Consider the following 72,089-nt stretch of genomic DNA (forward strand, 5'->3'; position numbering starts at 1 on the left):
CATGTCCGTAAAGTTTCACGTCAATCCGAGGTCTAGAATGGGAGATATGCTAATTAGCGCAAATTAAATAAACTTTTGTAATAAACGGCGCAATTAGCATAACACCTATCTAAACCAAGATTTCGTCACCAAAACTTTTACCCACTGTATTAAAATAATATTTTGGGGATTTTAAAGATTTTTAATAATTTTTACTTCGCTCATAACCTGCGGTTATGGCTACGGTTCGGTAAATACCGAATATGCCCTTTTCGGCCAAAACATGAGTTCTACAAGGTCTTTTGACCCGATTCCAGTTACTACTGATTTTAAATAATAAATAAAGTATTTTAGACTTTATACACTGTTCGGGAAACTCAGATTTCCTGTAGAACTCGAAAAGCTCTTTAAAAGTCTTTAAAATGACCGAAAAGCCCCTACGAGGCATAATATTAACTTAAACTCGTTACGGGCGTCACGGGAGGTATCCTACTGATACCACAACCCATTTAAGGCATATTGACTTAGGGAATAAGCGTACGACTCTCATGGTTAACCGTTTCGCCTATTGAGCGCACGGTTCGGCTTATGAAACTAGTTTTCATAAATTAGCCGATACGGGTCAAATTATCTTATTTGAACCCCAAAATCCAGAGTGTGAACCATTAACCCATATAAAACAAGTCTCTGAACTTGTTGGGTCAGAATCACACTCCATTCTCGGTTTTCGCCTTTTCGCGCGATTAAACCATATCTATATATATCGGAACCAACCGGTCTAGGCTACGGCCATTATAAAGACTCGTTAGGATTCTAAGAGGTTAATTAAAACCTTCGTTCCAGATTAGGAGCCCCAGTAAAAGCTATCGGTGATTTAATCCAAATTAAGGAAATATACTTGCAAAGGTAAATACTTTAACTTATTTCCCCTATATGGGCTTGGGTTACGGTATATTAATACCGCTTGATTGAGCATTGTATTCTTCCATCGCTTAGGTGGTTAATTAAATAATATGATCGGCTCATTTAAACAGTTTTGTTTCTTATAAGCCTTTGGGGGGTTTAATGACCGTTGTCCCGGATATCCTTGGCATCATTTTACGAAATGGCCACGACCATCGACATCCCGGTGTAGGCGTACACCCGGTATAAAGTGTCGACATTAAATTAAAATACGTAGCCGTTGGTTTTTATACTACGGTTTTACGCAATGTGGTGTGTCTATAAATCTTTAACCCGGCACGACCCGGGCTACTGAACGCATAAAAGAACATGTAAAACGTTCACAAGATTTTATTATAATTTTCCCAAGTTATAAAAGAGTTTGTGCCTTGTGCATTCAAATCAATTTTAATAAACATTTTCAAATGTGTCAGTTGAATGTATTTACCAGTGTAAACTGACGTATTTTCCCCAAAAAGATTAAGTGCAGGTACTAGACGAAATTGGCTGGTATTAGCTGCCTAAGCATCACGAATAGTCTCGCAAACTCGATGCCGTATCTGAATGAACAATATTTATTATTTTGATCCGCTGTGGATATATTCAACTTCTGTAATACATTTGATATTACAACCAGAGGTTGAAGTTTATATATTTATCTTAAGCTTCCGCTGTGCATTATATAATTGTGTGGTTTGACTATATTGTTGCCAACATCGTCACGGTAATCCCCCACCGGGCCCACCGGTGAGACACGTGGAAATCGGGGTGTGACAGGTTGGTCTCTGAATGAACAATATTTATTATTTTGATCCGCTGTGGATATATTCAACTTCTGTAATACATTTGATATTACAACCAGAGGTTGAAGTTTATATATTTATCTTAAGCTTCCGCTGTGCATTATATAATTGTGTGGTTTGACTATATTGTTGCCAACATCGTCACGGTAATCCCCCACCGGGCCCACCGGTGAGACACGTGGAAATCGGGGTGTGACAGGTTGGTATCAGAGCCAACATTGAGTGAATTAAACACTATCCTATTGTTTTTAATCTCAATGACACAATTGCACATACTTGAGTCTAGACAAGAACTTAGGACAAATTCGGATTAATACTCCTTTTTGTCTTTATTTTCAATTCAAATTTTTAATAAGTTTTGGAGCAGGAAAATGCCACCTGTTATATTCCGAGGAAGAGGAAGGGGAAGAAGAGGCAGAGGAGAAGTCGTGACACATCACGATAGCGAAGCTGGACCATCAGGTACAAGACATCCTTCGATGACACGGAGCGAAGAGCCACAACGACGAAGGGATCTTTACGAACCCGCGAGGCATTCCACCTCACACAGCACGACGCCATCTTATCGGCACTCCTTTGGGCCAAACTCGGAAAATGATCCCAACTACCCACAACCTTCCTTCATACCTCTACAACGTTCGGTATCGACCCGGAATTATGACGACCCTACTCCATACTACATAGGTCAATTTAATCCGGCTGACTACATACAGGAACCTTCAGGTTTTGCTCCACTAGGGCCACAAGACCACTTTTCTGAAGATCCCATGGAGGAAGATGAGGATCCTACTGAACCAGCTCGTGGTACGCCCACGCATCCGATAGAAGTCTCTGATGGGTCATCCTTCCATGGCACACCCTATCAGGGACCAGACAGTTTCCAAGCGCTGTTTGATCGACATGAGTGGTACTACACGCCACCTCAACAGACATCTCAACAACCGCGACATCCACAGGATCCCTCTGAGGATTCACGCTTTGAGGCAGTTACGCCACCACCTCCGCCACCGGCACAACCAGTAATACCTGATCCGCCAAGGCGTAGGAGGACAAATGCTCGTATGTCTACACGAGGAGGAGGGGGTATTCACTTCAGCACTCCTCGACATTCTAGTAGTAGCCACTATCCGCCACTACGAGAAGAAGGACCTTCAAGTCCTATACAGGAGGCGAACTCCGCACCAGCTGCACAAAATTCGCCACCATTTGGGTATGACCAACCCATACCTGCTTACACGGGTCCAACGGCTTACAACCCGTTCGAACCGTCACAAGCACAATACAACTACGGCTATGAGCGCGACCCATATGTGGTGTCGGCAAGATATAATGCACGCTACCCAGACGGAGCACATGGAAACATGGGACCACCGGACTACTCAGCTCATGGGTATCCAATACCTCCCAGACCTCCAGTTCCGCAACAAGCGCCACAACCACGATTTTCTCCTCCTGAACAGGAAGAGATACTCCATCGACTAGATCGTGTGGAGAGAGAGTTCGAAGAAGAGAAAAAGAGCCACCGAGGATTTCTCAAGGGCTTAGCGAATCTACTAAAGGGCAAAAAGAAGAAACGTGACCACTAGCCCTTAATAGTTGTACTAATGTAATTTCTATTTTGAAATAAGTCCCTGCGTGGACATTTATCGTATTCAGTCTCTACGAAGACTTATCTTTTAGTCCTTACATGGACACCTATCTTGTATTAGTCCCTGCGTAGACTTGTTACTTATTTTAAAACCTCTATGGAGGTATGTACTATTTGAAAGACCCGTTTAGGGTAATATGTAATTGTATTTGAGATTATGGAATGTATGTTATGAGTTTTATTTTAATATGTATAAAATAAATCAAAACCATTTCTTTTATATTGATCTGCCTAAATAAAGAATCTTAAAAGGTGAAACCTAGCTTGGTGTCTTTTAAGATCCAGTCAAGATGGTACGACCTAATTGAAAAGATTCTGATTCCCTGTTAACCTCTGTACGCATGTTAACAATCATGGCAGATGTGATTCGTTAAAATCACGCACGTCATTCTTATACAATAATCCTTTAAGGATTTCAAAACCCAACTAAATGATTTATAAATCATGGGTTAAATCACCAATGAAGGTGATCAGTATTATAAAAACATCCATTAGTGATGTAGTGCCTACGGGCCAGTATTATAAAAACATCCATTAGTGATGTAGTGCCTACGGGCCAGTATTATAAAAACATCCATTAGTGATGTAGTGCCTACGGGCCAGTATTATAAAAACATCCATTAGTGATGTAGTGCCTACGGGCCAGTATTATAAAAACATCCATTAGTGATGTAGTGCCTACGGGCCAGTATTATAAAAACATCCATTAGAGATGTAGTGCCTACGGGCCAACCATATTAAAACATCCATTAGAGGTGTAGTGCCTATGGGCCATAATAATTGTCTTATAAAGACAAAAGGCAGTGGTAGTCTATGACTCTCTGTCGGAAAGAGATAAAAGAACTACGGTTCAAATCTCTATGCCTTTGATTCTCTGAAATCTCGGCTAATATTATAAAACATCATCATGATTAGGCTTTATGCCGCCAATACTATTTATATAGCTGAAATAGGGTATATTCAAATCTTAATATGTAATGAAATAATAAGTTAACCAAATATGGTCTCTGTACCATGGTTGACAAATTGTCATAAAAGACAGTTATATAATAAACTCCTAAATAAAATTTTGTTATCTTCTGTAACAGATTCAAGTTACAATGGCGGATCCCAATGGAGAGAACAGCCATACTAATGATGATGAATACGACAATACGCCAGTACATTTGACAGGCGCACAACTGAAGGCTCTGATTGACAATGTTGTTCAGGCAGCTCTTGATCGTCAATATACTGAGTCCCAAGGCAGAACCGTGTCAAAACCACCCTCTAAACCAAAGACACACTCTAAACCACCCTCTGAACCCAAGAAAGATGACGACAAACACTCGTCCACTGAGAACAGCGTTCATCGCGATAGAGAATATACTGATGCATCCAATGCTAAGGGTTGCACCTACAAATACTTTGTATCGTGTAAGCCCCGGGAATTTACAGGGGAAAAAGGTGCTGTTGATTGTATCACCTGGCTAGACGAGATGGACACTATTGTGGACATCAGCGGGTGTGCAGCGAGGGATGTGGTGAAGTATGTGTCACAGTCATTCAAGGGCGAGGCCCTGGCATGGTGGAGGGCGTTGGTACAGGCATCTGGTAAGTCTGCTTTATACAAGATGACATGGGAGGAATTTATTGCTCTCATTAAGGAAAACTACTGCCCTCAGCATGAGGTTGAGAAGATCGAGGCTGACTTTGTGTCACTGGTGATGACGAACCTGGACTGCCAGGCGTATTTGACGAGTTTCAATACAATGTCTCGTCTGGTCCCGTACCTTGTGACCCCAGAACCTCGAAGAATCGCCCGTTTTATTGGGGGCTTGGAGCCCGCAATAAAGGCGAGTGTAAAGGCCTCTCGGCCGACGACCTTCAGGTCAGTTACTGACCTCTCCTTGTTTCTCACCTTAGACGCTGTCCGTCTGAGGACACTAAGGAACAAGGGGGCTGAGAAGAGAAAACGTGAGGATGATACCTCACGAAGATCAGGGAAGAAGCACCGTGGAAGCGGTGAAGGCAAAAGAGGGTCGGAGGAAAAGAAGGATGGGAAAACTGGTGAAAGGCCCAACTGCAAAATCTGCAAGAAACCCCACTCTGGGAAATGCAGATTTGCATCGAACTCACAGTCGCAATCAAAGACTCCTTCCTGTGGACTATGCAAGTCCAAGGATCATAAGACTGTGGAGTGCAAGAAAATCAAGGATGCAACCTGCTATGGTTGTAATGAAAAAGGGCACATCAAGAGTAACTGCCCAAAGTATGCCAAGAAGGCGGAAGAGACAAAGAAGTCAAATGCGAGAGTTTTTCGCATGGATGCAAAGGAAGCGGTCCAGAACGACAATGTGCTTACAGGTACTTTCCTCGTAAATAATATATTTGCAAGAGTACTATTCGATTCTGGCGCTGATAAATCCTTTGTAGACCAGAAATTTTGCCAGTTACTAAATATGCCTATCAAAACCCTTGATATGAAATACGAAGTAGAGTTAGCAGACGGCACGATAGAAACCGTCTCAACTGTTCTAGAAGGATGTGAAATGTCCATTAGGAACCATTCTTTTCCTTTATCTCTACTTCCCTTCAAATTAGCGGGTTTTGACATTATGCTAGGCATGGACTGGTTATCCCATAACCAGGCCCAAATCATTTGCGGCAAGAGGCAGATAATTTTAAAGACTCCGAGTGGTGAATCTCTTACCATCCGAGGAGATACGCAGTACGGGTTACCCGAAGACGTATCTATGCTGAAAGCTTCTAGGTGTTTGAACAGAGGCTGCATAATTTACATGGCTCAGGTGATAATTGAAGAACCTAAGCCGAAGATCGAGGATCTTCCTGTCATTTCTAAATATCTCGAGGTTTTTCCTGAAGAACTACCTGGCTTGCCACCAGATAGACAAGTGGAGTTCAGAATAGACATCATTCCTGGAGCAGCTCCAATAGCAAGAGCACCTTACAGGCTAGCTCCAACGGAAATGAAAGAACTGAGGACCCAGTTGGATGAACTGCTGGCGAAAGGTTTTATCAGACCTAGTTCATCTCCCTGTGGAGCACCAGTCCTATTTGTAAAGAAGAAGGACGGATCGATGCGGTTGTGCATCGACTACCGAGAGCTAAATAAAGTTACCATAAAGAACAGATATCCTTTGCCGAGGATCGATGATCTGTTCGATCAGCTGCAAGGAGCGAGCTACTTCTCAAAGATCGACTTAAGGTCGGGCTATCATCAACTAAGGGTCAGAGATGAGGATGTACATAAGACAGCATTTAGGACTCGCTATGGTCATTACGAGTTCCTAGTAATGCCTTTTGGGCTCACGAATGCACCGGCTGCGTTCATGGATCTCATGAATCGCGTCTGCAAGCCGTATTTGGACAAATTTGTCATAGTCTTCATCGACGATATCCTTATATATTCCAAGAACCAAGCAGACCACGAGAAGCACCTCCGTTGCATTCTCGAATTACTACAGCGTGAGAAACTCTACGCCAAATACTCGAAGTGTGAATTTTGGCTACGAGAGGTTCAGTTTTTAGGGCACGTTGTGAGTGAGCGAGGTATCCAAGTGGATCCCGCTAAGGTAGAGGCAGTCATGAACTGGCAAGAGCCAAAGACGCCTACCGAAATCCGTAGTTTCCTGGGGTTAGCAGGATACTACCGGAGGTTTATTGAAAATTTTTCAAGGATTGCTGCGCCCTTGACTTCCTTGACCAAGAAGAAAGAAAAGTACATTTGGGGCCCAAAGCAGCAATAGTCCTTCGAAATACTGAAGCAAAAGCTAAGCAATGCACCTGTGCTGACATTACCAGAAGGTACGGATGAATTCGTAGTTTACTGCGATGCATCACACACGGGCATGGGGTGTGTGCTTATGCAGAAGGGCAAGGTGATTGCCTATGCTCAAGGCAATTAAAGGTGCACGAAAAGAATTACACCACCCATGATTTGGAGTTGGGTGCCGTTGTATTTGCACTGAAGCTGTGGAGGCACTACCTTTATGGTATTAAATTTGTGATTTATTCTGATCACAAAAGCCTCCAGCACCTGTTCAACCAGAAGGAGTTGAACATGAGGCAGCGCCGTTGGATGGAAACCTTGAATGACTTCGATTGTGAAATCAGGTACCATCCCGGCAAGGCGAATGTAGTCGCCGATGCCTTGAGCAGAAAGGAAAGGGTAAAACCCATTCGAATCAATGCCAAAAGCATTGAGGTCAAGAATAATTTAATTGAAAGGATTTTGGCTGCACAGCGAGAGGCTGTGTTGGAGGCTAATTATCCTAATGAAAAGTTAGGAGTAACTGAGGAGCAGTTGACTCTTAGCAAGGATGGAATCCTTAGATTAAACGGACGTATATGGGTTCCGATTTATGGAGGACTACGAGATGTTGTTCTCCAGGAAGCCCATAGTTCCAAATACTCAGTCCATCCTGGTGCAGACAAAATGTACCAAGACTTAAAGGCAAATTATTGGGGGATAGGCTTGAAAAAGTCTGTAGCCGCCCATGTAGCAAAGTGCTTGACTTGTGCTCAAGTCAAAGCCGAGCACCAAAAGCCGTCTGGCTTGCTACAACAACCTGAGCTTCCCGAGTGGAAGTGGGAATGCGTAACTATGGACTTCATAACCAAGTTACCCAAAACCAGGAAAGGAAACGATACAATATGGGTCATAGTCGATAGGCTGACTAAATCGGCTCATTTTCTACCCATCAAGGAGACGTATAGCTCCGATATGTTAGCCCAACTTTATGTTGATAAGATTGTAGCCTTACACGGCATACCTGTGTCTATTATCTCCGACAGGGATACTAGATACACGTCTCATTTCTGGAAAAGCTTCCAGCAATCTTTGGGCACGCGTTTAAACTTTAGTACGGCTTACCACCCACAGACGGACGGTCAAAGTGAGCGTACTATCCAAACGCTTGAAGACATGCTTCGTGCATGTGCGATCGATTTAGGTGGTAACTGGGATAAGAACCTACCCCTGATCGAATTCTCCTACAATAATAGCTACCACACCAGCATAAAGGCTGCGCCTTTCGAGGCATTATACGGTAGGAAATGTAGATCGCCTGTTTGTTGGGCGGAAGTAGGAGAGGTCCAATTAACAGGACCAGAGATTGTTTTCCAGACGACGGACAAGATTGTCCAGATTCGGGAACGTCTCAAGGCTGCCCGTGATAGGCAGAAAAGCTACGCTGATCCAAAACGTAAGGATCTTCACTTCGAAGTAGGTGAAAAAGTGTTGCTTAAGGTATCACCCTGGAAGGGGGTGATGCGTTTCGGCAAGAAAGGCAAACTGAGTCCGAGATACATAGGACCTTTTGAGGTCATTGAACGGGTCGGGTCAGTCGCCTATAAGTTGAACTTGCCTGAAGAGCTCAATGGAATTCACAATGTGTTCCACATCTGCAATCTCAAAAAGTGCTTCGCCGATGAATCGTTGGTGATTCCACACACAGATGTGCATATAGATGAGAGCTTAAAGTTTATAGAAAAACCCTTGTCGATTGAAGATCGACAGGTGAAGAAGCTTCGAAGAAAGCACGTACCGATTGTAAAAGTCAAATGGGATGCTCGTAGAGGTCCTGAATATACGTGGGAAGTCGAAGAAACAATGAAAGAAAAGTACCCCTATTTATTTGAGTAAATCTCGGGTCGAGATTTATTTTAAGGGGGTGAGGATGTAACACCTCGAATTTTTGTGTCCAATGATGTGTTAACACGTGTCATTTGATTACACGTGGCATCCATAATAAATAAAGGACTAATTTTGACAAACCTTGAAAGTATATAAATTCGAGGGTTATAAATGTCAACAAGGGTAAATATACTGTATAATAACCCTGAATAAATGCTTGTATCTTCAAACGAATAAATCATAAATCGTACGAAAGCGAAACGCGGAAGAAAGTGAGAGATTACGAACTACAAGGGTTAACTGTGCCAACATGTTTAATTATACCTCTGAGTGACCCTTTAACGTTCCCAAGGCTTCGTAACAGTATTATACGCTCACTAGAATATACTGTATAAATTCCGCGAAGTTCCGTCTTAAAACGAGAGAGTTATACTCAAATTCGTATGAGAAGGGTTAAAAGCGTCAAACAGTGAAAGTTAAGGCTTTCCAAATAATTAATAAACTAACAGGGGACTTAATAATGCGAGTAAACAACACGAGGCCCCTATCGGTAAATAACCGAGGGCCAAACCGCAAAGTTACCCCTTCAAACCCGAAAGGTCAGGTAAATCATTACGAAAGATTTCGTTATTAATTACCGGATTCTGATAATCATTACAAAAGATTTAGAATTTCTGGAAATCTGACCTCTCGCGACCCGCGATGTGTTATGGGTTAAGTTGAGGCGGGCCGCGAGCCTCCTCTATTACGCGTCTGTTAGTTGATTCCCAGGCGACCCGCGTTAAACAAGCATGGAACTTCCATGCGGGTCGCGTAAAGTGCCCAGATGCAGAATGTTAGTAACTACATGCCTTTTGGAGCTTATGAACGACCAAACAATCAATCAATGAGGCATGGGCGCCCCCTACTCGACCCATGGCCCTCTGGGACACCTACCCATCATCTCTGGACTGTTGTAGGTGTTTGTAATGATCATAGATGCTTGGCATTGGCTATAAATAGCCCCATTATGCACATAACATTCACAACACCAAAAACACACATCTCTGGTCATTGCAAGAGCCCTCAAGTCCTCTTCTCTGCTCTATAAGCAAGAACACACTTCTGTAAGTCGTTCATAACCATTTTGGTCATACATTTCCATAGTAATAGCTCATAAACACAACCGTCGTAACTAACGGTTGTCATTACAATAACTTGCAAATGGTTCAGTCTTATGACGGATCAAAAGTAGCTTTGAGTAGGTAATTATGTGGTTAATAAACCTCTAAAAGGGTTCCCCCTGATCACCACTCTAACTATGTCAAATATCGAGTCAAACGTGCGGTTAAAAAGTCAACAGAAAGCTATTTTAGCGATTTATGCATAATCTGTAATGTATATGTTATGAAACCTGTTTTGACACTTATAAAACATGATATTAGGTATATAAACTTGTTTGCGCTCGTTTGAATCGACCATTTGCTATATTGACCCGGTTCGGAGCCGAATGTCGCAAAAGTTTGACTTTTGCTTTGACTTCAGTTCTGACCCGTTTTAGTGAGGTATAGATATACCTTAGGACTCTCTTAGGACCAGGTTACATGTTGGTATCAACCTCTGTGATCGGTTCATGAGTTATCCGAGTCTTTTGCACATTTCCGTCATTCGCCTAAAAGTTGACCGTAACGGCCTTTTGAAAATAAAACGAGTATTTCGGACACGTGAACGGACCAGAACCTTGCTTAGTAAATTATAAGCATGTCCGTAAAGTTTCACGTCAATCCGAGGTCTAGAATGGGAGATATGCTAATTAGCGCAAATTAAATAAACTTTTGTAATAAACGGCGCAATTAGCATAACACCTATCTAAACCAATATTTCGTCACCAAAACTTTTACCCACTGTATTAAAATAATATTTTGGGAATTTTAAAGATTTTTAATAATTTTTACTTCGCTCATAACCTGCGGTTATGGCTACGGTTCGGTAAATACCGAATATGCCCTTTTCGGCCAAAACATGAGTTCTACAAGGTCTTTTGACCCGATTCCAGTTACTACTGATTTTAAATAATAAATAAAGTATTTTAGACTTTATACACTGTTCGGGAAACTCAGATTTCCTGTAGAACTCGAAAAGCTCTTTAAAAGTCTTTAAAATGACCGAAAAGCCCCTACGGGGCATAATATTAACTTAAACTCGTTACGGGCGTCACGGGAGGTATCCTACTGATACCACAACCCATTTAAGGCATATTGACTTAGGAAATAAGCGTACGACTCTCATGGTTAACCGTTTCGCCTATTGAGCGCACGGTTCGGCTTATGAAACTAGTTTTCATAAATTAGCCGATACGGGTCAAATTATCTTATTTGAACCCCAAAATCCAGAGTGTGAACCATTAACCCATATAAAACAAGTCTCTGAACTTGTTGGGTCAGAATCACACTCCATTCTCGGTTTTCGCCTTTTCGCGCGATTAAACCATATCTATATATATCGGAACCAACCGGTCTAGGCTACGGCCATTATAAAGACTCGTTAGGATTCTAAGAGGTTAATTAAAACCTTCGTTCCAGATTAGGAGCCCCAGTAAAAGCTATCGGTGATTTAATCCAAATTAAGGAAATATACTTGCAAAGGTAAATACTTTAACTTATTTCCCCTATATGGGCTTGGGTTACGGTATATTAATACCGCTTGATTGAGCATTGTATTCTTCCATCGCTTAGGTGGTTAATTAAATAATATGATCGGCTCATTTAAACAGTTTTGTTTCTTATAAGCCTTTGGGGGGTTTAATGACCGTTGTCCCGGATATCCTTGGCATCATTTTACGAAATGGCCACGACCATCGACATCCCGGTGTAGGCGTACACCCGGTATAAAGTGTCGACATTAAATTAAAAGACGTAGCCGTTGGTTTTTATACTACGGTTTTACGCAATGTGGTGTGTCTATAAATCTTTAACCCGGCACGACCCGGGCTACTGAACGCATAAAAGAACATGTAAAACGTTCACAAGATTTTATTATAGTTTTCCCAAGTTATAAAAGAGTTTGTGCCTTGTGCATTCAAATCAATTTTAATAAACATTTTCAAATGTGTCAGTTGAATGTATTTACCAGTGTAAACTGACGTATTTTCCCCAAAAAGATTAAGTGCAGGTACTAGACGAAATTGGCTGGTATTAGCTGCCTAAGCATCACGAATAGTCTCGCAAACTCGATGCCGTATCTGAATGAACAATATTTATTATTTTGATCCGCTGTGGATATATTCAACTTCTGTAATACATTTGATATTACAACCAGAGGTTGAAGTTTATATATTTATCTTAAGCTTCCGCTGTGCATTATGTAATTGTGTGGTTTGACTATATTATTGCCAACATCGTCACGGTAATCCCCCACCGGGCCCACCGGTGAGACACGTGGAAATCGGGGTGTGACAGGTTGGTCTCTGAATGAACAATATTTATTATTTTGATCCGCTGTGGATATATTCAACTTCTGTAATACATTTGATATTACAACCAGAGGTTGAAGTTTATATATTTATCTTAAGCTTCCGCTGTGCATTATATAATTGTGTGGTTTGACTATATTGTTGCCAACATCGTCACGGTAATCCCCCACCGGGCCCACCGGTGAGAAACGTGGAAATCGGGGTGTGACAGATTCCAACATAGCAACGAGTGATGCCATGTGTTGCTTAGCTATTTCTGGAGACAGATTTTGACCATTTTGAATGTTCAAAGTGACATTGCATTGAAGATTTGTAGAATCCTATCGTTGAGGACTTGGTGTTGTAATGTTTGGATCAAAGCTTGAATATAAAGACGAAGATCCACCACTCTGAGTCACTGCACTACCTTTTGTTCCAGAAGAACTATCAGCACTGAAACCCGTTTGGATCTTTGGGCTAGTCGTAACTTCAAATTTGTATCCTCTGTAGTACAAACTGACATCTTGTTGAGCATTTGGATTCTTCATGATTGTCGTTTTCTGTATATCCAACTCATGCTCTTCAATCTTCTGAATAAACTGTGCCAGATTCATATTTTCAGTTTTTCTCATGTGTTTTAGGATCAACAAATAAGTTTCCCATTTCTGCTGTGGTAATGCATCGGCTAGTTTATCAACCCATTCATCGTCGTCTTTCTTTATATCCAATCTTCCCATTTCCAACACAAGATGACAATATCTATCAATGGTCATTTTTGTTGTTTCATGATCAAAGGCTACAAACATGTCAAATGATTTCTTCAATAACGCCTTTTTGTTCTTGATCATATCTGCACTTCCTTTAAACTTTTGAATTAACGTTGTCCAAATCGATCTAGCAGTACCCTCATGCTGGAGCAAAACAAAGATATCTTCTTTAATTGCTTGTTGAAGAATACTGATCATCATTTTTTCACTTGTATATTTCAATTTATCACTCTCTGAAAAATCACAAAAAGCCTTTTCAAGCCCACGTTCATTTTTCGGTTTCTCGTAATCTTTCTCTAATGAACACCATGCGTCAAACTTATAAGCTTGCACCCAGTTCTCAAACCAATTCTGCCATCCTTTAAAATCTTCAATGTACATAAGCTTTGGCGGTTTCTGATAAGTTCCTGTCTCATTCTCATTGTACAATGTTTCGGCAGCTGTAACTGGAGCAACTGGTGTAGCAAACGCATTGTAGAATTCCTCTTCCATGATTCGATAATCTGTATCACAAAGGCAACAAAGTTCAAACAATAATGAAGGTTCATACAAACTGAAAATTTCAAACGAAATCACACACTGATACGAAATCAGATTGATGCGAAATACAAATTTTCAAACGAAATCACTCTTTCACAAGAAATACTGGTTTCACACGAAATAAGAACCTATTTCGTACGAAATGAGGTTAAAACTGACGATTTCGTGCGAAATAATGTGCAAGAAATTGATTTCGTGCGAAATTAACACTCAAGAAGTGATTTCGTATGAAATACCGAGGTGATTTCATGCGAAATTATACCACAGAAATGATTTCGTACGAAATAAGGTCTAAAAATCTTGATTTCGTGCGAAATACCGTGACAGTTTCAAACGAAATAGCCTATTCGCGCGAAATACTGCTGACGTCATCATATTCGATCTGATTTTTGTTAAATTGACCAAGTTTAAAGCCGAATTAAGGTCCAATTCTTTCAAGGATTCATTAAAACACAGTTTCGCTTATAATGTGTGAAATTCAGACCATTTTTACCGTGAAATTTTGTTTAACTTTGAAAAGAAGGTGTAGAAGTCAGAAATTATGGCTGTTTTGGCAAGAACTCTTCCTCCTGAGCTTTGATACCACTTGCAGGATCGTTTTCACGACCAGACGAGTCGTTCAGAAGAGTTCTTTATCAATTCAAGAGGCGGAAACAGATGAATTGACTTGTAAACAGCTTGAAATGTCTTGTTTTATTGATTTGACACGATTATAGATCAGCAGACACGTCGGCAGCACTTCGGTACCGGAAACATATCGTTACAAATGATTTCGAACTAAGGGTATTTATACTAGTGGTAATTTCGCATGGAATTGGCAAAAGGTAAGTTCGTGCGAAATAGCAGAATGCTATTTCGTACGAAATTAACCTAATGTTAATTTCGTGCGAAATTAACCTTTCACACTCAAACCCTAATTTCTCGAACTACGTGCCCTGATCTAACAATTCTAATACAAAACTCGATACAAGACGAAGTCGACAGACGTATACACCAACATTAACAAAAGCCCATAGATGAGTCTCAAGCCCCATATGATTGACAGTTGGCACCAGGTGTGAATTATGGAAGTTTTCATGAAATATCAACTCAGCCCTAGGATGCTAGACTGGAACTCCTTTGAAGTCTAGCTAATTTGTAATCACCCTCATTAAGAAACAAACGAGGATAGACCAAAAATGGTCTACTAGAGTACAAATTACTTACAAAATCTCTCATTAGATAATGAGAGAAGTTGTATGGAACATCATGCACTAGTGCATGCACAAATTCCATGAGCTTGTAAGAGATATCATTGAAGTTCACAATCTTCTTTGAGAAGCATATCCCGAGCTGGGTGACAAGAAACTACCATGGTTGGATAAAGCCGGAATTGGCAATGACTCTAATGTGGCAGTCTACATGATATCTCATCTGGGTTAATGTGTTGTTTAACTCCTGGTGGGTGAAGGTCAGCACGTTGATAGGTCCGTAGGATCCAGTTTCAGTCTCGGTTCGGTAAACGAGAGTGAGACGGGTGATTTTGAGCCATAAACTAACAAGAAAGATAGAAACTTTAAGGATTGTAAAAGGATAATTTCATTGAAAGTGATGAGCAAAATACAAAAGATAATCATCCACCTCGGGTGAGCTCCCCAGAGGTGGTAGCTCACAAATGCACACCCTACAAGTGAGGTGTAGTCCACTATTTATAGCTCCTTGAGCCTTGTCCTCCAAGCAAGCCGCCTCTTCCTTAGAAAACCTACTAAACTCACTAAAACATACAATAATAATAATTATGCTAGCTACATCATATGAACAATTTTAATTCTGAAATTTTGGTGTTCATGATGGTGCTTTTTTTTATTTGGGTGATCATGAGTTAATACTCCTTAGAATTGTTATAAAATTGACTTGAAAAACACAAATTGTTGATGACTTACAATATCCTTTTTATACTAAAGAGGGGAATGAATATATCTTAGTCACAAGGCACAACTGGTGTTAATATTCAGTTATATTTTATTAACTTATGACTCACGTGCATTCATGGTTTGGTTTGGCCGGTTTTAACAATAATTCTAGGCTGAATAGCTAACTAGAGTTCCAAATTTCGCTTCAATTTGGGTTCGAACAGGTCTTAAATTTCAAATTTGTTAGTTTACATTAAATTTCTAAAATAAATAAAGATGGTCCATGAAAATTAGAAATATGCATAATGCATATTCCAAAAAACAATAGTTTCTCCAAATGTGGAGGTTGCGGAGATTGACACTAGAGTACCTTTTTTATCTGTCAAGGATGATGCAAGTCTTTTCCATCAAAGTGCAATTTTAGGTGAAAGAATCACCATCAACAAAACAAAGCCTCATTCTGCTGAGGTAAGACTAAGTAGTTTCCATCTTTTTTGTTTTTTCTATAACAATGGGGCATGTTGATTTATGTTTTGAAACTGGTTTGTATCTGGTTATAGCGAATTGGCTATACCACTATTATATAGGGGTCAAATAGTCTGTTTTGGTTTTACAATTATCTAAAGCGTATCCAAAAAAATATTTAGCCTGTTTTGTTAATTTATCTAATTCTGATCATTAATTACTTCAATTCTCTCCCAACAAGTATCTTTCTTGATATTTGTTCTTTTTAAAAAATCTTGGCAGGCAAACTAACTAAGAAAACTTATCAATTGGTATATTTTTTGCAGCTTGACTATATGTTAGGAGATAGCCTAATGAAGATGTCTTATATGGTAGGATATGGGCACCAACTGCCCAAGAAGAATTCATCATAGAGGGTCCTCATTACCCTCAGCAACTCGCCCACAATCATTTGGATGTGTAAGATATGACACAAACTACATGCAAATAAAAAGCAGATCTCAAATTCCTTTTCCCAGTTAAATTGTGTTTTTTCTGATATCTACATATACAAACATAAAACGTTGTATGCTATCTAGATATAGACATAAGACGTTATACCGATATCTATAGAAGGCTGGGCCAATAGGCTTAAGACCCTAGGCCCAAGCCTAGGGCTACCAATTTCTTATGAGTTTTCTTTATACTAGGCCCATTTAAATTCTATTACACTAAACATCCTAGGCCAAATCGTCCATATAATGCAGTCCACTTACCCAAGCCATGAAGAAACCTTAAAACGCGGCGCTGTTTAGACGTGTGAAGAATAAGAAGTTCAAATGAATCGAGGTCATAAAGAAACGTGAAATCAAGGTGTTGATTTAGTAACCCAATATGTAATAATCGCAATTAGGGCGGTGGCCAACTTTAGGGCATTCAAATTTGGGGCTAATCATCACATGGATGGCAATATCAATTGAAGAACACAGAGGTAACATTGTAACAATGGCTATTTGGGCGTAATCAGTATATATTGCTCAAACCCTCAAAGAGAAACTGAAATCAGTTTAATCTTGTGGGCAATTTAATCTTGTTGTTTGCTTGCTTGGAACTTAGAACATCAGTTTAATCTTGTGGATGATTTAAAGTTAGTTTAATCTTGTGGGCGAAATCAGTAACAACGGCTATTTGGGCAATTTAATCTTGTGGTTGGTTTGAAACTTGGAAGACAGTGGCACTCAAGTTAGATATCTGATTATCCTCATATGTTTAAGATGTATTCGTTGATTTCATTTTAAATCTCTTGTTTAGGGAACTAGGGCGTATAACTTTAAAAAAATAACTTCGCCAGTTATAAACTTTTTAGTTTATGATTGTCAGTTCCAAGCCTGGGTAAAGGAGGAGTGTTTTGTTACTAAATATGTTGAAAATGATAATTTTGTAAAAGGACCTCCGCTTCGTAGTTCGCTTAATGTCTCAAAAAACGTAGGAATGGCCATGTATCTACATATAGACATATTTACTTAATCATCGCTATCAAATTACTTAGTTTTACGCCGCTGCAAACGAATAACTATCAAATTACTAAGTTTTTACGCCGTCGCAACGCGCGGTAGGTAAAAACCTAGTTATAACAAGCAATTTGAGTTGAAAACTAGAACAAATTAACTATGTTACAAATAAATATGACATAGAGATAATTTTTGCTACTTGTGTTCACTAGTTTTGAGCTCTCCTCTTTTTTATTTAATGGAAAACAAAAGTTCGTCGTCTAGAGAAAATCAAGGGCAATTAAAGCATGTTAATGAGTTATGGATATGATTTGGTTTTCAGATTTTCTGTCGTTTGCACACCCCGGGTACACCGGTAGATAGTTCAAAAAAACGTGAAGAGTTCATGAATTATTTAAAATCTTAATTACATTAATCATGTAAAACATGTGATTCTATTATACACACAATGCACCTATCAAAACTAGAACAAACAATTAATCTTTTTTCCTTTCTAAAACTACTATATATCGATACGTATCTTAGATACAAAGCAATGAACAAAGTTTTTGTCTTGTGTCAAGATCGCCACCATTGGGTAAAATATACAGCTTCGACTTTCCATTGTTCAAGCATGTCAAGTTTAGTTGATTACCTGTTTGAATCGACTGAAAAACCAAACCAAAACAAAAATCAAACCTGTCAATGATCACATAACAAGTAACTTAAATAGTAACATACTTTACATTTATTACCATTTATATTTCACAAAAATTATCAACTTGGGTTTTTTGATATATTTTTAGTAAACAATAAATGGTAATACAATGATCGTAAAATATGTTATTAAACGCGAGTAAAGGAAAAATAGGTTGATATTTCGTGCAATTTCCCTGACTAAATTGTCGAAAAATCTTACATTACATTGCGGATCGCAGCTCCATAGAGGTGTAGGCACGCAACTTAGATAATGACACCAAGAACAATAATTGTTTCCATCAATTTTCCGATAAAGGAACACAAAGCCGGTTGTAAATCTGCAAATGCATAAACCAAACTTGGTATCTTATGTGCATAATGCGAAGAATGAGAGACATGATCAAGACTTACATCACAATTAGAGCGATAACCGAGAGGACAATTAAGACGTATTGATATAACTTGTATTGTGGTTTCATCGGGTGCCCATAGTAACCAGGAGGAACAATCCAATCGAGTTGTGGTCGAGCCAAAAGTATAAATCCCAGAAAAAACCCTGTGATAAATCCTCCTATATGCGCAAAATTGTCTACGTGTGGGAGGATCCCGACCAACAGATTCATGAGGATCATGAGAACGAGCATCACCAATGCTGCCACCTGCCCATATATGATAAACCCTAACATGACTCATATGTATATGTTGGCTAATGGACGTCTAAACCAGGGTGGCAGTATCTATTGTTTTCTTATTAGTATATCGATATGAGTTATGTTTTATCGTCCCAGACGGACTAAATAAAAAAGCAGTTATCAGAAAAATAGGTAAAATGAGTTGCACATGTAAAAGAAGTCAAAGTCATCCAAAGTATAACATTAATGCGTACACTCATTCAATCAATACTATGAAAATATAACTTTTGTAATATAATTAGCAAACTATTTGTTTATAAAATGTTAGACAACAAGTGTTCATAACTTTTGCAAATAACCAATCTATCTTGCCACCTATACCATGATCAAACGACTACATACCTTTTTTTTGTGGTATTAGGGTATACCCTGGTGATTTGTATTACTATCAAAACCATCAAACGAACTACATACCTTATTGGCGTAAATAGCCCAATTGGTAAGTAATTCGGAAAGCATTGCTCCTAGCAAACCGAATAGGGCTCCGGACGCACCAACAGAGATCGTTTTCCGGATAAACAACGATGACAATAAACTACCACCGATTCCGGATACTATATATAGTAATCCGATTCTCGCTAGACAAAAACAATTCAAATGAAAACTTGATCAAACGACAATTCTTTGAAGGTTCAAAAGTAAAGATCCACTCACCAAATCCAAACTCTTGCTCGAGGCGAATTCCGACACTGAGAAGACTCAACATATTCGTGAAGATGTGGAACACGCCAGCATGCAACCACATACACGTAAAGATCCGCCATCGTTGTCCTTGAAACACTTTATTTGCATCCAAAGCTCCCATTTGTAGCAGCCTAAAACAAAATTTGACTTTAAAATATTATAATTTTATGTTGTGATGAAACCAGAATCTTTTAGTCTAGAAGGTCATCTTTTCTATCAGGTATAACTCATGTTTCTTTAAAACAAAACAAATGAATTCTTTTATGGTGTCCAACTCATGATTTTTCAAAAGAAAACTCAGGTTTTATAAGTTGGATACCAGATGATTTATGGTTAAAAAATAAATTATGATGACCCTGATTTCGTGAATCAAACATTTAAGATGATCGAATCAAACGATTGATAACATACGTCGAGGTGGAAGGGCCGAGAAGGGGGTTTTCGTGGATATTTTCGAAGGCAAACCGATGAAGGCTTTGAATGCCAACGCAACTCCGGGAATGGGCGGGGCAGTTGTTGATATACATGGATAATATGAAGAGGGCTACATTGATAATGAATATGGTCGGAACTAGCCAGGGGAACCATTCCTCCGGGGCGTTGATTTGATTAGGCGGTTGAGATGAGGATTGCGCGGCAGCTGCAGGGGTGCTATGGACATTGATCTCAATCTCCGGAGAATCCTTGCGCACCATGACAGTCAATGCTTTGTAAGATTTGGGGTGGTGGTTTAATGTTCATTGGTTGTTTTTGATGTTTTGTTGAAAATGTTTATGTGAATGGGTGGTGGGGAAATTCTGGTGGGTGTGTCGTGAAAATTGTTTTCATCAATGTTTTTTACTAATTTGATTAGAACAATTTTAACAGCAATTCACATTATTGAATTAGATTTATATTGTTAGACTAATGTTGTGTGGAGGAGCTTAAACATTTTAATAAGAGGCCCCAAATGTACGTGTATTAAAACAATCACCAAACAATAACTTCTCATTTAGAGGGTTGATAAATAATTATTTACTAGTTTTGTTCACGTCGCGCTTTGCGGTGAAATAGAACAAATGATAGTGTAAAACATACATTATTTGAAAATATAGCATTTTTGTTTAGAAAGCCAAACCGTCATAATCGATTTAGTTACATACTTAATTTTTTTTTAAAAAAAAATTAACCAACATATGTTATTAAAGAAACATCAATAATTGATAAAGAAAATATATTTTGAGAAAAAAGTATTAAAAAATAAATATATATTGTTTTAGAAAAGAAAAAAAAAAGAAAATAACATTAAAGCTAAAAGAAAATATAATTACAACTTTTATTATATTTAAAAAATAAAATATTAAAAAGGTATATATTTTTTTAAATTTTAAATCACTATTCATGATCACTCACAAACAACATATATAAATATAATTTATAATTTGTTTTATATAATTATTTATTTGTTTATAAGAAATAAGAAACTAGTAGGTTTCTTTCCTCATATATCAGCGGGAAATGTATCTCACAAAATAATAAGAAACTAGTTAGACTTTCCTCACGATATCATTAGAAACGTATGTCACAAAATAATAAGAAACTAGGGTTAATAAATAATTATTTATTTATTGTATAAGAAACTAGTAGGTTTCTTTCCTCATGATATCATTGGAAACGTATCTCACAAAATAAAAAGTTTAAAAAAGATATTAGTTAGTTAGAAATAAGGTACCCTCGTGAAAGGATAAAACCGTTAGTATCGAATTTGTATTTCCACTGCGCTTTAAATAAAATTCATATCACTTAGATCGAAAAAGTACATTAAAACGGTATATTCAAATTTGTAACTCAAAAACCTGAAAAATCAAAAAAAGAAAAATGTCAATAACATATTCAGATTCGTGTTTCGAATATTTGAATTGAACCTTAACCAAACCGAACAATTTGTTTTCAATCATATGCAAACCTATGATTCTGAACTGAACACTATACGCAGAACAATGTAAAACATCATATATGAAAACTTACAAAAGGAAAAACAAGATTGTATTGAGAAAAAAAAAACATAAAAATCAATTGTATTTGATCCGTTTGGTGCAAATAAAAGTTTTATCAAAATGTATATTTGGAACTTCGCAATGGTATATTTGAAACTTTATAAGGTGCAGTTTGGAACATCGCAATGGTATATTTGAAACTTTATAAGGTGCGGGTTCTAATGTTTAAACAAAGGTTATTTCACAAATTTATTTGGAACTTTAGATAAGAAAGAAAAAAAAACATAGTAATCTCTTACCCAATTGAATCTTCAATTTAATTTTAACTGGAATTAACACTATTGTAGGTTTAACGACGTACGAGTCAAGTTAAGATTTATTTCGTGACGACACTTTGCTATTAAGGTGCGGGTTTGGATATTTTTTACTCTTTGTATTGATATTGACATCTTTACGTTTATTGATATGAACCACTTGGCCTTCGAGCAACTGTTATGTCTTTGAAGCTCTTAGTCTGATATTCTGATTTGATATTCAATCTCTGTTAAATTCTGCTTTTTTTTTCATTATTGATCCTACCATCTCACCATTATTGTTTTTTCTGTAACTGAGCAAGTTTTGGCTCAACTGCGTTTCTTTTTGTCATTATCCTTTGTTATGTGATAGACACTAAAAGTGTAGGAATCCGTTCGTGTAAAATAAATAAAAATACTTTTATTAACTTGAATTACAGAAACAAATCAGAATGAAATAAAATTACAGTACAAATTACAACTGAAAAAGAAAAAACAAGAACAGAAAACTCGAACAGACGAAACTGTTCTTGGCTGGGGATCGTGTTAAACACGGGTCCCTTAAAACAAATTTCGTGTCTCCCAAGAGAACACGTTTGTTTCCAGAATACAACAGCCGCAAGCAGTTGCACTGCCGGTCTTGACTCAACCCGAAGGTGTACCTTGCTGCTTGAAGAAGTAAGAATTCTGTAGTGAGAAGATAGTAGAGAGCTTGTGTTTTTTTTCGGTGTCAGTCTTCAACAGGGGTACCACCCTATTTATACTAATTGGACTTGAAGAAACTGAAAAACGAATTTAATGGGTGAATTAAACTGCATTAAACGTCTTCAATGCACTTTAATTCGTCATTAAATTCTCAGTCAAACGTATTAACTTCGTCAGTTTCGAATGCTGAACCGTAACTGCACTGCATTAACTGCTGCTGGAAGCTTCTGCGCGCGCGCGCGCAGGTCTGCACCCGCATGCGCGGTGCGTCCACTTGGCTCACTGCCATGCGCGCGTGCGCCATACTCACTCAGGTCCATGCGCGCATGCGCGCGTGTGCCACGTCTATTGTGAGCCTCTACGAGCACGCCACACAGTCGCGCCGTTTTGACTCACTTAGGTGCGCCGCGCACGTTACCTCAGTGCGCATGCACCATGCGCGCAACCGCGCGCCATGTGTACTCGCGCGCATGACTGCCACGTCATGCGCCACTGCGCGCGGACCCACCAGGGTCATGCGCATGCATCCCACGTTACCAACCACCTGGTCCTTGCAGCCCTTGCTTCACCACGCGCACGCGGTCAAAAATACAAAGGCGGCTCTCAAGCAGCTCGCGGCGATGCGAGCGTGCAAAGTGCGCCATCAAAGCGCCTCATCGCCCACGCCACGCGCGCGCGCGCGTGTGCGACTACGAGTGCGAGTTAGGGTGCTCCGCACCCTTCGTGAGTACATTAGTGAGTGCTTCCATGAAACAATAAGGATGGAGAGTTCCTACTTAAATACCCCTTTAAGTTCCATCTCTCATCCGATGTAGGACAAGGTGCCACTTTCCCACTTATTTCAACATTCAAGTTTCAAACACCAAACTTTGAGCATCGGTATCTCATTCATCTTAGCTCCGTTTTGGACGTGGTTTAGTTCGTTGCGAAGCTCTTCCAACATAGAACACAAACCCACAAATAAATATATAAAACCCGCTCATTTTATTATATTTATTTCTAGTCCAAAATAGGAAAAAATCATTTTCCTATATTTGTGAAAAATGTTATTTTCACAATTTTCCAACAATCCCCCACATGAATAGAAATCGATCTATCAAGTTTCAACGATACACGTTCAACAGTTGAGCATTGCAAGATAGGTAGGTGTAACCTTAGAACCTTCTTTTGTGAAGCATACTTAGCCTCCTAGGGTCTTGTAGACGCGGGGTCTTTGAACAATCCCCCATTTATGTAGGCGACAATATACATTCACACAATAGTCTCCCTAGTCGAGTCAAGACCTCATGGTTGTGTCCGTTTATGGTCATGGAACACATTCCTGGTTCTGCGAGAGCTCTAGGATTTGCGCCTCCCCACAAATCCATTCGAAGCGACCCCACTTCTCTCTAACATAGGTGATTCCTCTGAATCATTAAAAGCATCATGGTTAATTTGGATTTCCTCAAATCCTCAACCTCAACATGCTTAACCTTTCCTTCATGTCACTGATTGGAATAGACTAGGAAGTATACAACTCCCTTTATTGATTTTGGGGCACCCCCCCACAGTGACTCCCTTTGGGTTTATGATTAAGTTTGCCTGTTGAACCTAGATCTTGGGATCTCCAGTCAACTAGGTTAGGTTTCCCTCATATTCCCTTCATCTATGGGCTTTAGTCCCATTCCTCTTGACAACCTATACACCTTATCTGTGCTTAAGCCTTTTGTTAACGGGTCCGCAATGTTCTCATTTGACCTCACATAGTCAACTGAGATAACACTCGTTGAGATAAGTTGTCGTACCGTGTTGTGTCTACGTCGAATATGCATTGATCTGCCATTGTACATCATGCTTTGTGCTCTAGCAAGAGCAGACTGATTGTCACAATGTATGCAGATTGCCGTCAACGGCTTTGGCCATCTTGGAATATCTTCCACAAATTGACGTAGCCACTCCGCCTCTTCCCCGCTTTTATCTAAAGCGACGAATTCGGATTCCATCGTAGATCTAGCTATAACCGTTTGCTTGGAAGACTTCCAAGCTATAGCTGCGCCAGCAAGTGTAAACACATATCCACTTGTCGATCTATGATCTTTTATATCTGATATCCAGTTCGCGTCAGTGTATCCTTCGATCACTGCTGGATCACGGGTATAATGCAATCCATAGTCTCTCGTGTAACTTATGTATCTGAGCACCCTCGTGATAGCTTTCCAATGATCCTCGCTCGGATTACTGGTGTATCTACTTAGCCTGCTTACAACATATGCTAAGTCGGGTCTAGTACATGTCATTAGATACATTAGACTACCAATGATCCTTGAGTACTCTAACTGAGAAACACTCTCGCCTCTATTCTTCCTTAGGCGTTGGGTATTATCAATTGGACTTCGAGCTATACTCGTATCGTCCGACTTGAATTTCCCAAGGATTTTGTCCACGTAGTGAGATTGACTCAACACAAGACCATTTTGGGTTCTAGTGATTTTTACTCCAAGAATCACATCCGCGAGACCCATGTCTTTCATGTCAAACCTCGCTTTCAACATGCCTTTTGTTGATTTGATCATGTTATCATCACTCCCAATGATAAGCATATCATCTACATAAAGACATAAAATCACATAACCTCTTGGTGTGTCTTTAAAATAAACACACTTGTCGCACTCATTTATTTTGAAACCATTGTCAATCATGACATGATCAAACTTTTGGTGCCATTATTTTGGAGCTTGCTTCAAGCCATACAAAGACTTGACCAATTTACATACTTTACCCTTGTTTCCAGGGGCGGAAAAACCCTCAGGTTGTTCCATGTAAATTTCTTCTTCTAAATCGCCATTTAGAAATGCGGTCTTTACATCCATTTGGTGAACTTCCAAATTTCTTAGAGCCGCAATTGCAAGAACCAGTCGTATAGAGGTTATTCGCGTAACAGGCGAGTAAGTATCAAAATAATCTAGACCCTCCTTTTGTCTAAATCCTTTGATCACTAACCTTGCCTTGTATTTATCAATACTTCCGTCAGCTTTCATCTTCCTTTTGAATATCCAACGATATCCAAGTGGTTTGCAACCAGGTGGAAGATCTACTAACTCCCAAGTATGATTTTGCAATATAGAATCAATTTCATTCTTAATTGCTTCTTGCCATTGAGGTCCTTCTGCGGAGGTAACCGCCTCGCGGTAGGTATTGGGCTCACCCTCAACCATGTAGCTCATGAAGTCTGGACCAAAAGATTTTTCAACCCTTTGTCGTTTACTTCGTCTAAGCTCACCCTCCTCGACCTCAGGTCGCTCATGAGTTTCATCTAACCTAGTAGATGAACTTGGTCCTGCTTCATCTAACCATGAAGACGAACTTGGACCGGCTTCATCAACCGCTCTTGATGAAGGCGCATGTGTTTGTCCTAACATAGGAAACACATTCTCAAAATATGAGACGATATTAGGTTTTGCCTCCATGATAGTGTGTTTGTGGACATCGGGATTCTTTGATTCATATACAAGAAAACGATGCGCACTACTTTGATGTGCATATCCAATGAAAATGCAATCAACAGTTTTGGGTCCTATCCTAAGAGCCTTAGGAGGTGGTACAATCACCTTAGCTAGGCACCCCCACACTTTTAAGTATTTGTATGATGGCTTCCTTTTTCTCCATAACTCATATGGAGTTTCGTCCCTATTTTTGAAGGGTATCTTGTTCAGAAGATAGTTTGCTAAGAGAATGGCGTCCCCCCACATTTCTCGGTTCACTCCCGAGCTTATCAACATGGCGTTCATCGTTTCTTTCAATGTGCGGTTCTTTCGTTCCGCAATGCCATTTGATTGTGGAGAATAAGGAGGTGTACACTCATGTACAATGCCACTTTTTGCGCATAAATCCGCAAAAGGTGCAACATATTCACCTCCTCGATCGCTTCTCAAAGCTTTTATCTTCTTTTTAAGTTGATTCTCAACTTCATTTTTGTACAAGATAAACTTCTCTATTGCTTCGTCTTTACTCTTAAGTAAATACACGTAGCAATATTTCGTACAATCATCAATAAACGTGATGAAGTACTTATTTCCTCCACGCGTGGGAACCGCTTTTAAATCACACACATCGGTATGAATTAAATCAAGGGGTTCGGTTATTCATTCAACCGATTTAAACGATGATCTCGTAAGTTTGGATTCAACACATGTCTCACATTTGTGATTGGACTCGATATGGAATGTTGGTATTAAGTTTAATTTAATTAAACGTCGTAATGAATTAAAATTTACATGTCCTAGTCTACCATGCCAAACATTAGAAGACTCAACCATGTAAGTAGAAGTAGAACTTTCATTCAAACTTTTGTTTTGGTTCACAACCATTACATTCATTTTAAACATTCCATTAAGGGCATAGCCCTTTCAAACAAACATTCCACGTCTAGACAAGACAAAATTGTCCGATTCAAACACTAGACGAAATCCAAACTTGTTGAGCATCCATCCCGACACGAGACTCTTCCTTATCTCTGGGACATAAAGCACGTTGGTCAAAGTAAGCTCTTTGCCAGACGTCATCTTCAGGATGATAGTGCCTTCCCCCTTGATGCTTGCGGTAGCTTTATTTCCCATATAAAGCTTTTCTTCACCCGACGCTTCCTTGAATGTAGAGAAAAGAGCCTTGTCTCCACAAACATGGCGGGTTGCACCCGTGTCAACGAACCATCCTTTTGGGTTTTCACCCATTGCGTTGACTTCTTCAATCATAGCCGCTTCCTCGGTTATCATTGCGATTAGAGGCATACCATCCTCATCAACCATGTGCGCACGCTCATGCTTAGGTTTCTTGCATTGGTTAGCACGGTGCCCCGTCTCGTTACAATTGTAACAAGTACCTTGGAAAGACGTAGGCTTCTTTTTCACAGCCCCCTTTTTCGGTCCAAGGTTGTTAACCTTTGCTTTCCCTTTGTTGTTGTTTTTACCCTTGCCTTTCTTGCCCTTTGAGGACTCCCCAACTTCCACCATGTTTGCCTTAGCCGAAGCTTGCAAAATGGTGCTTTTTTGGGCCACCTTGTTGTCCTCTTCTATACGAAGACGGACGACAAGTTCCTCAATCGTCATTTCCTTCCGCTTGTGTTTAAGATAATTCTTAAAATCCAACCAAGCAGGAGGTAGTTTCTCAATCATGGCTGCCACTTGAAACGTCTCGCTGAGTACCATACCCTCAGCGTGGATGTCATGAAGTATAATCTGTAACTCTTGGACTTGGTTCATAACAGTCTTGTTATCAACCATCTTGAAGTCCAAGAAACGGGCGACAACAAATTTCTTTGTTCCCACATCCTCCGTTTTGTACTTTTTATCCAAGGACTCCCATAATTCTTTGGAAGTCTTGATATTATAGTACACATTATACAATGCATCCGAGAGACCGTTGAGAACATAGCCTCGACATATAAAGTCCGAGTGCTTCCACGCCTCTACCGCGCTCAGAGCCTGAGCATCGGTCTCCCCTTCCGCAGGTTGGGGAACGGTCTCCGTCAAGAACCTCGCAAGGTTCATGGTGGTCAAGTAGAAGAACATCTTCTGTTGCCACCTTTTGAAGTAGAGACCCGAGAACTTCTCGGGTCGTTCAGCATGATTCGCCACTGTGGACGGTCCCACAGTGTTGGCAGGGGTACCGACAACAACATTGACGTTGGTATTTTCAGTCGACATTCTGAAAAATTCCACAAAACCAAGTTAATAAAACTGTTAGAATAATAAATGTGCTGATTTATTATTTTACTAACAAAATCAATGAGTAACAAAATCAGCCTCGTAGCTTCTAAGTCCAACTTTGAAGACTACAAGAGAAGATCTTAGAACCCAAAGACGAAGAAGGAGTAGAAGAACAGAGTTCTGTTTTGACAAAGTCGCTACTTTGAATCAAAACAGAGAGAAAAAAATATGTTTTTTAAAACACAACTGTATGAATTCAAAACTGGTTCGAATTCACAGCAGAATATGTTTGTGATTCTACACGAACGGTGTTTTAAAAATTTGTTTTAAGATTGTAGGAATCCGTTCGTGTAAAATAAATAAAAATACTTTTATTAACTTGAATTACATAAACAAATCAGAATAAAATAAAATTACAGTACAAATTACAACTGAAAAAGAAAAAACAAGAACAGAAAACTCAAACAGACGAAACTGTTCATGGCTGAGGATCGTGTTAAACACGGGTCCCTTAAAACAAATTTCGTGTCTCCCAAGAGAACACGTTTGTTTCCAGGATACAACAGCCACAAGCAGTTGCACTGCCGGTCTTGACTCCAACCCGAAGGTGTACCTTGCTGCTTGAAGAAGTAAGAATTCTGTAGTGAGAAGCTAGTAGAGAGCTTGTGTTTTTTTTCGGTGTCAGTCTTCAACAGGGGTACCACCCTATTTATACTAACTGGACTTGAAGAAACTGAAAAACGAATTTAATGGGTGAATTAAACTGCATTAAACGTCTTCAATGCACTTTAATGCGACATACGGGTAATTATTCACGACGAGGGATACAAGTCGAAGTACTCTATACATCCTAGATAAGATAAGATGTATCAGGATTTAAAGGAATTCTACCGGTGGCCTAACCTTAAGGGTGACATTGCTAATTATGTCGGAAATGTCTCACGTGCTCCAAGGTTAAGGCCGAGTATCAAAGCCTTCGGGACTATTGCAACAACCTGAGACCCCGTATGGAAATGGGAACAAATCTCGATGGATTCTATTACAATGTTACCCAGGACCTCGAGAGGTCATGACATGATTTGGGTAATCGTTGATCAACTTACGAAGTCCGCGCATTTCCTACCTCTTTATGAGAAGGATAGCCTGGCAAAGCTAGCTGAGCTATATCTTAAGGAGATTGTGGCATGACACGGAGTGCCTATTTCTATCATATCGAACCGAGATGGCCGGTTCGTGTCAAAAAATTGGCAATCATTCTAGAAGGCCTTTGGATCACGACTCGATCTTAGCACGACATTTCACCCTCAAACGGATGGCCAAAGTGAACGGACAATACAAACTTTGGAGGATATGCTACGTGCTTGTGCGATGGATTTGGGTCGAAAATTAGGATACTCACTTGCCTTTAGTGGAGTTCTCATATAATAACAATTATCACACTAGCATACAGGCCACCCCGTTTGAAGCTTTGTGTTGACGAAAATGTTGGTCACCGCTATGTTGGGCGGAGACCGGAGATAAGCAACTCATTGGTCGTGAGTTAGTCCAGGTGACTACAGACAAAAAATTTCATATACGAGACAGTATCAAGGCGGCTCGTGATAGACAAAATAGCTACGCCGACAAACGATGCAAACCATTATCATTCGAGGTCGGAGACAAGGTTTTATTGAAAGTCTTGCCTTAGAAGGGCGTAGTCAGATTCAGTAAGCGTGGGAAGTTGAAACCACGGTATATTGGACCCTTTGAGATATTGGAACTGTAGCATACAAGTTAAAGCTACCGTAGCCTACTCAAGAGACAGTGGTCATCCCAGCGGACGAGATACACATTGACGACAAACTCCAATTTACTGAAGAACTTGTTGAGGTTACGGACTGTAAGGTCTACAAAACACGGAAAAGTCGTATTAAACTAGTTAAAGTCCGTTGGAACTCAAGTCACGGTACCAAGTGTACCTGGGGATGCGAAGGTCAAATCAAGTCCAAGTACCCACATTTGTTTCAAGGCTCCCCTACAACCAGTAACGTAGCTTGAATTTTGGGACGAAATTCTTTTAAAGGGGGAAGAATGTGATAACCGGCAAAATTAACGGTGATTCCGTACAACTTAACAAGTACTTAATTGTGTTCGTTTACGACTTAATTTATGCATGATTAGGTCACGTAAAGTCTAGTAATCATAAGACATGGTTAAAAATTTTCAAATAATATCGATACATTCATCGCGTCGCAAGAAAACAACAAACTATGTCCAAATATGTTGGCAAAATGCTGAAAACACTATTCGCCGGAACACACATTTCATACCAGCTAGTTCTGAAAACTATCCGAACAAGCAAAGAATGACATGAAAGCTTATGATCATTAAAACACAAATAAAAACCCCTAATTAGGGGCACCAAATGATAAAACATATAAACTTTCTGGAAAAATGTATATTTATAAAGTGTCCGTTCTGCGCCAAGCCGTAACAAAAATAAATTGCCTGCAACACTAAAATTCAGCAGTTTATTGTCCGTGGGACTTGTAAATAATATTTTACATCATAAACAAGCTTACGGATATCAGTGGGATACCCGAAACATAAACTCCCGGTGTTACGCCGCAACTTTCACACATTACCCGAATTCGAGCCGATAGGTGAACAAATTTTATTATTACCATCCAATTGCCTAAACTATTTTAAGATTCTTATAATATGTAGTTTACAAAAGTACAAGTTGATCATCTTAAACATCAAAGAAAATAAAGAAAACAAAGCTTAAACCCTGATCACCACTTAAAAGTCTCCTAATAAAGATGTATTATGTGTTGGTTATGTGGATTAGTGTTAACTAGTTAGTATAATCATATTGATTATGTTAAAGTAGGATGTTTAAATGGACGACCTTGTATAATCTAGGCTAGTAATGATGATCTAAACATTTTTATATTTAGATCTTAACAAGATCATCATCCTTATGTTCCATGGATTTTTATATGAACTTGAAAATGATTTATGATGGATATAACTTTTATAAAAGTTAAACACCATGATTTACACTAAGATGATCTTAAAAAGTATCTTAAACAAGTGTGTTTAGACAAAATGACTAGATTATTATTTACTAGTTTATAGACCCATGTATTACATAGGTTTGAGGATAGAAATTGAAAGGCTCTAAAATAATCATAGAGTTGATCGAGTTCTTTGGGGAAATAAATGTGTTTTCCATTTATATAAACTTAAATGAGTTTTTTAAATTAATATGTTATTGTTGAGGTTGGTTGTGTTTAAAGGGCATGACGATTATAAATTTAAAAAAAATTATATTTCATATTATATCTTGCATCACACATAATAAATATAAATTTTGATATGAATACATATAACCCTAATATGAACTATACATACAAAACTAAAGAACATATAACATTACTCATTTTAAATGATGCATTTATGAGGTAAGAATTTTGTTTTTAAATACAAAATAATTAGTATATTTTATTTCAGATTAAAATGGTGATGAGTATATAAATTTTTAGTTATCTCATCTTTTTTTGATAAGTATGTTTTTATTTACTAAAGTATAGATATTATATTAAAGTATAAGTATGTAGATAACTAATATTAATTATTAAGAATTAAGATTATTGAAGAGATATAATCTTAAATATAAGATTATTTCTAATATATATTAAATTCAATCATTTAATAGCCTTTATATTAATTTTATTATTTATTATATAGTTGAGGTAGCTTGAAAAATTGCCACATGGCATTTTGATGAAATACTTTATTATAAAAGAATGTCATGTGGCATTAAAATTACTCTTTTATTAGTATTAGATTAGATGAGAAAAATGATGATTTTAAAGATCTAGTTAAAATATATGAAAGTGCCATTATTTTTAAGTGTGTTGTTAAAATACATATATACAAGTCCATGGAAAATAAAGGTTAATGTAGGATTGAGAAATGACCTAACGAGTCGATCAGAAGAGTGCTCAGACTGAATCAGAGGCGGAATTCATTGATTCAGTCTTTGTTTAGCTTGATTTCACTATTAAATGTCTCTTTTATTGACCTGCTGACAATTTACAAGTGCTGGAGACGATTCAGCAGGGCTTCGCCGTTACATACAAGACCTTGACTCACTAACTTCCTGATTTCGCTTATACATGCCTATTTATAGGCTTGGGATTTCGCTCATAGACACAAAGTCCATAAGAGCGAAATCATACATTGTTCATAAAACCGAAATCATATAAACTGACATATGAGCAAGATCAAGATTATCATATGATTTCGCTTATAATGATAAAGTGTTATTATGAGCGAAATCATCACTATAACATGATTTCTTGATTTTCGTGCACAGTACAAACAGCCCTAAACTAAGACTCGAACGAAGATGTAGTCGACAGACAACTGCACCAACAGACTCCCCCTTGAATGTTGACGGAATCTTCAGTGAGAGTCTTCAACATGACAACTCTTCGATCTTGATCGGTCTTCTTCAGGAACTCTTCCTGGAATCATGTACCCGGATTTTTCTCTGGCTCTAACTCTCGTCCGACTCCCCCTATCATCGAGCTGGGATCGATGTCTAGAATTTTGTTATCACCTTTGAAATCAAATCCTGCTTTTTTCAGTTTAAGCTCTTCTTAGGTTCTGATACATCTCCTGGCTTTCCGTAGCAACAGGATCAGAAACCTACACAACTCAAACACTCTATTACCCCAAAAAAAATTATGATTCAACTTAATGAATCAACTAAACTTTTGAGAATTTTTCACATTTTAAATTTAACAACTTTGAAACATTCCAAAATCTGATTCAAATTAATGAAACATATTAAACATTTCAAATCAATTAACCAACCCATCTTTTCATCATGTTTAGCCATTGAGATTTTGAATATCAGCTTTCCAACATCAGTTGTCGAAAATCTTTTTGAATTTTTCAAAATATGAAACATAAATGCAATAACAGAAATTAAATGCAGAAATGAAATATGTACAAACATTATTTTTGTGAGTTTGCGAAAGAGGATCATACCGGATTTTAGACACATCACATGCACCGTTAAGCTTTTAATCGTTTTAAGTTCTAAACGATTCACGTTGATTGACGATATATTTGTCCACTTAAACTCAATCTAAAACTTTCAAAATGCTTAACGATATGTTAAGATATATTAATTTTGCACTATATTCTTATGGACCCCACGATCTCAGCATATCCCCTCATCATACAATACACTGACTCAAGTAATGCCTTTAAATTTTTATCAACTGTGATTTGTGCGAAAACAAAGCAAAATGTTTAAACATTAACAATCAGGTCGATACTTCCGTATACGCAGAGAAAGTCCAATGTTTAAAGAAAATAAGAAAAATAAAACAAGTTGAAGTTGTTTAGGCTTTAACCACCAGGTCGATACTTCCGTATACGCAGAGGTGATCCAAAGCTTAAACGAAACACCAAAGAAAATAAAGTAGAACGTTTAGGCAATAACATCCAGGTCGATACTCACGTATACGCAGAGGATGTCCAATGCTTAAACAAAATAAAGAAATAAAACAAGTTTAAATCTTTGCAAAATGAAATGCACAATCACAGCGACTTTTCAGCAAAGTTGTGAAAGCTCACAAACTTAACTAGTTTTTATGCTTTTTGGCATTCAGTGATTACTGAGCAGGCACACAATCACAAAGGACAAAACTAAGTACTATGCTTTCAACCGTGTTTCCCACTAGAACTAGGCTTTTTCATTTAAGTTTGTATCGTTATCGCAAATCTACTAGTCTAGCTGAGCCTATCGTCACATCTTTAGTGAGACCATTTATCACTTTTAGACTTAACATTTCTTTAGCATGCTGTGATAGTCCACTGATTTTCTATCATTTCCTCTTATTTCAGCAAAACTCATTTTTTTAAATTTTTCATGTTTTTGACATTTTCAAATTTTCTAATTTTTTTAAAATTTTTACTCCCCCTAAAATCAAAATATGTCTCAATTTTGATTTTCTGGGAAAATTTGAAACAAACTGTACAAACTTGACAACTTGATGAGAATCACTTCAATTCACCAATCACCTGGTATAAACAATCAGAACTCCCTCTCTCAACAAACTATTTTCCATTATGATTTCAAAACACTTAAGTTTGTTTTAATCAAAATGGTTTTTCCGGAAAAATTAGTTTGTTTACCAATCATTTGTAGGTTCAGGGTCACTTCATCACATTTTTTACAATTTCAGTTTTAGATCTTAAACATCACTTGTAGTAAATCAAGTACAACTTAATGTCCCTGATTTACCACATGTAAGGCGAAAAATCACCAGAGTGAAATTTCTCAAGAAATGTGCCGATTCATGTTCCACGCTTACCAACCTGGGAACTCCGGCAAGTCAGGTTTTTCTATTTGAATAGATTCACCCAAGCCTGACGATCCTTGGGTGATTTTGAATTCTTGTTCAACAATGGTGGAAAATTTGCATCATCCATTGTTAAACAAGAATTCTCTACTTTTACCTCATCAACTGGCTCCTCTGGCTTTGATGAACCAGAATCATTGCCTGACCTTGGCTTGTCTGACTTTGATGGGCCAGATTCATCGCCGACATGTGGCTCCTTTGTTTCCAAAGAAACAGATTCATCGCCAGTAACTTTCTTCTTCTTCTTTCTCTCTTCTGTCCTCAGATTTGTATCTGATGAATTCATCTTGCTTAACTTTGCAGTCGAGGAAAGTGATTCATCAGAACTCTTATTTTTACCAACAGATGAACCCGAGGACAAAATCTTCTCTAGATACTCTCTGGCCTTTTTCCTCTTCTTTCTCAGTCTGTCTTTTTGCCCTTGAGAAAGCTTTACTTTCGTTTCTTGAACTTTAGGTTCTTGAACCTTTTGTTCTTTGGGCTTGACATTGACTGGAATCTTTGCCAATTTCTGAGAATTAGCCCTCATTCTTCAATTTGATCTCCTTGGGCAATCTCTGACAATGTGACCTCTGATGTTGCAGTTAAAGCATCTTCTCGTCTCATAACTCCAATTTTGGCAGTTAACAGCAATGTGTCCTTTATAACCGCATCGGTAACACACTCTGTTATCGTACCAATCACCATTTTCAGCCCAAATGCTCAGATCAAAGCACTGTTTGGCTTGGTGATACTCCTTTCTTCTCTTGTTTGCTGGATCTGGCTTTTGAGCACTGTGGTCCGACCTGCACCACTTATTACTAACAGTTTTTGAGTTTTCATTTTTCAATTTTTGTGATTTTTGATTTTGATTGGATGATCGATCTGATGAGCTATTATTATCTTTTTGAAATTTTTTCTCATTTTTAATTTTTTGTTTCTGTTCCACTTTCTTCTTCAAAGGGTTTTTCTTAGAGCATTCTCCCTTTTCAGTAGATTGTAGAACAGTTTTCTGAAATTTTTCCTTTAATTTCAAAAACAATTTTTGTTTTTCAGTTTTTTTATTTTCATCATTAGATTTCTCATCACAATCTTCAATTTTGACTTTGTCAAAATTTGTGACATCGTCACTTATTGGAACAGAATTGATCGATTTTGGACAGGGAAAATTCAAACTATCTGATGAAGTCACAAAACCTTTCAATTTCTTTTCAAGTTCATCAATCTTGTTTCTTGAATTTTCAGCTTCGTTTTCAAGCTGAAATATTCTTTCAAGATGAGACTTGATTGATTTTTCATTCTCATTCTTCATGTTTTCAAGAACAGATTTTTCATTTTCCAAAACTTTTAACTGTTCTTGAAATTTTATTTCATTTGCTTTCAAGTTCTTGTTCTCAAGCTTTATCCAGAAATCCTCATTTTCTGAATATTTCTTTTTGCTTTCATCCTTTTTCTTCTAACTCTTTGATTTTCTTTCGAGCACATTCACCTTCTTTTTCAAGTCTAATAATTTTCTGAAGATGGGAATTTATCATTTTTTGCTTTTCTATGTTGTTTTGACTAAAAACATTTCTCCCATCTTCAAGAATTTTTATTTTACTTTGAAATTCTTTTTCCATTTTTAATTTTTCATTTTCAAAAGTTTTGATTTTATCTTCATAGAATTTTCCATTTTCTTCTAATTTCTTGTTTTCTGATGTCAAACTGTTCAAATTTCTTAACAGTTTGTCATTTTCAACTTTCAGTTTCTCACAAATTTCCTGAAACATAAGAATCTGTTTAACATCAGCTTGCTTCTCATCTTTTAATTTCTTGACTTCCAATGTCAAACTTTCCGCATCCTTCAAGAATTTGTCATTGTCAGTCTTAAAGTTGTCACATTTGGAGCAAACTAATTCAGAATTTGAAGATTCATTCTTCACAGATTCTTCATTCTTTGGAACTTGCTCTTTCTCTATCTTATATGTACCTGCACCAAAAATTGTAACTAAATCAAGAGGATTTCCATTATCATCAATATAACAACCCCTCTTCATATCATATTTCAAATTTCTTTTTGCTGCCCAACAAATATTGATTCTTTTATTTATTTCATTTATCACGTCTAAATTCAAATCATCTAAATTCATTTTTATTTTATCCATCAAATCTCTCTTCTTTTTATAAATTTCATAATCGTGATTTTTAAGTTCACTGATGAATTTAGTCAAAGATAATTTTGAAAAACTTGAATTTTCTCTCGGATTTTTCAAAAAATCATCCCATTCAGCTGGTAATCCATTAGCAAACTTTGATACCATTTCAGCTTCTGATATTACTATTTGATTTTCTTTCAAATAGTCAATCAAACGATCAAAACGCTTCTCCAAATCACCCAATTTTTCATCTTTCATACAGAGAAAACATTCGAACCGGGTACTCCAAACCTTTTTGGGCAAACCTTGATAATAACTACTCAAATATCCTCGATACCAATTATTTAACCTTTCAAGATCATTGTTTTCCTTTTCATCAAAAACCATTGCCATTTTTCAAACAATCCCGATACGTTTTCTCTCAAAACAACCTGTCAAGCGAAATTAGACTACTTATGTGACCTAAGAGCGAAATCCCAGATACCCTAAGAGCGAAATCAGAGTTTGTGCACGAAAAGCGAAATCACCAATGTACACAAAAGCGAAATCAGGGTTTTGGGTGTCCCTTTGAGCGAAATCAGGTGTCTGGGTTGTCCTATGAGCGAAATTAGGGTCATATATGAACCTTATGAGCGAAATTAGGAGTTTAGGGTGGTCCTATGAGCGAAATCAGAAGTTTAAGGTGGTCCTATGAGCGAAATCAGAGGTATCTTGGGGCGAAATCAACAATTGTCCATAAAGGCGAAATCACTTCGCACATCAATTTGGTCCACTTTTACTTCGAATTTCAGTCTCAAACTTTCAAGGGTTTGTCTATGTTCAATTTTCTATAATCTGTGAAATTTTGATCCAATATTGACCGTTAAATCTTGTTCTGGTGAAGAAAGAAGGTGTAGAAATCAGAATTTTCCAGCGAAACTAAACGGTAAGAACTCTTCCTCCTGAGCTCTGATACCACTTGTAGGATCGAGAAACGACCTAACGAGTCGATCAGAAGAGTGCTCAGACTGAATCAGAGGCGGAATTCATTGATTCGGTCTTTGTTTAGCTTGATTTCACTATTAAATGTCTCTTTTATTGATCTGCTGACAATTTACAAGTGCTGGAGACGATTCGGCAGGGCTTCGCCGTTACATACAAAACCTTGACTCACTAACTTCCTGATTTCTCTTATACATGCCTATTTATAGGCTTGGGATTTCGCTCATAGACACAAAGTCCATAAGAGCGAAATTATACATTGTTCATAAAAGCGAAATCATATAAACTGACATATGAGCGAGATCAAGATTATCATATGATTTCGCTTATAATGACAAAGTGTCATTATGAGCGAAATCATCACTATAACATGATTTCTTGATTTTCGTGCACTGTACAAACAGCCCTAAACTAAGACTCGAACGAAGATGTAGTCAACAGACAACTGCACCAACAGTTAATATTTAGGAATACATGCATGCAAGGTGGTATGTGGAAACTTGGTTGAGATTGATGATGATTAGTGGGTTTAAACATGGATCAAATATGTTTTTGAAACGTGGGAAACGCCATAGTTTAGGGAAAACTATGGGGATATTTTCTAAAAATCTAATCGCGGTTAAAGTATGATTAACGGGGCTAAACGTGATTAGTGACCTTAATCGTGATTAAGGAAGTTTTAACAAAAAGGTTTAAGCCCTAATGTTCCAAGGATTTAATACATACCTATATATATTTTCACAGGTTAAAAATGGGCATTATTTATTATATAATAGAAGTATCGGAAAAAAACCCTTATAATTGAGAAAACTTGGGGAAACTCTAACCTCCCGATTTTCTTTTTAAATTTACACATGTTATATACATGTTTTTAAGGGTTTTGGGAAAAAAATCAAAAAAGCGCCGAGTGGATATTTTTAAAAAAAAATAAACAAGTTTCTGGGGTAACATTTGTCAGACGAATGTAACATATGTTACACCAAAACTTGTTTATTTTTTAAAAAAATATACACTCGGCGCTTTTTTGTTTTTTTGCCCAAAACCCTTAAACACATGTATATAGCATGTGTAAATTTAAAAAAAATCGGGAGCTTTGAGTTTCCTGGGTTTTCTCGCCACAAGTGGGTTTTCTATACATCCTTCCCCTAATTATACATACATACATATATATGTATGAGTTAACTTTCATTTTGCTCCCTGTGGTTTGGTCATTTTAACGGTTTTGCTCCAATAGTTTAAAAATAGCCATTTTCCTCCCTGATTTTTCTAACTTTTCTTCATTTTGCTCCCAGCCTCTAACTCCATCAGGGAGGAAACTGGCGACAAACTCGAAAGATTAGGGAGCAAACTGGCGACAAACTCAAAAGATCAGGGAGGAAAATGGCTATTTTTAAACTATTGGAGCAAAACCGTTAAAATGATCAAACCACAGGGAGGAAAACGAAAGTTAACTCTATATGTATATTAGGGATAATAATATACGTATATACTTTATCACATCGTATGTGTATGTGTATAAATACATGTATATTGTGTGTATATATTAGAGTTAGGATCCTAATAACTAAATACAAAGAACACACCATGTATGAGATCTCTATGAATGATCAAGAGTATAAAAATAGTCATGAACCTTCATGTATATCCTTATCGAAAGATAATACACAAAGAAATACACATATGAAACACCCTTACATGAATCCTTTAAACGAGACATGGACAACGGACAATCGGACATCGGACAAACCATACGAATAAATTTATATATTGACTAAATAATATATATAATCAAACCGATGTGAAATATCTTTTAAGCGCTATAACAAACCTAAAACGTCGTCACCGGCAATGATCGCCTTAGCGTCACGACGAGGAGCATGCACACATCCCGGATGACACTTGGTCACTTTCGACACGAAAATATATATTTATTCGGTTACTACGACGAAACACTAAAAATTTTATAATTTTTATACTCGACGATATATATATATATATATATATATATATATATATATATATATATATATATATATATATATATATATAGGGGCTGGTTAACGTACAAATGCGCTTATCGTACATTACGTACGCTACAATCTCAGCCGTCAGATCATCTTCCCGCATTGAAAATCGCATGTTGTTTTTTGTAACAATTTCGCATGTTGGTTTTTTAACATGCGATTTCTTCAAAATTACCACATGCGAAGTTGTTACAAAAACCAACATGCTATTTCATCAAAATTATCACATGCAAAATTGAATTACCACATGCAAAATTGTTACAAAAAAACAACCTGCTATTTCATCAAAATTATCACATGCGAAATTGAATTACCACATGCGAAATTGTTACAAAAAAACAACCTTCTATTTCATCAAAATTATCACATGCGAAATTGAATTAACACATGCGAAATTGTTACAAAAAAACACCTGCTATTTCATCAAATTTATCACATGCGAAATTATTACAAAAAAAAAAAACAACATGCGATTTTCATTGCGGGAAGATGATCTGACGGCTGAGATTGTAGCGTACGTAATGTACGATAAGGGAATTTGTACAGTACCCTTTACCTATATATATATATATATATATATATATATATATATATATATATATATATATATATATATATATATAGAGAGAGAGAGAGAGAGAGAGAGGGTCAGGATTTAGAGAGAACGGTGAAAAGTGTGAGAACGGTAAGAACGATTTTGGTGGTGACATATGGCATTGATGTTAAATTACACTAAGGGGTAATATTGTCAAAAAAATCCACTCACATGAACCGGGTGTTCAAAAAAACGCAATAAAAACACCCAATTCAGAAAAACGCCATGAAAAATAGCCAGTTACAACACCATAAAACACTCAAAAGCTATTTTTTGAGCTATAATTTACAACAGCTCAAAAAAACTATTTTTTAACGCCATAAAACACTCAAAAGCTATTTTTTTGAGCTATAATTTACAACAGCTCATAAAAACCTTTTTTTGAACGCCATAAAACTCTCAAAAGCTATTTTTTGAGCTATAATTTGCAACAGCTCAAAAAACCATTTTTTAACGCCATAAGACACTCAAAAGCTATTTTTTGACCTATAATTTACAACAGCTCAAAAACACCATTTTTCGAACGCCATAAAACACTCAAAGCTATTTTTTTGTGCTATAATTTATAGCAGCTCAAAAAAACCATTTTTTAGCCGCTCCTAATTAAAACGCCATAACAAAAAACTATTTTTTTGAGCTATACCATTTTTTTGAGCCAGCTCCCAATTAAAATGCCATAACAAAAAAAAGTTATATAATTTACAACAGCTCAAAAAAATAATTTTTTTGAACGCCAGAAAAACCATTTTTTTAGCCATATAGATTTTTTGAGCTCAGAAAAATCACCCAGTTCAGAAAAACGCCATTAAAAACTCAGTTGAAAACGCCATAAAACACTCAGTTCAGAAAAACGCCATGAAAATACCTAGTTAAAACGCCCAAAAAACACCTAGTTCAGAAAAATGCCATGAAAATATGCCATAAAACACTCAGTTCAGAAAAACGCTATAAAACCCAGTTAATTTTTTTTCGAAAAGTATATCAATAGTATATTCGTTGGAAAGATAAAAAAACGCTGAGTTTTATGGTGTAATTTTTTTCGAAATATAATCACATATAAAAAAGTTATTGTCATTTAAATATGACGGGGGGAAATGGCATGTGATTAGCATGTGCACCTTTGTTTGGATCTTCCTATTTTACCCCTCCTGGAAGTTCCAAGGCCCCTATTATTTACAAAAATGCCACCGCATCAAACTCAGCCACAAACCACTAAGATCTTGTGGCTGAGAATCGTTCTCACCGTTCTCACTCTTTTAGGTGTTCTCTCCTGATCCTGTTCCTATATATATATATATAGGATAATGCTCTATAAGAAACCCCATTATTTTAGAAAACTTAGCAAACTATACTTGTGGCTTACATTTAGCCACGTTGCACACATACCCTTACTCTTACTTTTTGCAACAAGGTTATATTAGTAATTTAACTTAACCACCAAGATATTTCCCCAATATGAATTGACATGTTCATTTATTGCCCATCATATCGTATGTACCATTCACCCTCCCCCATATTTCTTTTTCAATATTTCCTTTATATCTTCTTCAACATTCAACAGAAAAACCCCATTTCATATTATACTCCAAATTAGCAAGTAACTCCATTAATATCCATGGAGACAAATCCATCAACCTCCGAGTTAATGTCGCCGGTCCATAGTTTCCCCAACAGGTTCTTTAGCAGCGACTTCCATAATGATGAGGAATTTAATGCTCCAGGTTTGTCTATTTATGTAACTTAACTCTTCTCGAAGTTCTGTTTTTTTTTTGTCTTTTACAACTTTTTAATCGAATAATCCAACTATACTGCATGGCAATGTTCACCTGTTCCATTCGAAGCTTCTGTATACACTTATATGCCTGTTGATTGTTCGCGATTATCTGAAGTCCCTGTTAGATCACCGGATGTTGTGATCTCCAACAATTTCATGAACAGCGCTTTTCATGATGACGAGGTTATGGATAATGAACAAGGTTTGTTTTTCTATACATTGGTTTTGTACTTTTCTTCCCCAGATATGGCATAGTTCAAACATATTCCATAATGTTCACATGTAGCATCCCAAGATTCCCCTATGCAGTTCATGCCTGGTGCTGTTTCTGGATCATCTCATGGTCCTTCTCTGTTTGCTGAATCATCACGCGGCCCGTTAGACGGTTGTATATATTACATGGGAGCCCACTTTATTCTCATATCACAGATTTCTAACCTTTTGTCATGCCATATATAGCAGATTCCTAACCTTTTTCGTTTTCTGATGCAGGGCCATCGAATCCATACTTTGTTTTTGATACCCCTCAGGGAACCCGTTACTGGATTCCTAACGTCGCTGATAAGTTCATACCAGTGTGTGGGAAATCTTATCCAACTTTTGCGGATGTTCTTTCCATGTATGAACTTTATGCGTTTGAAGCAGGTTTTTCTGTAAAAAAAGGGCAAACTAAAGTCTGGAATGGAATTCCCACACACAAGTATCTTCGATGCTCAAAATATGGAAAACCACAACCCAAGAGGACTTTTGACACCCTAGATGAATCTTCTCTAAAGCCCCGGAGGACCAACTTCACATGGTGTGACTGTAAGGCAAGCATTCTAGACTCAATCTCGAATGATTCATACACAGTTCTGAGTTTCAATGATATTCATAATCATGAACTTGTTGAGAGTTACAACCGTGATCTTAGCAAGATATCACGGAAGCTGTCATTCTCCACCAAACAATTCATTCACAATATGAGTCTAAACCGTATCGGACCCATGAGAGCTTATAGATGTCTTGTAGCTTTAAAAGGAGGGCATCACAATGTCAATGGGACTCCGGTGGATTTTAAAAACTTTAGCCACCAGTTGCGAATTTTTATTGGTGAACGCGACGCATAAGTTTTCCTCGAACGCCTGCGTGAGCGCTTTGACAACCTACCCAACTTCTATTTTGATTACACTGTATCAAATGGAAAGTTGTCTTCTGTATTCTGGGCTGATGAGATTTCAAAGCTAAACTACAAAGCTTTTGGCGATGTCCTCGCCTTTGACGCAACTTACAGCACTAACAGGTTAGTCCCCCCCCCCTTAACATGTGTTAGGCCTGATCCCCAAGTATACAACCCTAACCCAAAAAGTTTTACATTTTGTTAACATCAAAGCAATTTTTTATTAATAGGTACAAGATGGTTTTTGTGCCATTCACGGGTGTGGATCATCATTTCCAATGTGTTACATTTGGAGCGGGTTTGATATCAACCGAGTCCATTGAATCTTATGTGTGGTTGCTTAAGGCTTTCTTGAAGGCACACGGTACTCAACCAACTCTCGTGCTAAGTGATCAAGACCCATCCATGCTACAAGTTGTTCCTATGGTCTTTACCGAATCACGACACCGTCTATGCATGTGGCATATAATGAAAAAACTACCCTCCAAGGTTAGCTTAATTTGTTAGCCCTTAACATGTGTTATTCAACATAACAGAATTTTTATATGTCTTTTCAAACTGTTTTAATCTAACACGTGTTAGTAACTCTTAACTTTTTCAGATCTCTGCGGACGTTCTCGATAACACTGATCTTCGGTCCTGCATTCACCGGTTGGTTTGGAATGTTTATATCAAACCTGAAACGTTTGAGTCTCGCTGGAATGACCTGCTACAAACATTTGGACTTCAAGACCACAGTTGGATGAACGACATGTACAACATCAAACATCTTTGGGTACCAGCGTACTTCAGGGAACTGCCCATGTGTTGCTTAATGAAGACCACTTCACGCTGCGAAGGCTCTAACGCTGCCTTCAAGGTCAACTCAACAAGCGCAAACACCCCTGTACAATTTATGATGTGCTTTGAAAATAGGGTAGACAGCCAACGATGTCGGCAACGTGTATCGGAGTACAAAACCTCATCCACGATGTTCACGGGCAATACTGATTTAGCGATAGAACAGCACGCGTTCGCCTTTTACACAAACGCTGTTTTCGCGCAAGTTCAAAAGGAGATAATTAAAGGGAAGTTTTTATGCTACATCACAAACCAAACCGAGTTTAGCAATTCCAGTCTTTTGATAGACGTCACTCATTTGGATAAAAGGAACAACATCACAAACGTCTATCAGGTAACACATGTTAGGCAATTTCATTATTACCCATCCTCTAACATATGTTAGATCTAAAGGCCTTTTTTTTGTTGTCTATGTTCCCAACAGGTTACGTATAACGTTGTAGACCAATCCGCCAGTTGCTCATGCAGGAATTTCACACGTATCGGATATCTGTGTCGCCATGTCTTTTGCGTCTATCGATTGAAAAATGTTGAAAGGATTCCACCCCAATACATAAACGATAGGTGGCGCCGAGATGCCCTCCCCAAACAGGTTTTTTCAATTTCCAGCCGATACGGAGTCAACCCACACGCACCGTCCGTTATACGGAATGAAATCCTCGACCTCGTTACTGAATGCGTTGATGTGGCCAGAACCGATGAGGATTCGTTGGCAAAATTGGTTGACCAACTCAGGGATTTCAAGATCAATGTGCTTTCCAAGCAACCATTGTGTACAATTCAAAATGAATCAAACGAGTGTGAAATGGAAGAAATAGTTGGGCAACCAATCAACATTCCAGTCGAAGTTGCTAATCCAGAAGTTGCACGCAATAAAGGATGTGGTACTCATACTCGCATTTCCGGGCCCGGTGAGAAGGCAAAGGCAAAACCACCAAAACGTCCAAAGCAGCTTTGTTTATGCAAGCGTTGTGGTCTGTATGTCGACGACCACGACTCACGCAACTGCGTTAAGGTGGCTGCAATGAAAGCAGCAAAGGCAGCTGCTGAACAACAAAGGCAGACCGCCCCTGGTGCCTCACCCTCTGATTAAAATCTTTATTTTCGTTTTCTAGTACTATGTAATGGGAGACTCTCTTCATTTTGGCCTTCTTACACACATGTAATAGTCTTTTAACATCCTCCTGCTCTTTTCTGTTACGTGTGTAAGAAGGTGGAACTTTTTTGATCCCATTTATCATAAATAGTCTTGTAAGAAACTCTATGGCCTTGGCCACTTTTGTGTTTGTAGCCCTACTTTTTTGTGGACCTCTGTTTGCTATTAATGGGCTTATCTTAATATTATATGCATTGATAATTGTGTTTTTGGTTTATATTTTTTACCATAGCATAAAAACAGATGCTTAACACATGTTAGCCCCCATAATTTGGTTTTTTTTAACTGGAAAGGATCAAAACAAACTGTGTTAACCACACCAATAGCTTATATATTAAGACACATCAGGTTATAGAATTAAACTTCACATCTAGCCAACTTAACCACACATTCTACTAATAGGTTACACCCCGCGTCTAAAACAATGGATCGACTACCGAGAAATGACATCAACCCATTGCCAAAAAAAATCATAATAAAATACCAACAAAACGACGTTGGTATGTCGTTTTGTTAAAACATAGGGTCATCAGGTTTACACATCTTTAACCACTTTCAACATCCTAACTACCCCTTATTATCCTCCATCTCTAACAAGCTTTTCATCATGGTGTGGCAAATTCCTCATCATGAAAGTACAGAGGAGAGGGGCTGCGCTCACTCTCCCATGGGTCATGGTAACACCAGGACTAGATTGTTTCGGGTGAGTATGGACACAACGGGCAACCACATAATTCATGGTCTGGATCCGTCAGCAACCTAACCAACTCATCTGGTAGCCCCTTCAACTTTTTAGCTTCTGGTAAAACGTGTTCCCTACGGCGTGACGTTTCTTGCGACACACCAGCTACATCAGCTACATTTTTGGTTCCGCTATCTGAAGCATCATCACCACAAGCTACTCCAGTTTTCACGTCTTCTCGCTTCTTGTGAAACACTTTTCTTTTGTAGCACACCCCGTACCGGCCCTCACATGCTTCCTTCCCCTTTTGCTTCCGCTTCTCCATGCCTGGTTGGGTAGCCGTGACCTTACCTTTACAAGGGTCCATCACATTAGCACACTTTTGAACCGCTAACAGTTTATGGTTTACTGAACTAGTGAAGTATTACATAATATAACTTTGGTTCTTCATTACACTACTTATAGAGGTTTTCCCTGGATACATTTAATATAGGTGTTTGTGACTTGACTTTGATGTGACCATAAGGGGCAAAAAAGCAATGGTTCCTTTTCCAATAAAGTTTTTTTATAGACACCAACCCCTATGTTTGTAGACTTCTGCCACCTACTTTCCCCAATTTCCAATAATCCTACTACATTTTTAGAAACAGTGGTCCTCTTGGAAACAGGAAGCAGCATTTTCTCATTTTCTATAATGTTACACGTACCAATATATAATTTAAAACAACCTCATTTAAAACATTATCAACTACATCCATCAACTACATTAATAACATTCTAACACATCCAACAACACATCAATATTCTTTAGAGTATACAATTACCAAGTTACTAAATATCAGATTTCATATAGATAGTCTATCCCCAAAAAGACATCGTGACGATGTCATACCCAACAAAACACCTACCCCGCAATAAGTTTAAAGCAACATCCCCAAATCAAAGTACATTACATATCCAAAAACAAAGCTGGCGCATTTAAAGCCCACTGGTCCTACAGTAAATACCATTCACCCCCTAACACGTGTTACTCTATTCGGCAATCCTGCTTGATTTTAGGCAGCAGCACATTCACCTCCGAACATAAGATGTGCGCAGCATACCTCTTTCTCAACTTTCGCACCTCCGCCATCTTCCTCGCCCCACTCATGCTGAACCCACAGTTAAAACTTTTGTTTTTCCCCATGTAGCACTCCATGTGTCGCATCAAGAAGACCCCACAATCAGTTGTGTTTGCTGTGGTCGCCCAAGTAACCGGCATACGCTGGATGTTGCAGTAGTCTATGTCATCGGCTCGCGGATTCCAACCTCCCGAAGGTATTGCACAAACATATCTTTCTACATATACATATACAAGCCATGCTCAATAAAAAAACAGATCTTCAATATTATCACACTTATTGTTCAACAATGGTCATTTTAATAACTTACAATCTTATACGGTGTGTCCTTGTGGAGGTAGTAGACACTATCTTCTATCACATGACCTTGGCGGGCTTTGTCATTATCAACGACATAAATTCCGGGGTCGCGTAACTCAAACACTAGCAAGTAAAAGTGTTTGTGCTCCAATATCGGGAAGAAAACAATGTCGTGATTTCTAAAGTCAGGAACTTTTTCAGCGTTGTTAACCGCACCTTTTATTCCCAGCCGAAACTTGTGCATCCACGCCTCGACTCCACCTTCCTCAGTTGTTAGCATCCACGGAAACTTTAAGCACAACAGAGAAATTAATAAGGTCAAAAACTCGCCACACCGTAATTTCTATATACAAAACACTCACCACAACTTTAGTACCAAAGAATTGCCTACTGTAAGCCTCCCGTGATTTCCGTTTCTCTTGGAAGTTTAGCACCTCCGCCCAACAGTCGATAATACCATCCGACACCTCATTGCCAATGTTTAAACTCTTGAACATAGCCCGAGACGCTTCTACATGGGTAGGGCTTCTAAACAGCAACTCCCTGGTTTCATATGTACAGATTATAAATTAAATTGCATATTTTAACACATGTTACTTTTATTTAACTAATTTTTGCTACGGTGACCCCCCTACTTACACAGCCATGTGTATCGGACTATCTACATCAACATCCGACGACGAACCCTGTTCCCTCCTGCGGAAAAAATCAAACTATAACCAATTAACTAGATCCACTTGGTTCATGGTTTACACTATTATTATACAACAATAAACCATGTTGTAGTTCTACTTACACGTTTGCCTCCATTGCCCGCTTCCTACGAGAATGCCCATTTAACCAGTGCATTGGGCTTTCATCAGCGTATATGTACTCGCACAGATTTGCCTCCTTCTTAGTTATTGGCTGACCCATGTCAACAGACCTTATATAGTAAGGTGATCTATTTGGTTCCGCTGCCACTTTCTCTCTAAAAGGGAGCTTCCTTTTTTGGGCCCCCAACTCAGCTAACATACGCACACGGTTTGCAAGCGACATATTGTCCTCCACCTCATTCGTATCACCCCCATAAAATTCCAGACCAGTTTGCCCCTTGTGGATTGCAATTGCCGGGTCATAGGAGCTAACTGGTTCTACCATTATAACCATACTCAAGTTTGTTGTAGCCTCCATATCGCCTAAACACATATAAAATAAATAACTCACGTAACTCGGTAACGAATATAACACTTTCACATTAAATGAATATAGTTCAGCTCACCGGAACGCTCCACCACTGTTTCTGTCCCAGCCATCTCATCCACCTTCCCACTTGTGCAACCTGCACGTTTGATGCAAATAAGTATATTATAGATGACTCCTACTAACCCATCAATCCTATTTTTTTAATGCTCTATCGTACCGATTTTCTGTGACACGTCCAATTCACCCCCAATTGTGTCATTCCAAGACTCCAATTAGGGCCATCGAAACTACGTTCATCAATAATCGTATCGCCTTCGCCCACTGTTTATATGATTAACACATGTTAACTCACTAAATGATACAATTAGGGAAGCAGTTAACACATGTTAGAGCATGAAAATCTTTACCGTTATTATCCGGCTGCCACTCTTCTTCAGCCGCTTTCCCTTTACCATCGACATCCTCAGCCTTATCGAAAGCTGCTCCTGCGACAGAGTCTACCACCACGCCAACTCACTCTTGCATATTTACATCAGTTGAATGCAGCCCATCATGCTCAATCTTACTTTTTTCAGCTGCATAAAACATTCTTATCACATCTCATGCACAATTTAGTATCAGAAGCTGCATAAATAATTACCGTTAAAATCACGGTCACACTTGTCAACAGCCCCCTTGCCTTTTCCATCCAAAACCATATGTTCGTCCTTATCAATAACATCACCTTCCACAGATGCAAACACGACGCCACCACTTTCTTCTTTACTTCCATCAGTTGCATCCCCAACTTCATTCTCAATCTTACTATCTGAAGTTGCATAAACATTCTCGAATAAATTAGACATGGCTAAACATGGCTAAACAAATAAAACGGTTTCCGAAGATTACCTTCATTCTTATTCCCTTCAACCTGTTCGCTAACCTTAACCTCCATCTCGACCATTTTGGCTACCTCTTGATCATAGATAAACCGTGCTTCGTAAATCTCATCCTTTTTGGCGTCATTCGCTTCTAGATCGGTGTTCTGCTGATCATCGTCATTCGCAGCCACTTTATTATTTGTATCCACTCTATATTCATCTTTACTAACAAACTGCATGTCCGAACCACCGTCATCTGTCCAAACAAGATGACACATGTTAAAACGGAATAAAGTAGTAAAGCACACTTTTAAAATCAGACATTCTGAAATGGTACGGGAACTACCACGTGCACCATGCACTTCTGCTGCTTTAATACGCAGTATCGCACGCATTAAACCCAACGGCTTATGCACTTCTTCAACATCACTTTTATCCCCGCTTCCTGCTCCTTTATTATCTTCGGCCCCACCCATACTACAGTCACCTCCACTTGAATTACCAGCATCATGAACAATCTTATCACCTTGGACGCCTTGATTTGTTTCTTCCCCAACTTCACTACACCCCAGTTTTCTCTCTTCCCGTTGCTTCTCAGTCTTGTTGAACCCTATAACATCACATTAATAATAAATGGGTTTCAGACACGTACGCATATTAGAGGGTAATAAATTTAAACGAGCAACAAACTACGCGTCACCATCAATGTGTACTTTTAAATGTAAATGTACAATGAAACTGGTAACACATGTTACAGTTTACCTGTTTCGTTGCCATCATCCGTTTTTTGCCCATCAAGCTTTTTATTTGTCTTCCGACAATTTGGGGTCACAAAGCCTACTTCTATTTCAGGAGCATCCTTTAACTTCTTCAGTCGGGGAGATCTCCTTACCCGCAACGACATACCACCATCTTCCAGCACTCCGGTACACTCAGTTCCATCACCAAGTACGCTTGATTCCCCCACAACATCAGCTGCAACCACAATAAAATGTTAAACTATACGATCGTTATCACATTAACATGTGTTAGACTACACATTTCATTCCATAACCTATATTACAGGAACATAAACTCTTTTCGCGCAATAAACATACTCTTAAAATGGTAATACATGTAACAATTTACATGTTTCTTTACCACCATCCGTGTCTGGTCCACCAAACTTTATATTTGTCTTTCGTCTTTTTGGGGTCACAAAGCCTTCTTCTATCTCACTAACATGCTTTAACTTCCCCAGTCTAGCAGATCTCCTCACATGTACCGACTTTCCACCATCTTCCATCTTTTCAGCATAGTCTTTTCCACCATCATCTACGCTTGATTGGCCCGCAACATCAGCTGCAACCACAACAACATATGTCAATCAATATAGTTTGCCACACAGTAAAATGTGTTACAGTAATCATTTTAAGAATGATAACCAACACAACAGGTATCACATTAACACGTGGTTGAGTGTTCATTTCAGAAACATTATCAACACACCTTCTGGGGCATCAAAGTCTATGGCTGAAGATCCTACTTCTTTCAATCTACTTTTACTGATTTTTTTGTTTTGCCGATTAAGTGACTTCCTGTACAAGCTAGCTATTGGCGACCCATCCGAAAAATCGTCATCCACGCCATCCCCTACGAAATCGTTTGCACATCGATAAATGGATTCCAAATTAATACACTAAATAACACAAAGAATAACAGTTACTAACCAGCGTTCTCTCCCACGTTAATGTGAATTCTTTCATCATTTTTCAAATCTTCCAACACCGAATTGATCTTGTGCGACGCTAAATCTACCGCTTTATCGTCATCCTCACTTTCACACCCTTTCTGTTCAAACATACTTTCATACGTTGCCTTCAACGTTTGTACTTCCTCGTCGTCAGGGCTCTCCACCCACAGAGATTCTAACATACCCTCTATTTTGACTTTGTTCTTCTTTGTCACATTAATTAACTGTCGTACCATCGTCAACCTCTCCTATTGAAAAAACCTTTTCAACATTTTGATACCAAGATTATATACTAATTGTAAAAAACACATGTTAGTGCATATAACTATACCTCCTTACTTGCCCAGTGTTCCACGTTATAGCTTCTTGGACGTGTTAATCCTTTAAACCGTCCCAGACCAAACCCACCAGCAAGTATTTCAAGCCTTTCTCTCTTTCGTAATCTTTTCAAGTTCCAAAAAGCTAAAGGACACACCGCCTTGTCTACCTCCATCCCTGTGCACTCAATGCTATCAACGTACAACAACTACAAGAAACAACGATCGGTTCAGCCCGAAAAACAATCCAGTATATTAACACATGTTAATTATCCAAAATAAGTAAATTACACTTACCATCAGAATCGTGAGAGGACCAACGAAGAAACTTTGTGGGTCAAGCCGATCCCAGGTATCTTTGCAAGTTTTCAGCTTATCTACAACCAGGTCACACCAGTCTACTGTTGCAAAGTCCATTTCGTCATCCAGATACTCTAAGATTTCTTCCCGTAAACAACTTTGTTTATGACAATCAACCAACACTGCCACAAAACACATTACAAAATCCATACGGAAATCAAAACTGTCTTCGCCATCGGACTCATCTATCATTTTCACCATCTTTGTTGGAGGCACCATTACACCCGGGTATCTCGCCCTCCAATCCGCAATGGCATCAATCAGCATCGGCAGCTTATCAATCGAACTAATCTTTTGTCCACCAGTCGGAATCCCTAATAACATAAGTATCACTTTCCTGTTCACCTTGATATCACCAGCAGGCGTACATATCACCATCTTATCGGGATTAAAATTGTCCACAACAAAATAACCTAACTTAGCCGGCAACCCATCAACGCTGAAAGTAAGCAAACGACCAAAGCCCATTTGCCTGACTGCCTCACGCTGTTGTTCTGTCAATGCCCGTACACACCTATAAAACTGCAGTGGTGCGGATCTTGTCCTTATTCCTGGAAATTCATCCTTCTTTGCTCGCTTACGGGCTTTCGGAACCTTTTCCTGTTTGTTACCAACTACCTTTGGCTTCCCTGCTTCACCTTTCACATTGTCCTCCGAACCCTTCTTCTTTTTGGTCCTTAACGTTCCACCATTCGATGTAGCCGTCACATCTGCCCTACTTACTGAAATAACGTTTTATACGAAACCACAACAACCCAAAAAATAAGTCTACTTTACAACCACTTATGACTACATCTTTCTAACACAAACGGTAACATTTCACTTATACGTTAAAACATGTAACAATTTTTCATTTCTAACATCAAAAAATTTGAAGGGCTTAAAAATTAACTAACCACGGTTTCTTCGCATTACATTGGCAGAATTATCATCGGCGCTGTTTTTTTTTCCCTGCCAATTAACACATGTTAGGGAATTTTCAAGGTCAGCCCAATTAACACATGTTAATCAAAGCCAATAATATTTAACTAACCACGTTTTCTTTTACTTCCACACCCAGAACTATCCCCGGCAATGCTTTTCTTCCCTACAGTTTCAAACATGTTACTCAGATTTAACTGGATACGCAAATAGCCACTATTGTAACAAAAGGAACTTACCATTGTGATTTTTGGTATGTCCCCGTTTGCTTTCCACACAACCTTCACTACGCACCGCTAGATTCGTAACGAAAATGATTAGCCCAACAAGAAATTATACAAATTATAAACAATATTACTGGTTAACCGTTACCCGCTTTCCGTCTTTTCCCATGGCTTGGTGACACACTATCGGTATCATCATACACTGCAACGCAGCCAACAAAATTCTGTTATGCACAATTTCTAATCCAACACACTATCCATATATAGATCACCTTCAACTATGTTAAAGGTTCATAGACATATCAATTCTAACCTAACTCCCGTTGGGTCAGACCAAAGACAGATTGTTGATTGGAAGGTCCTGGTTTGGGTTCGTCGGATATAATCACAACACTACGGCTCTCAGACCTTTTTTGCCCTAATATGGGTCTCGAAGTCCTACATATATAAAACAAAACAAACTCAGCTGCCATTTTCCGATAAATCGGTTGAACAAAACCTCCTTTTACATGACCGATTACAACAACTAACCTTTTAATTGAACTCTTAATCTTCCTTAATCGTTTCAGCTTCACCGACGACGACAAGATTATGAACGACTTCCTCATTCTCCAAGATCGACACTATCGGCTCCTGTGTTAGGGTTCCGGAAGTACGTTTTCAATGTTTGTTTTGATGAGAGATAAACATGAACAGGGGAGTAATGAGTATAATGGGTTGAACATAAAGAAGAAAAAAATTTGAATTTTGTTTGCAGTTCTTGATTAGATGGCTACTGCATGGCAGTGATTTTTGTTTTCCAATGTGTTTGTTGACTTCCGAAAATCCCCTTCACTTGTACTAATGGCAGTAATTTCATTTCTTTTTAATTTTATTCATACCAAAATTATCATAGCCATTGATCAAGTTTGATGTAAGCTAATCAATGGTTGACAATGGGTTTGCATAGTTTTCTTAAAAAGATAGAGTTTCTTATATAGCCAAGCCCTATATATATATATATATATATATATATATATATATATATATATATAGGGAACCGCTAAAATGAAAACCACCTCCAGTTGTAAGAACCATGAGAACTTTTTGATCCGGAGTGAGTTGGACCAAATTTTTTTCATAAACGTAGATGCGTCTATTATAAACACATTTGTAAAAAAAATTCAAAAAAAAAATGTCGTGTGTGTAGTTTTGAGCACCACAAGTTTTTGTTTACCGGTACCGTAAATAAAATTTACGGTACCCGTAAACACAAACTTGTGGTGCTCAAAACTACACACACGACATTTTTTTGAATTTTTTTACAAATGTGTTTATAATACACGCATCTACGTTTATGAAAAAAAAATTGGTCCAACTCGCTCCGTACGGTGTAGTTCTCATGGTTTTTACAACTGGAGGTTGTTTTCATTTTAGCGGTCCCCTATATATATATATATATATATATATATATATATATATATATATATATATATATGTAAAGAGTACTGTACAATATTGCTTATCGTACATTATGTACGCTTCAATCTCAGCCGTCAGATCATCTTCCCGCATTTTAAAATCGCATGTTGTTTTTTTATAACAATTTCGCATGTGGTAATTTTTTATGAATTCGCATGTTGTTTTTTTGTACCAATTTCGCATGTGATAATTTTGATGAAATAGCATGTTGTTTTTTTATAACAATTTTGCATGTGATAATTTTTGATGAATTCGCATGTTGTTTTTTATACCGATTTCGCATGTGATAATTTTGATGAAATAACATGTTGTTTTTTTGTAACAATTTCGCATGTGGTAATTTTGATGAAATCGCATGCTAAAAAACCAACATGCGAAATTGTTACAAAAAAGCAACATGCGAATTCAATGCGGGAAGATGATCGGACGACTGAGATTGTAGCGTACGTAATGTACGATAAGGGTATTTGTACGTTAACCTAACCCTATATATATACATATATATATATATACATATATATATATATACTCTATACAATAAAATTCTGGAAAGTGTAGAGTGCAAACTTCACTAAGCGTAACAAATGGAAAATAAGAATTGAACAATTATACGAATACGTATAAAATACGTATGAGAATACAATTGGGGGAAATTGCAAAAATACAAGAGTTTGTACATGTATACAAATACGTATATAAATACCAATGATGAAACGTATACGTGCATGTATAAATACATATACGTACACGTATAAATACGACCTAAATACCAATCATGGAACGTACAAATACACGTATACACACAGTATACGTACACGTATAAATATGGTATACGTATATGTATAAAATAAGAAAGTACATAGTGATGTACTCAAATACACTTGTTGAAGTGTACACTCACAAAGGATACCGTACACGTACAGTAACATATATACGATATTAAAAAATAAATATTTTTAACAATTACATCTTGAAAAGATATACATATATATATTTGTGAAACAAATATACGCAAAATAAACCGATCATACATGTACATGTGCATGCGAATGAGGTTCACCGAACATAAAAATATATATTTTAAAGAATATATATTTCACACAACGAACTTATACCGTGTGAGACACGGGGATTCAAACAGGCTAGGCCCATTCTTATTGTGCTAGGCATAAAGACATTCATGGGCTAGGCCCACCTATACCATGTGAGACACGGGAACTCATATGGGCTAGGCCCATTCTATCTTGTGCGAGGCACAAGGACTATCATGGGCTAGGTGATGGACCGTTGTTTGACCCCGAAAAGTCAGTCAAGGTAGTTCATCTTCATGTATAAAGGCGGAATCAGTATATGTGAAGTTACAACAGCTATTACTTTCTAATTTCTTCTCTTTTATTGCTTTCTGATTTCAATTTGACAGAGTTCCGTTCCACAAGCAATCATTCAGATCCGCTCAAATGAACATCATCTACAGGTATATATAGAGCAATGTGGTTCGCTCATATGGACTGCCATATGAGCGGACCTACATCATTGACAAATAAGTGAACCTCACCTGATGACTAATAAGCGAACCTTAACACTACCCTATGAGCGGATCTATATACAATATGTACATAAAAGTGAACCTATAAACATAAAACCTAATTTTGACATCCTAGACCCTATGTTGACCTAAGACTTTGATGTAGACGAAGTCAACAGACATTCCGTGCACTAACAGACTCCCTCTTGGATGTTGACGTAGTCTTTAGCAATCTTCAGCTCCTGAGTCTTCGGTCTTAGTCTTTTCTTCAACTCTCTGTCTTCACATCATTCAATCTTTCTTCACAGGTTTTAGGATCATTACCTGACTCTGACTTCCACTTCCCTTTGACTGTTGATCCAGACTCCCCCTTTCATTGACTCCCCCTCTTATTATGCTAGAATCTGAGATATCTGGTTCAAGCTTTGACAGTTAGCTTCCGTTGGGAATGATAAAGTCCAAACCTGTTTAACCTACACATTCTCTACCTTATCATAAGTTTCACAAATTTATGCCAATTGAATTTAGTAAACTTACTGGTAGACATCATTTTCAACAAACATATTAGTTACATCAAGTTCAAATAAATGACCTTGATTAACTAGTCACACAATCTTACAAACCATTTATATATGTCATTCAAAAAATTTTCAACAAAATTTCCCAATCCTGTTCATCATGTTTAGCACTCGAATTTTGAATATCAGCTCTTCAACATCAGTTAGTCGAAAATCTTTTTGGATTTTTGTTTATGAATGAAATGCAGTATACAAATATATACAGATAATATTTTTGTGAGTTTGTGCAAGAGGATCATATCAGCTATCGACTAGACACTAGCACTGTTAAGCTGTTATTTCATTTTAAGCTTTTAAACAGTTCGCGTTGATTGTCGATATATTGATCCACTTAAATTCTCACAAAATGTTCAACCTGTTCGGGATACAAATTTAGTGTTTTAGAACTTAAACATCTACATGTGTCCCACCTCAGTATATACTCCCGTATCCAGACCCCAGTATTCAGTCTTACAGGTGAGTATACCACAGCTGATATCTGTTAAGGGGTTATGTGCGAGGGCCGTGAGAGCTCAGGTCGATACTTCCGTATACGCAGAGAGATGACGGCTTCGACTTTAAGTGGGTCCCCTTTAGAGGATCTTTTGTTACAACAGCAAAGATTATCAATTTTATTGTTTAATCAAATTGCTGAGGGCGAGCTTGTATTTCAAAGCTTTTTGCAGAAAGTATTATCCGGGGACTAGGTCAGTACTTCCATACAGCAGAAGTCCCGGGATAATACCCCAGATATCACTGAGCATAAAGACCAAGTATCTCAGAATACGGGACCCTTCAAACAAGATTTCAGGGGTTACCTATATATCCTGGAGGTGTTCCCCACGTAGACGCAAGTGAAATTTATGTTTATATCCCAAACTGATCTACTAATTCTGTGAAAACCTATCGACACATCTTTAGCGAGACTGCTTAATTGCATTTATACATTACAAATATTTAGCGTACTATGCCAGTCTAGCTGATGTACTATCATTTCCCCTATTTGCACCAAAAACTCATTTTTAATTTTTCAATGTTTTTGACATTTTCAAATTTTCTAATTTTTTTAAAATTTTTCTCCCCCTATAATCAAAATATGTTTCAATTTTGATTTTCAAGGAAAATTTGAAAACTGTACAAATAAAATGACAAACTGATATCAAATCACTTCAATTCGCCATTCATTTGGCATAAACAATCAGAACTCCCCCTCACAACAAACTATTTTCCCATTTAGATTTCAAAACACTTAAGTTTGTTTTAATCAAAATGGTTTTTCTAGAAAATTAGTTTTGTGTGTCGTTTCACAAATTCGGGGTTATTGCATCACATTGTTTCCTTTAATCACTTGAAAGAAAGAGAAATCAAGTACAACTTAATGTCCTTGATTAGTCTTTTGTAATTCGAAATATCACAGTTACCAACTTGTGAATTTCTCAAGAAAGATGCCGATACCTGTTCCACACTTACCAACCTGGGAACTCCGGCAAGTCAGGTTTTTTTTTTTATTTGAAAAGATCCACCCAAGCCTGACCAGCCTTGGGTTTGACGGTTTTTACCTCAACAAAAGGCTCTTCTGGTTTTGACACACCAGAATCATTGCCTGAGTGTGGCTTATCTGACTTTGACGAGTCAGATTCATCGCCGACACGTGGCTCCTTTGTCTCTGAAGAAACAGAGTCATTGCCACCAAATTTTACCTTCTTCTTTATCTCCTCTTTTGTCCTTAGATTTGCATCTGACGAATTCGGTTTACTTGACTTCGTTGTCGAGTGAAGCGATTCATCAGTACTCTTATTCGATCTGTCCGGTGAACCCGAGGACAAAATCCTTTCCAGATATTCTCTGGCCTTCTTCCTCTTCTTTCGCAGTCTGTCTTTTTGCCCCTGAGAAAGTTTTACTTTTGTCTCCTGAACTTTAGGTTCTTGAACCTTCTGTTCTTTGGGCTTGACGTTGACTGGTTTCTTTGCCATTCTTTGAGATTCAAGCCTCGATCTTCCCATCGATCTCCTTGGACAATCTCTGGCAATGTGGCCTCTGATTTGACAGTTAAAGCATCTTCTCGTTTCATAATTCCATCTTTGGCAGTTAACAGCGATGTGTCCTTGATAACCACAGTTGTAACACACCCTGTTATCATACCATGTACCACCTTCACACCAAATGCTCAGATCATAGCATTATCTGGCTTTGTGGTAGTCATCACTCCTTCGAAAAGCTGGATTTGGCTTTGAAGCACTGTGGTCAAACCTGCACCACTTATTACCAACATTTTGTGAATTTTCATTTTTAAATTTTTGTATTTTTTTATAATGATTGGATGACTTATCTGATGAGCTTTTATTTTCATTTTTAGGAATATTCAAATTTTTATCTTTTTGTTTCTGTTCTGCATTCTTCTTAACAGGTTTTTGCTTTGAGCATTCACCTATTTCAGTAGATTGCAAAACAGTCTTTTGAAATTTTTCTTGTAAATCTAAAAATATTTTTCTTTTCTTTTCTTTTTCATCATCAGATTTGTCATCACAATCTTCAATTTTGACCTTGTCAAAATTTGTGACATTGTCACTTATTAGAACAGAGTTGATTGGTTTTGGACAGGGAAAATTCAACCTATCTGATGAAGTCACAAAACCTTTCAACTTCTTTTCAAGTTCATCAACCTTGATTCTTGAACTCTCAGCTTCATTTTCAAGCTGAGATATTCTTTCAAGATGAGACTTGATTGATTTTTCATTTTCAATTTTAAGATTTTCAAGAACAGATTTTTCATTTTCCAAGACTTTTAACTGTTCTTGAAATCTTGTTTCATTTTCTTTCAGATTTTTATTTTCCAATTTTACCTAGAAATCTTCATTTTCTGAAGATTTTCTTTTGCTTTCAAAATCTTTTTCATTTTCTTTCAAAATTTTGTTTTCTAATGACAAACTCTCAACAATCTTTAAAAGTTTGTCATTATCAGATCTCAATTTTTTGTAGTTCAGGCGCAAGCTCAAAATCTGTTCTTCATCAGCTTCTTTCACTACTTCTTCAGTCATCACTACTTCACATTTTGTTTGATTTGAAATCTGCTCCTCCTCAGAATCTGAATCACCATGATCAAATATTGCCATGTTCTCAGTTTCTTGAGTATTATTCACTGCCGACTGATTATCAGGAGCAACTTCATCGTCATGATCATCAGCACTACTAAGATCTGTTTTATTGTCATTTAAAGTTTTATCTTTTTATTTTTCTTTTTCATCTTCTTTGTCACCTCCCCACCATTTTCTCTGTAAGGCTTCTTCTTCTTCAGTAATACATTTAACTAGAGCTTCTTCACTAAGAGTTTTATCATCAACAGCAATGTTTCCTTTCGGATCAAGGTAACATTTTCTATTAGCATCCCATCTATTTGCTTTCTTAGCTTCATAGTAAATACGAGAAATTATCATCATTCTCCAATGAGCTCTTTGTTTTCTGCATAATAATTTTTGTTCTTCAGTTCGATCATCTTTCCACGGAACAGGTTCCTTCTTTTTCAAGAACTTATAATCGTGAGTTTCCTGAGAATTCCACATCAAACAAACTCAATCAGTTTAAACAATATCAAATATTCTGAAATAAACCGACACTTCGATTGTCGTGAAATGATCTTAAAAAAATTCACTTTCGATCGAAATATCACACTAGACAGAAAAGCGAAACTACAAATGTCCGAATAAGCGAAAGTATACTGTCCGAATAAGCGAACCAGGTATTGTCCGGATGAGCGAACCTGAATTTGTCCGGATGAGCGGACCAGTTCGTTCGAGCGGACTAGATAATGTTCAGATAAACGAACCAGTTATGTCCGTTCGAGCGGACCAGATATTGTTCGTTTAAGCGAATCAATCAATTTGTCCGTACGAGCGGACCTCTTAGATGACAGTTCGAGCGAACCAGAGTATATCCGTTCGAGCGGACCTGAATGTGTCCGTTCGAGCGAACCTGACAGCAAAGTTGTCTGAAAAAGCGGACCAGATAAGTTCGTTCGAGCGGACATGTATGTGTCCGTTCGAGCGAAACTATCAGTGAAATTGTCTGAATAAGCGAACCAAACAGATGATTTCAAGCGAATCTGTTTAGAATTTCGAGCGAATCTATTCGATTGTTGTCCAGAAAAGCGAATCTCTCGATAGTTCGTAAAAGCGGATCTCACAATTTACCCAATTTTAACCATTTTTAAGCCGAGTTTTAACCTAAAACTTTCTAGGGTTTGTTAATTGTATGTTCCGCACGTAATACTAAAAAATCAGACAATCTCAACCGTAGGAACCACTTCAAATCGAAAAAGTATGAAAGAAAGAGAGTAGAAATCAGAGAATTCGGTAGAATCAAGCTGTAGTAGTATGAACTCCTCGTCCTGAGCTCTGATACCACTTGTTGGACCGTTGTTTGACCCCGAAAAGTCAGTCAAGGTAGTTCATCTTCACGTATAAAGGCGGAATCATTATATGTGAAGTTACAACAGCTATTACTTTCTAATTTCTTCTCTTTTATTGCTTTCTGATTTCAATTTGACAGAGTTCCGTTCCACAAGCAATCATTCAGATCCGCTCAAATGAACATCATCTACAGGTATATATAGAGCAATGTGGTTCGCTCATATGGACTGCCATATGAGCGGACCTACATCATTGACAAATAAGTGAACCTCACCTGATGACTAATAAGCGAACCTTAACACTACCCTATGAGCGGATCTATATACAATATGTACATAAAAGTGAACCTATCAACATAAAACCTAATTTTGACATCCTAGACCCTATGTTGACCTATCTTGACCTAAGACTTTGATGTAGACGAAGTCAACAGACATTCCGTGAACTAACACTAGGCCCACATATACTCTTGCAAGGTACGAAGACTCACGAAGGGCAAGACCCATTCGTACACATTATGAATGCAAGAATATATATATATATATATATATATATATATATATATAAAGAAGTATACATATATTAAAACAAACATACGAAACAAATGCCAACATATATAAAATAAACAGGGGTTCCAAACAAATAACAAATACAATAACGTTCAAAATGAGCGACGTGTACACGATTTCACATAAACCCTAGTGTCTAATGAGTTAGAGCACTTGTAGGTTATTACGCGCGCTTGGAATATCCGAGTTGCTAGCATTTATATAGACGCAAACTTGTGAGTTAATGTCCCCCTTTTCTTTTAAAAGTTTTCGGTTTTATAACTCTCGGGAGGGAAATACATGTTATTTCGGTATGGTTAAGCTATGGAATGAAATAGATGGATCATGTTCAAATAGGCACCAACTTAGGCACCATTAATCTTGTTGAGGACCAAGGAACAAAAGGGGTAGATCTATCAGGTACGGGCGAGCCCCACTCACGGGTCCTTGTGAGACCACTTAGAGTGCTTTTGTGTCCCAGTCGAGGGTAACCAGCACATAAAGTCGTCTACCGGGTTGAGTGTCTCTTGTGTCGACACAAATTTTAATGTCCTTGCAAAACATTAATGATCGTATGTTCGTTGACGCTTTACATACCACATTGTTATATACGAACTCTCAAATGTTTTTAAGATCATTTGTTATGAACTCAAAACGCATGAACTCGCCAACTTTTGTTGATGTTTTTAACTTACATGTATTTCAGGTAACTAAGTGGATCTTTGCTCGGTTGGTTACAAGAAGTCAAGGTTATCAAGAATACGATGTCATCCTATTTCGAAAGGTTTGGTCCATATATTCTGTCTTCGAACGAGATGTAGGATGCAAAGCCTTTGGGTTTTAAAAACTATATTTTGATCAAGTCTTTTGTAAAAATATTATAAGTTGTGTTGTCTTTCATGATTAAATACTGATGACTTATGACTTTTAAATGATCGCAATGGATGAACATTGTGCATGTTTTATTTCATATAGTTGTTTACTTATATCGTATGCGATGAAAACTAATCAAGTTCACACCGCGCGCTTCCGCTACGACCGGGTGTGATAATTGATTCAAATCGACAACCACAGGGACCGGAGTGTTGAATTTTTTTCAAATGAGGGCTGAACCTGAGAATGGGTGTATACCCCAAGGACTGAAACTGTACTTTACTCTTTAAAAAAAACGATTTTATATTTATTTTAAAAAATATACCATTCCATATTAACCTATATAACATGACCATGTTTAACTAATTATACTACACACCTCCTACAAAAATTCTTTCATCTCTACAAAAATTCTTTTATCACACTGTTTTCTAACAACAACATCAACGCGTTTAACCCAAATCATCCGTTTTTTTGCTCAACATCAAACGATGAACCCCATGAACCCATACCGAACGAGCCGACAAATGGGTGAAGTAAAGTACCATCTGATCATGCCTTCTCCACTATTCCTACAAATGGCGATACCCAGTTTCATTTTTTACTCGCAAATGCCAACTTCGGCTCAAAATTCTCCATGATCATTGTTTCTACCACAATCTTCCCAAGCCATACCCGAAACCCAAAGTGTTCTCGAAACCCAACCCGTAACCGAAACCCAAGCAATTCCATCCAAGACTTGTAGATATCGTAAGATGGATTCGAAACAAAAACGAGCGCCGAAGACGGTCGAGAGGTGGATACCTACCGAAGAGCTAGCTTCATCACGGGCATGGCTCGATGTTTCGGAAGACCAGATTGTTGGTAATATTTTTTAGTCAAGTAAATTTATATATTCAATTTATCTCGCACATAATATTTTTTTGTCTAGTGGTTAGATAATATTTATTTTCTCACGTATAATATATTTTTTTGTCAATTAACTTAATAATATTATTTACTAAGGAGTGACCAAAATGGGTGGTTTTTTTGAGGCGTATTTGTGAGAGGTTTTTTGCTACAATGGGTCACGGTGAATACCGCACAAATGATTTCTTCTCGGGCAAGTGACCGCTACGAGAATCAAAATCTCCAACTTCAATAGCATTTACAATAACATGATGAACAATCGTCCATGAGCAACTGGTTCAAGCGATATGGATGTCATGAGCGCGGTCCATAATGAGTTTAGACTCCAATACGGATGCAGGTCTTCAAGGATACCTTCTTGGGAGCTTTTTCGCCAATCTCTAAAATGGCATCTTGTACCACCATTTAACCCAAATACCACCGGCTGATCGTCTAAACGCTTGAAGTCAACCTCTACCACACCCGACCCTAAAGGTGTGTGGGACGCTCAGTCGACTTTAAAATAAACGACGACAATTTATGAGTTTGATTTTTAAGAACCACAAGAGTTTGCATGCCCTCCAGGGAGAGATAGAAGCAAAGTCGCTAGAAGAAAGACCCGATCAACTTCAACTAATTCCTTGGGTCCATCCACTAATCCCTTAGGTCGATCAAGAATGGATGAGTTGGAAGCGCAAATCTCTGTTTAGTCACACTTAAGGAAGAAGAGAACGAATACCTTAAGGAAAAACGAATGCCAGAAGATTTTAACTTTATTGAAAAAGACTTTTCACATTGCTCGCCAGCGGACCAGGCAATCTTCGAAGCTAAGAAGCAGCAAATCCGAGCAAAATATCCAAACAAGGAGTTGTTTTTTTATTGGTTGTTTTAGTACTTTTTTATTTATTTTTTGTAATTCAATTTTTATTCTAGTTTAATGGTAATTCTCTTTTTATGTCTTAATTGGTTTTTTAAAATAAGGTTATTTTAATCTTAATTTATTATGTTATAATAAAAAAAACAAAACTAAATTAAAAATAACGATTGATTAATTATGACAGCGCTTTATCACACTGCAAGCTAGTTAACAATGGAGCTCCTTGTACATGATTCTGATGATTCAATGGATGAAGACGAGTCCGAAGAGGAAAAGGTAGTTACATTTCAAGTGTTGTCTTTATTCTCGATAAATTATTACCATGTTTCACTGTCTCCATTAAACTACAGACCCAAGAGTATTATCTGGATTCTTCCTCTAAGAGGAGAAATAGTCTTGATAGGTCTAATTCTATTAGAAGAATGGTTGCTGCTGCTGTTTTTGCAAAATTGGATGAATCAAATGTAAAGGTGAATGTGAATCCAGTGGTTTCAAATACTAAAGTGTCACCTGCTACAATTGATTACAGTGGTGGAGGTGGTCGATTTATGTGGTGGAGGTGGTCGATTTATGTGGTGGTGGTGGCGGCAGGATGAGGTGGTGGTTAGGGTTTCATGGTTAGGAAATTGGGGAAGAAGAAGAGTGTATGCAATTTTTTTATCTATTAAACATTTAAATAAAAGCATGGATTGACCAAAATACCCTTAAGTGAATAAACTTAACTGAAAATTTTAATCTAGTTAGTGCTAAAGGACGTATAATGTAACGGGTTTTGCAAATAAAGGATTATGACTGTAATTATTAAAGTTAAAGGTTATCTGTTGCAATACGGTACAAACATAAAGGACGAAAAGTGTAATTTACCCAAAAGTTTTTGTCTAAACATAGGTCAACTCGAATTTATATGATACGTACATAAAAATCCGCACGTAAAAAGTTATTTTTTTTTCAAGTAAAAGAACATAATGAGCAAAGTCGAAACTTTTAAAACTCAAAGAGGTTACCGACAAAAATTGCAATGTTATATTGGTACATGGGTAAAGTTGGAATATTAAAAACTTGAGGGATTAAATGTTGACGTTTGCAAAGTGACTAAAATTGCAATGTTGTGAAACTTTGGGGATAAAACGCAAAAGGAAGAGCAAAAAGATTTAAAAATGCGAACTTTGAAAGTATAGTGGGTGCCGGTAAAATGAAGCTATGGCTAAAAATGCCATTTCGCAAAGTTGGGGGTGGATTTATCATTTTGTATAGAGTAGAGGCTAAAAATATCATTTCTCAAATCTTGGGTCGGCCTTGTATTTTATTTAAAAGTGGAGGGTCGGTGGCACAAAAGCCACTGAATTTGTGTTTTAAGATGGATGGATGAATGAATAGTATGGCTACTAGGAGCAGTCACCTGCTCATGGACTACACGGCCCGGCAGTTTCATCAAATGCCTGAACCAAACCCATTAGTCTGGAACACTGATCAGAAGTTTCTAACAGAACCATGAACCCAACAAGACGAAAATGCAGCGGATCTCTTCAAAAACAGGTCGTCAGAATCTGTTGGTTGTTTCAGATTGTTTTGCTCACCCGTTTGTGATACGGGTTTGTGCATAGTTAAAGGAGCATATTAGGATATACATTCATGGGTTACTGTTTAAGGTTGGTCTTCAGTTAGATACTTTGAAACTGCCTGTATTGACCCGTTACAAGACCCGACCCGCCCGTGTTGCCAGACTTAAAATCAACGTTTTTGTGCGACATAAAAAAAAAAAAAAAATCCTGCTGTGTTAAAAAAATGGCTATTCGTTTAATCGACCAGCTTTTGTACCATCATGGAAATAAAAAATTTGAAGTTCAAAAACAGGAATAGCAAAACTTCAGACTTAGTTTGTGCGATTTTGTTCACATGTCGTGTAAACAAATCCCCAAATTTTGAAGATGGGGAGTACCGACTACTCGACAAGTGTCACAATCTTGAAACATCAGAAGTATGCCAAGCTGTATACTAGGGTCCAAGCCCAACTGAAAGAAAGAGCATAAAGATTGTAAGAGTCAGCAAACCGATCAAAATGTTTGATCTTCGTAAAAATAACGGGATCAATGGATATACCAGAAAGAGGGTGAAAGAAGCAAAAAGACCCTCTTGGAGAAGCAGTCCATGACCACCAAATTCTTCTTCGTCAACCTGGAGGATGATCGTGTAATATCCATAGATGATACCAGACGAAATAAGCAAAAACCTGAAACCATTGCGTCTATTATATTATGCAAAATAACTTCTAGAAAAAACTCTTATTCAAAAAAAAAAAAAAAAAAATCTTCAAGTTATGGGTTTTTGTACAAAATGTCTCAAAGTTCAAATTTTAATCTACTTTTTCATCTATTGATTCAGCTCAAAACGATAAACCGAATAGTTCGAGAAAATGGTCTTAAAAGTGCAAATCATGTTGGAAGTGCATAGTAATAGCTATAGATGATGCAAAAGAAATAAACTTACGCAACAATCCAGATACCCCCAACCAAAGGAAACGCACCCCAGAGTAACCCGCATACAAGGGCCACTATTTGCCGAATCCAATGAAGTACGTCTCCTAATTGATCCTGCAGTAAAACAAACAAGATGCTTATTATCTCAATATATAGGTCATGTTAACAAAGGACGGTATAGTTGGCCTATGAAGCCAAATGAATACACTCTTATAAGCCAATAGCCTGACATTCAAAATGTACTAAATCATATTTAAAAACCCCAAAGTGGCCTCCAACTATTGACGTAACTGATTGTCTGAAGGTAGATGATCAAATTTGAAAGGCGTGCGGCACTTCAAGAAACATAGTCCATGGCACCAGTCGCATATTTTGGGCCTGAGGGATTCGAACCCCAACACCGTGGTTTGTAACCACGTGTGGGGAAGCCTGCAGTGGCTAAAGGAACCCCTGCTGCTAGCAGGCAGGTTTCACAAGGTTGCGACAAACACTATCTTTCATGCCATAACAAGTCTCAGTTTCATAACTCAGACAACCAAAGTAAACCTAGGATCCTTCAAAGCGTAATGCTTTACCGAGTTGAGTTAAGATAGCCAAACAGCAACATAATGTTTTTCTTTTTAATTGACATACATCGAGCTTTTTGCAACTATGGAGACTATCTTCATCATTAAGCAAAACTGTAACTTTTTTAAGTTACTAAAATCCACATTTTTCGTATGCAACTTTCACTGATCTACTCCTAACAACATCGAGATCAATGGTAATGGTAGCTACTAATCTGAACCAAAATAACAACTTTTTGAATCATAGATTAATGAATGTCTAAGATATGAATTAAGCCTTTTACCTATAAGACCGTGTGTAGTGGTTAACACCCCACCCTTGGGCGTTTTGCGCCATGTGACAGCCCAGTCAGCAATGGGGCATTATGGGACATTTTCTAAAATGGGTGTAGTGGGGATGTGGACATTATGTGATACAAACCTGTGGATTGGCCCATATTTTGTGTGAAGCTCCAGCTGGGCGTTTAATTATTAGTGGGAATGAGTTTTGGGGGGAACAGTTTTAGGAGCAAGTAGTGGGGGCAGTTAGTTCTAATCTTATTAATATCTTTGTCTCATTTAGATTAGGGGTCGATGTTTATTTTATAAAAATTAGGGTTTTTTACCTTTAAATTGGAGACATAATCCTTCTCGAATTGGATTACTATCTATGAATTCTATTGTTCATTTATTTTGATTTTCTGGGTTCTATCATTATGTTTGTAATAAAATTAAATAAAAAAAAACATTAAAAAATCTTATTGGACAAAAGCAATGAAGCTGAAGGTGATTGGCCAAGACAATGCCCCGAAAGCGTGATTAAAACAACGCCAACACAGAAAAACTGGCCAAACACGCCCAGTACGCATGGTCTAATAAACAGCGATCATCCCCTCCCCTCGGGGTAGTGGTTATTCTGGTCCCTAACTATTTAAACCCACCCCCCGAATCTAAAATCTTATTTAAAGAAGTATAAAACCCTGATAGACAGGAAAACTTTTCACCTCACATACTCCTACTAATCAACAATGCAATGCAATACAAGATAAATTCAAACATATATACTTTTGATTACTTGTTCAATCTCAATTCAGCTGCTGCTTTATTCAGGTCAATGAACAAACAGAACCAAACCTTGTCCCAATCAGCTTCCGGATCGAGCAATTTGGCAAATTTGAACGGAGATAAGTGACCGTTCTGATGCTGTTTTAACTTTGTAGATTTCTTCTCTTTGATACTCATCGTACGATTGTCGAACAAAATCAACAGTTGTGAAATTGATGAGAGCAAACTAGGGTTTGATTGAAGAACAGAGAAACTGAGAGTGTTTGTTGTTGATGAATGATTGAATTGGGGATTATGATATCTAGGGTTTGTGATCGGGATCGATTAAAGTAAATAGGGATTGATCTGAAGTCATGTTTGTCACATCTGAAAAGCTGATGGTGATCATAAATCAAAGAATGTAACTAACTTTTGGTTGCTTGGATGTGGTTTGCAAAGATTGTTATTTTTGTAACGCTAATTAGGGGTGTGCATGGGTCGGTTTGGGTCGGTTTTGGGTCATAACCATAACCATAACCGAGATGTCGGTTATTGAAAAGTCATAACCATAACCGGTGGTTATGGCGGTTTCGGTTATGGCGGTTTTGGTGGTTATGGTGGTCGGTTATGGGTCGGTTAACCATGAACTTGGGCGAAGCAAAATTTAGCTCAAAACAATATTATCTATAAATATTAATATCTTTAATCACCGAATAAAACGATATATAATATATTCAACCAAAATGATATCTGTAAATATGAATGATAAGATTATGAGAAAATATAAACAGAAAAATAAACTAATCATACAACTTTAAATATTGAATAATGAATATACACAGCTAAACATAAACAGTTAATATTGAATAATAATTAAACTAATCATAAACAGAAAATATAGACTTCTAAGCAGCAATGTATATACACAGCTAATAGTTAATATTGAATAATTAACTAATCATACAACTTTAAATATTGTATCCGATAGCAGAAATTTATAAACAGAAAAAGTAACAACAAACTTTATAGTCTAAGGCTCTAAGCAGAGGAGAATCAGTCAACACATTTGTAAACGCATTTGTAAACAAGAACGAGAATCAGTCGATAACAATCAGAATCGTTTGGAATACGTCGAGAATCAGAATAAGTCGAGAACAATACGTAAACGAGAACAATACCTGGAAGTTGGAACTCTGAACTGGAAGTATTTCTTTGAATTGAACTCTCGTTTGAGTCGTTTCTTACTTTCTTAGGTCGCTGACAAAGTTCTTTGATAGGAAAATTGAAACTGAAAGGACGTTGTGTTCGATTGGAACCCTAATAGTAATGATAAGTAGGCGCGTATTTTGGAAGAAGAGATATTTTCTATTGGTTTTAATTAATTCACGATGGTCTTTTGGTATTCCTTCATGCTCCAGGCCCTATTTCAAATTTTGAATAACACAAGATCGGATCGGTTTATCATACGGGTCGGTTATACGGGTCGGTTAACCATTACTTTACAAACTAGCGGGTCGGTTCGGTTATGGCGGTTATGGAAATGTTGAAAACCATAACCGACCCATTAGTATCGGTTATCAAAAAATTAAAAACCGACCCGTCGGTTTTCCGTTCGGTTCGGTTTTTTCGGTTCGGTTTTTTCGGTTATTTCGGTTATGGGTCGGTTAATTCGGTTTTTTGCACACCCCTAACGCTAATTGCAGAACTCGTTAGTCGTCGGTCGGTCGGTGATGTGAGAATTTGCAAGTATTCGGAGTTACTCGGGAGGCAGTTTATATATCTAATATTTTCAGTTTTATAATGAAAACGATATAATTTATTATTTGTAAATACTTATTATTTTTAATCTACTCTTGATAGTTTTAATTGAACATACATGATAAAATTCTTAAGTTGTCATGAATAACATTGAATTTCATCGGACAAACCTCTGATAACATTGAATTTCATGGGATAAACCTCTAAAAATTATAAAACAAAAAACAAAGTCATTAAAATTCACACAAAAAAAAACTTGAGAAAAGTCGAATTAAAGAAAGGAATAGTGGATTTTAATAATCTCAATTATTCACCGTTGGCCGCTAATAGTTCCAATTTCAAAAATAACCACTGACTCTCCCAACTATTAACATATTGGCTTTCAATGGACCCTGACTAACAGAACCTAATGTTGTTAGTCTTCGATCACTGGGAAAACGTTTTTAGCTGGAAAAAGTTTCCTAAAGGTCCGATCTAAGGTTACAAAAAGGTTTGGGACGAAAATGTTGACTTTTCCGGCCAAAAAGTTGAGTTTTCAAGACAAAAAGAAGTTTTCCGGCGACGAAAGAATTTACGGCGACCTCAATAATTGGGGTTTTTAGTAGAAAAATGTTCCTAAAATAAGTAATAAGTTTACAAACAGGTTTGGGACAAAAAAAAATGAGTTTTCCGGCCAAAAAGGAGTTTTTCAGCCAAAAACGTTTTTCCGGCGACCGGAGACTAACGGCATTAGGATTCTGTTAGTCAGGGTCCATTGAAGGCTAATATGTTAATAGTTGGGACTTCTAGTGGTTATTTTTTAAGTTGGGACGGTTGGTAACCAACGACAAATAGTTGTTATTATTGAAATTCAATATTCCCTAAAGAAACATGCAACTATTTTGATTCTTTTTTATTTACTTTTACTTCTTTATGTGCGTTACTTATTGAAAAGAAAAGTCTTGGTATCAATACATGCATCTCAACCCAATGGAAAATGTCCTTATTTTATTTCTTTTATTATATAACCTTGTGTATTGTACGGGTTGAATAAATGTAATTTTATATGCCAAATAATAAAAAAGTTATATCTTTAAAAACCTATGTATTAAATAGGTTGAATAAATGTAATTTTGTATATTATATAATAAAAAAGTTATATCTTTAAAAAACCCCCCGTGTATTGTGCATGTTGAATAAATCTAATTTTATATACCAAATAATAAAAATGTTATATCTTTAAAAACAATGTGTATTACAGGGATTGAATAATGTAATTTTGTATAGCTAATAATAATAAAAATATATCTTTAAAAAGCCTCATGTATTATACGGGTTGAATAAATGTAATTTTCTATATTAAATAATAAAAAAATTATATCTTTAAGAATCACGTGTATTTTACGGGTTGAATAAATTAAATTTTATAAATCAAAAAATAAAAAAAAAGTTACATCTTTAAAAACCCTGTGTCTTGCACGGTTTGAATAAATGTAATTTCATATACTAAATAATAAAAAAAATTATATTTAAAAAAAACTCCGTGTATTACACAGGTTGAATAGATTTAATTTTATATACCAAATAATAAAATGGATAAATATAAATGGAAAACAAAACAGTAAAAGATAAAAAGATCAAATTATTACTTGTATTTTCATTTATATTTTTACATTAAAAATCTAAAACATTAGTAGAAGCTATGAGTTACTTATGCTTATTTTATTATAATTCAATTTTATTAATCCTTAATATAAAGTAAAGACAAGATAAATATAAACGGAAAAAAATAGTAAAAGATAAAATTCATATACTAAAGTAATATATTCTTTATTTGAATCTTATTAACAAATTAGAAATAATGGATTTTAATAATCCAAACTATTGTCTGCTGGCCGACAACAGTCCTAACTTTAAAAGTTCTCACTGGCGGTCCCATCTTTTCACATATTGGCATTCAATGGACCCTGACTAACAGAACCTTAACGTCGTTAGTCTCCGGTCGCCGAAAAAACGCTTTTGGCCGGAAAACCAACCTTTTCTTCTGAAACCTTATTACGGACCATTAGGAACCT

The 72,089-nt window shown here is 37.5% G+C and overlaps 3 protein-coding genes across 4 annotated transcripts; 1 reads left to right on the forward strand and 2 right to left on the reverse strand.

Annotated features, from left to right (window-relative positions):
• Positions 1-12,781: 12,781 nt before the first annotated feature.
• LOC110868514 (RHOMBOID-like protein 1) lies at positions 12,782-27,706 on the reverse strand. Its single transcript, XM_022117694.2, has 11 exons — positions 27,481-27,706; positions 25,748-26,013; positions 24,947-25,018; positions 20,060-20,238; positions 19,619-19,779; positions 19,379-19,542; positions 18,684-18,931; positions 18,493-18,610; positions 18,124-18,241; positions 13,587-13,710; positions 12,782-13,169 (listed from the first exon to the last, which is right to left on the reverse strand). The coding sequence occupies exons 1-11, from the start codon at positions 27,704-27,706 to the stop codon at positions 12,782-12,784; spliced, it is 2,064 nt and encodes a 687-aa protein (XP_021973386.2).
• Positions 27,707-44,348: 16,642 nt separating this feature from the next.
• On the forward strand, positions 44,349-45,311 carry LOC110866892 (protein FAR1-RELATED SEQUENCE 4-like). The gene is made up of 2 exons (XM_022116036.1): positions 44,349-44,552; positions 44,643-45,311. Exons 1-2 carry the CDS (start codon positions 44,349-44,351, stop codon positions 45,309-45,311), a joined length of 873 nt encoding a protein of 290 aa, XP_021971728.1.
• Positions 45,312-65,966: 20,655 nt separating this feature from the next.
• On the reverse strand, positions 65,967-68,748 carry LOC110868513 (respirasome Complex Assembly Factor 1). 2 transcript variants are annotated; one of them, XR_002552521.2, is made up of 4 exons: positions 68,309-68,748; positions 66,699-66,802; positions 66,312-66,441; positions 65,967-66,223 (listed from the first exon to the last, which is right to left on the reverse strand). XR_002552521.2 is itself a non-coding variant. In XM_022117693.2 (4 exons), exons 1-4 carry the CDS (start codon positions 68,473-68,475, stop codon positions 66,104-66,106), a joined length of 462 nt encoding a protein of 153 aa, XP_021973385.1. In that variant the 5' UTR covers positions 68,476-68,745; the 3' UTR covers positions 65,967-66,103. The 2 variants fall into 2 exon arrangements, 1 of the variants encoding a protein (XP_021973385.1); XM_022117693.2 differs by having other exon boundaries at positions 68,368-68,745.
• Between the last annotated feature and the right edge of the window lie 3,341 nt (positions 68,749-72,089).

The sequence above is a fragment of the Helianthus annuus genome, chromosome 4 (assembly GCF_002127325.2).
Source record: "Helianthus annuus cultivar XRQ/B chromosome 4, HanXRQr2.0-SUNRISE, whole genome shotgun sequence".
Taxonomy (NCBI): Eukaryota; Viridiplantae; Streptophyta; class Magnoliopsida; order Asterales; family Asteraceae; genus Helianthus; species Helianthus annuus.

Coding starts and splice junctions, on each gene's coding strand:
- LOC110866892 (XM_022116036.1), top strand. CDS start 44,349: ATGTTCACGGGCAATACTGATTTAGCGATAGAACAGCACGCGTTCGCC. Junction 44,553..44,642: donor ACATCACAAACGTCTATCAG/GTAACACATGTT, acceptor TGTTCCCAACAG/GTTACGTATAACGTTGTAGA.
- LOC110868513 (XM_022117693.2), bottom strand. CDS start 68,475: ATGAGTATCAAAGAGAAGAAATCTACAAAGTTAAAACAGCATCAGAAC. Junction 66,442..66,698: donor GGGGGTATCTGGATTGTTGC/GTAAGTTTATTT, acceptor CAATGGTTTCAG/GTTTTTGCTTATTTCGTCTG. Junction 66,224..66,311: donor CTTCTTTCACCCTCTTTCTG/GTATATCCATTG, acceptor TCTTTCTTTCAG/TTGGGCTTGGACCCTAGTAT.
- LOC110868514 (XM_022117694.2), bottom strand. CDS start 27,706: ATGACGATTGAGGAACTTGTCGTCCGTCTTCGTATAGAAGAGGACAAC. Junction 20,239..24,946: donor GGAAGAATAGAGGCGAGAGT/GTTTCTCAGTTA, acceptor AACGCCCCGGAG/GAATGGTTCCCCTGGCTAGT. Junction 18,611..18,683: donor GTTATCGCTCTAATTGTGAT/GTAAGTCTTGAT, acceptor ATGCATTTGCAG/ATTTACAACCGGCTTTGTGT.